Raw genomic sequence first — 72089 nt, forward strand, 5'->3', positions numbered from 1 at the left:
TTTGCCCCTGAAGCACGCTCAGGGTCACCTCAGTGACAGCTACGAAAACCACAAGTGGTTCAAGAATGACCGCTACGCCCACGACGACCTCATCCGCTCCGACGTTTCGGACATTTCCACCCACACCGTGACCTACGGCAACATTGGCAACACCAAGCGGCGCAAGCAGTACAAGGACAGCCTGAAGAAGAGGCCGGCCTCCGCCAAGTCCCGCAAGGAGTTTGATGAGATCGAGCTGGCCTACCGGCGCAGGGCGCACACCGCCGACCGTAAGGGCCGCTTCTTCAACAAGGACAAGCTGCGCGACCTGTACCATGACCAGTTCCGCTGCGCCAAGGACAACCAGGCCCGCTGGCAGCACGTCGACCTGACCGAGTTGTACCAGGGCCACGGTGGTGGGGGTGGGGGCGGGGGCGGCGGCGACGACGACTTCGGGAAGCACGAGGTGCCGCGCCTGGGCAGGCCGCACCACCTGCACCTGGCCGAGTTCGGGCCTGGGCCCGTCCAGCCCCAGGGCAGCCTGTGGGACAAGGCGGAGTGGGCCGGGCAGCAGGCCGAGGCCTACTGCCGCAACTGCCCGGCCAAGCTGCACAACTACAGTGGGCAGGGGGTGGGCAGGGGCGCCTGCCACTGGTGCGAGGCCTGCAAGAAGGCGGCCACGCTGTACGACATCAGTGAGGACAACTCGCTGCAGGAGGCCGAGCACTCGAGCGCCGCCGGCCTAGCCAAGTACCAGAGCCCCAGCGACTCGGCCAAGCTGGCGAGGCGAGGCCGCAACAAGCTGCGGCGGCAGCACTCCTACGACACCTTCGTGGATCTGCAGAAGGAGGAGAGCGTGGCCATGGCGCCGCGCAGCGTCAGCCTCAAGGAGAAGGACCGCTTCCCCGAGGGCAGCCCCTACGCCCACATGTTTGAGGCGTCGGCCGAGGCCCCCTTCGGCAGCAAGGCCCCGGCGGCCGAGCACCGCAGCCTGAGCCGCTACCCGCTCAGCAAGTCCCTTTACCCCGACCGCGTCACCCAGAATCCCTTCATCCCCACCTTCGGCGATGACCAGTGCCTGCTGCACGGCACCAAGTCGCACTTCAAGCACCCGGCCATCTCCAAGGGCCGGGCCCCAGCCTCGGCCGTGCTGGGCACCAGGTTCGCAAAGGACATGTGCCTGGGCGGCCAGACAGCAGTGTGCATGGCCAACAATAAGACTGCCAGACCCTTCAATGGCTCCAGCAACGGACACGTGTATGAGAAACTGTCCAGCATCGAGTCGGACGTCTGAGGTTTGGGCTGCTCGGGACCTCCTGCTCTGGACCACACGCTGGAGTTCCGGATCAGCTGCTCTTTTCTACTTTTTAGGTTTTTGATCTTCAGGCAGAACATCAATGGTCTTTGTTTCTCAGCAGCGTCATTATGGCAGTGAATTGGAATCCATGATGAACGTTAAGTCTGGTCCAATACAATATGGCAAAATTCTAACTGCATGTCAATTGTATCGTTACATCGGGTGATGCATCTTTGTGTAGGGATGATGATTATTAATAGAGTACATATTCATATCAGTGCCAGTACTGTACAGTTTAAAACCTGTTTTAACCCATTCACCACTGAAGACCCTATTTGGCTTCATTCTGAATGCCTCGTGAGGGTTCTGGGGAACCCTCAGCTGCAGTCTTTATTGCAGAAGTGGAAATGGGTTGCAGCGATTAATCTTGGAATGATGGTGTGTATGTGTGCCAATGTGTGCATTCATGCATGTGTGTGTGTGTGTGTGTGTGTGTGTGTGTGTGTGTGTGTGCGCGCGCACATTAGTACCATGACCGCTTACATGTGTGTGTGTGTGTGTGTGTGTGTGTGTGTGTCCACTCACAGATGTATGCTGCTTGAGTGTGTATATATGTGTGTATGTGTGAGTGTGTGTGTATGTGCATTCATGCACACGTGTGTACAACTCCATAATGACAGTGTGTAGCGACATCGTTGGGACTCAATAATAATCATTGGCATCACAGTGATGGTGACATCGAGGTGACTTTGACATCATGATGACATCACGGTGACGGTGAGATTAAGTTTTTAAGCAACTGCTGGTCTTGAAGTCCCAGCAGACTTATGAAGTGGATGATCTAAGTTGGGTGACTATTAAATGCAGGGGTTTGTGCTACAAGACTTAGTTATGATTTCAGTCCTAATCTGACCTATAGATAAGGATAAATCCTTACTCCCAGGTGCAGGCTCTGCCTGGCAACACTAGGGAAAACATTGTGGTAAGTGACACTGTTATTGCCCAGTGAAGTAACTATCATCAGATTACACACAATTAACTTATTACTTGCTTTGTATTTGCTGGTCTTTCTGTGAAGGAGCACTGCTAGCTATCGATCAGCATGAAAATGGCTTCTTTCCATTCCGTGGGTCTAGAAAATCATTTCACCGCACCAGTGCCTCATGATAAGAAATTTCATTGCAATGAAATGAAAACATGATATTGCACTACAGTCTAGTATTTCTGATCAGGAATTAACAGCGTGTTGCAGTGCTGATGGCACTTCAGTGATGCTCATTAACTAGTGGGAGAAACTACCTTGAACTATCTCCCCCTGTGGAACAGGGCACCCAATGAAACACCAAAACTGTGTGAAAGTCACCATCAGCTGATGCATGTCTTTTCCTTGGTTACAGGGTGTTGTGTTACTGCCGACCATAGCACATATCTGAGTGTAATATACGATTTTAGGGCATTGAACAAATTATAGCGATGGAGGTGAAACTTTGGTTTGTAGTTCACACCTTTCTTATGTTGATTGTAAAGTCCTCTGGATCTGTGGGAACAAGTTAGATGGGGGGGGTTCTTTGTCCTTCTGGTAAGGATTAGTGTTTGTGGACTGCTGAGGAGTCTCTGGTCATGCTGAAAGGTTCCTTCCTAGCCATAAGTTGGCACCATCAGGCACTTTATTTATATTTCACATGGGTGATGCAGCTTGGATACAAATTTTAAAAGAACTGACCAGTCTACCAACAACGTTGAAAGATCAGGTCAAATGTTATCCTTGGTTAAATATCTCTAATTTACTTTAAAACTTAACAGGTGTTTGCACTTTGCAAGATGTTGGCGGAATGATCTTTGTGGGTCTGTGGGCAACCTCCTCATCATTTAGAGTTGACAGAGGCCCTTTCTTCCCCTCCCCAAATGATAGCAGAACCAATCAGAGTACAAGTAAGTTGCATTTGGCCAAAACCCTCTGTTAACCTTGCAAATACTGACTCAGTTTTACTGTGGGATTAGGTGGTTCTTGGCTTTGCCCATACGAAACTGAAGAATAGGGGATAGTATGTGATAGCCTGGTAATTATAGACATTAGCTTACAATGACTTTTGGATGAGCATTTTGCTGAGTAAATTGGGAAGGAGAAGATTTACATTGGGCTGATTGCAGTGGTGTTGATAGATTTTGATACATTGATTGCTGTAATGTTATTGGTTGTAGAAACTGCTGGTTGTGGTTGAAAGGGTGACATTAATGTAGCTTTGGTTAGAAAAAGTTTCTGTTCTTTTTAAGAAGGCCACAAGACATACTGAGGACATCAGTGAGGGAAGATGCTCAGTAAGGGAAGCAATGGGGAGATTCAATGCCAGTTAACTGTGAATTCTCAGTAGCCCATAGATTCTGAAAAAAAAACAGTGAGGTAGGAGGTCCCACAGTCCAAACACTGGTAATGGAATCCAACGTCGAGATGTTAGTGTCTTCCCAGTGCCTCGTTAGCCAAGTGAGATCATTGATTTCCCAGCACACTCATTGGTTACATTCGTGGCTTAGAATGCCTGGGCAAAGGCTTGGTCCATGTTGGTCCATGACCACAGACCCCAGAGGAATAGGAAAGCTCCTTCAATTTTCTTTCACAGACATGATGGACCAAATGATTGTTTCCTCTGCTTTACTGTTCCATGGTTCCCAATCACTCTACAAGCTGGGTTGACTGTCATTCAGATTGGATAGTGTTGGAGAACAGACAAGTTGCTTTGAACTCTGAACACCCACAGTCTGAAGCACAGCACTCATTAACATTTGGTGATATTGCTTCAAAGGATTCTAGCTGTATATAGTATGAATGCTCACAGATCGCTGTACAATATTTGAGGAAGAGTGAAGTTGGCTGTTTGGGGTTTTTAATGGGGTGTTCATGCTTATGCCATTTGTGTGATTTTGAAGTATTTTAGTATGAAAAATATTTTGGAAAGCAGAAATAAATTAGTGATGGCAGTTTCTTTTTGTTGAAAGGATATAATCATGTGAAACAAACTTAGATGTGGATGAAGCAAAATAAATGCATTTACTTTGACCAGTAGAAGACTTCCAAAGCTCATAAATTTTTTTAGCTTTTGAAGAGTGTGGCAATATGAGAACAGTAGCAATCTTTTGATTGCCTGACAAACAGGATTAACCCTTTATCCGTGGATGGTGTACTCTTTTGAAGAATTAGAACATTAAAGTGGAAAGAAAGCCAATAGGAAGGAAGCTTGTTCAAAGAGTTCCTGTAAACTTTCATGTAAAAAAAACAATTTAATGGGTAATATTTGTAGATGGCATATTAATATGCTTTTTGATTTAATGAGATAAAATTATTTTAAAATAAACAGCGCTTTCAGCAAAGTAGCTAACAAAAGGTTTTCAGAAGTTTCTGCAATGAATACAACACAACCAGTTGCTACTAAAATAATAATCTTTTTCATATCTTCTTTCCTTTAAGAGACCTACCCCTGTGATTTCACCATGTTGGGTCTCCTTGCAAGCATCTGCAATGTTGCCAATGACCAGAAGAGCTCCCTGTATTATGGAGCGATGTATTTGTTGTTATAAGGGTTAGAGTTTAAACATCAATGCCAAAACCTCTGTACAAAGTAACCATTGAGTACACTGACTTTGGATTGCTTTGAACTTTTTCACATTAGGCTTGTTAGTAGACCGAAACTCTGAAACTTAAAAGTACCCTCACTGGGACACTTCCAACAATGCCGTGCCAAAACGTTGATCCCCATGGTCCAAGGTAATTAATTCTCAAGCTTCATTAAAAATAAATGGGATAAGTTGTGAGCAGCAATTGGTTGGGACTTAGGTTGGGACTTGCACTAAGGAGAGAGTTAGGGGAGATGGAAGGGGAAATGTTAGGGGAATTGAAATATTCAAAAGTGGTGAGGACACGAAAGGCTGTGGAAAACACAGATAATGATGAGATTGATGGTTGACAGACTTAGTGGGCTAAATGGCTTCCTCTTGACCCTAAGGTTTTGATAGGTGATTGAAACATAATCAAAGTATAACAGAGATTAGAAATCAGGAATAAAAGCAGAAAGTGGACAGAGGACGTTAGGGTTGGAATTTCATGACGAATGGTCACTGACCTGAACCTTTAACCTTAACTTCTCTCCTCAGCTGTCTGAGTGTCTGCAGCCAGAGAGAGAAGGCTAGACTAGAATTAACAATATGATTCCTGCCCAGGATAAATGCACTGCCACACCATTACTCTGATTAGAGGCCAGTGACCTAAAATATTCATTCTGTTTCTCTCCACAGATGCTGCCTGACCTGTTGGCTTTTCCCGGCATTTTCAGGTTTTATTTCATTGATTTTGCACTCTTTCACTGACCAGCTCTACACTTGCTATCGGCTGGCACCCATTTCCTGCATTTGGCCCAAATTACTGTGCCATGAATGGTGGGCAGGTTGTACTCTGGATACAGCCAGCATTGAGCTCACCTTCGAATGGAGCCTCCCATTGTCAGGACTCCCTCCAACCACAGGAAAGCAATGATAAGTGTTTCTATCTGAGATCCAAAGTGGCGCTCAACTATACAACTCAGCTAAGGAATATGGTTGCGTAGCAGCATAACAGTTGTAGGTTGAAAGGTTGCCACAACAATTAGACTGTTAAGTCTGAAGAACGAAACTGCTTCATTAATTTTCTCCAGGGAAGGGGGCCTGTCACTCATAGATGGCCCTGGTACCACATGCCCCACACAAGGCACTGACTTTTCCTTGCCTCAGATGGGAAAGCGAGCCATTTGTAGGAAAAGCACCACTAGAGAGTAGGTAATAAGCTCACTGGGGCTGGGTGCACCAGTGCTGTATACATGCCAAGAAGAAATATTAGAATAAATTAACTCCTGGAGCTGGCATTGCTATCCCCCGAGATGGCAGGCAGATATATGCCCTGGGGACACCCCAAGCAAATGTGGGCTCACTCATTTATTTACTGCAGGAAATAGCTGATGATGGCACTCTGAACCACTGGGTGGTAGCCAAAGGAAGACTTCACTGACATTAAGTATGTAAAACCCTGCCTTAAAAACTTGGCCTTAAACGGACATTTGGGGAACTGCAAGGTGGCTGTCAACACACTTTCCTAAAGTTGAGCTTTCCCACTTTAGCTTAGTACTGCCCACATTCAATCCAGGTAGCAGTTCAGTTGGAGAAACTCTTGATTTATTTACCTTTAAAATTCTTTGGCAGATACTTAGGTGTGACTAAATCAATGGAGACTTACCCTTTTAAACCCAATAATCACTCTAAATCAATAAATGTATAGTTTTGTTATTCCTGTTTTAGAAGATGCCCCCTGTGGCATTGATCACTGGAGATCAAAGTGCCAACCATGGCACAGTGCTACTGTGGTAGAATGTTATGCAACTGCTGTGCATCCTTTCAAGACCATCCTATAACTGGGCACACGTTGTGGACACTTTGGGAGCAACCACCATAAGAAGTTTCTCTGCAATTTGGCAGGTCCTTATAAAGTACTTTCCCCAAGGTTATACAAAACTGAAAGCAAAAAAAAATGTATTAACACTGCCAGTTGTAATATATGAAATATGACGAATCTGTCTCAAAAGCTTCAGCAAGAAAGAAAGTTTTCCATTTAAATTATGCTTTTCCCATCCTTTTTAGGACCTTACTGTGCTCGTTGCTGTCAGTAAAGGAATTGTAGTCACCATTGTAAAAAAAAAGAAAACAAGGCACACTTCACAAATTGTTCCAGCTTGTGCTTCTGAACTGTGAGTAACTCTGGGAGATGACTTGATGGTGAAGACTGGCAGATATTGTGGCTTTAAAGGAAAGGCATAACCAGTATCCCTCTCCCTGCCTGGTCAGCAAGTATTGCAGCCTGTCTCTCTGTCCTGAGACATAATTTGCAAGGAGATAAAAATTCACCCTGTAGCACCCCTATTAAACTGATGCAAAAAGACAGAATGTTGGGCAAGTTAGTACAGCACTCAAACTGACCTGAAAAGCATTCTCACCAGAACCCAGCCAGTTCGGGTGTTTCTAGTTACCTGCTAAGCCAACAGTTGGGCTGCTTGGTTCTCCTCACTAATGAGAGTGTCTGGCTTGCTTCTCCAGCAGCAGTTGCTAACCAAGCAAACATTCTTAAATGCAAGTATTCACAAAAAGCCTCGTCGTGACGTCAAGTTGCAGAATTTCTCCGGGTCCTTATCGTCATTATGTTCAGCCCTTATCCCCAGATGCCCACTTCAGACCCTCCCTTCACCCACTCCCAATGCTAGCCATTGGGTTGCTGTGGCAAGGCAAGGAGCATGGTGTTTGCAGCCTTCAAATGTCCTCTCAGCTTGTGGGATGCAACAGGTTAGCTGTAAATAATAAATCAGGCCCTTGGCTTATATCAGCCTGGCTTTGGGATTCTGAATGGAGGCATGCAAGCTACCTGAGTCTAGGCCCAATAGGGAGCATAGGCAACCTGTTGGTATCAGCTACCATGGCAACATCAGTGGTTGCCCAACCTGAACTCAGGGCTCGTTAGAGAATTTCTGGGGTACTTCCCCCATTTGTTCATTGGAATTTCGAAGGAGATACCGTGGAAACTCCAGAGAAAAACCTTTCATGGTGGTTTAACACACACGGGAAGAACCCAGCAAAGAAATTCACCTACCCCATCCCCACCTTGTGTCTGCCTGTTTACCAGCGCTACAACTCAACCCCAGGAGTGGCTCTGCTTATACTTGCAAAGAATGTTGGCCATCTACTGAAGCTAGCACTGGTAGATGTTTTGGCAGTAGCCATCAGACCTCACCTGGACTAGTGTTTTGCTATGTTGATTTGGGTCTGCAAATGAACAGAGAACAATTGACAAATAATTGTGTTAGTATTCTTTTTAAAAATCTCTCACTGCAGGCTACTCATGTATATCTGTGATCCTCTCCTTAACAATTTCAAGCCAGAACAGGCCAAGAGTTATACTAAAGAGTAGAAAAGGTTCACTAGATCAGAAAGTTATGAATGTCACATTCTGTGTGAAGCATACAGTGTAGTTTGTGGGACTACAGATTGGGGAGTGACATGGTATATGAAGGATAGTTGTCTATGTATCACCGTACATATAGGTTATAGGCTGAAAACCAATGTACATTTCCCATTACATGGAATATATCTAATTGGAGGTTTCTTCGGCATGCATGTTTGAAAGTGTGTGTGTGTGTGTGTGTGTGTGTGTGTTGTAAGTAAGTGTGTGAATAAGGATTAGTGTATGTTACAAAGTACATGAAGAAGACTAAACTAAAGATTGGAGTATATCCCCCAGCATATAGAGGACACTTGTTCAGGGAGGCGTGGCTTACATTTATTGGCCATCTCTGGCTATCTTGCAAAGCTTGTAACTGAATTTCCTTTTGGACCACGAGTCCTTGTGGTGATGGTAGGCATATATTGGCATAATGCGGGGATTTTCACTATTTCTTTGGCAATGAAGAAACAATGACAATATATTGCCATGCCGAGGTGGTGCCTGATTTGAAGGTGATAGTGTTCTCTTGCCCTTGATCTTTCTAGCAGTATAGACTGGCACTGAAGTCACTTGGACTGGTAGAGTCAGTTGGTTAAACAATTGAAAAGAAAGCAAAGAGGTTAAAAGTTGGCTTGTATGTCATGTACGAGCTAATAACAATGCTTCATATCAAATCACTAGCCAGCTTAGAGTTAAATGCTGATTAGTGTGAATCCACTCTCCAATTCCTTTAAGTGCAGATAGTTTGGTCTTTCGGGATGCCATACTTTGGAACCGTGTTTTCCCAAACACAATGTATTTTCAAATAAAATAATTCTGTGGACGTGGGCATTGCTGGCAACACTGGTTTTTATTTGCCCATCCTCGGTTGCCCAGGAGGAGGTGGTGTTGAGCGCCTATGTGAACTGCCGCAGTCCATGTGACAAAGATGCTGCCACAGTGCTGATTGGTAGTGAGTTGACAAATGTGGAAGTTTAACTGGCAGAGGATGAGGCCAGTGGTTATCTGTGTAAAGCCAATAATTACAGGAGTAGCACAATGCCAGGAATGATATTATAGTTATCATATTATGTATATAGGATTTGTGGTGGGAGCCTTAATGTAACAACAACCTCTTCATCAATAGTTTTCTTTTTGGATTTTGCTCTTTTTGTAAATTATTAAATTTAGAAATAGATTTCAATTAAGACTTTTAATAAAAACAATATGGGGTGTACTGAAAATATTCTTTAAAAGTTGTGTTATGATTTGTTTACACTTTTTGAACAATGAACAAGGGGGATCTCTCTCTCTCTGGTCATTAACTTTCCAAGTATATGTGAGATTTCAAAACAAATGTACAACAGGCGGGCTTTATTACCTGAGCCACTGAAATACATTTGTAAAATTTACTTGAAATTGATGATGTATATTGTGTGATTTTTAAAATTGAAAAGGGTTGGCTGTAAGACACTTAAGAATGTCATAGTTGACTGAAGGACCCCAATGATCTGCCATATTGGACCGTGCAGTGATTGGCTTCCATTGTTGCCTTTACTGGTCACTTCATTTCTCATTTTGAAATGCATGGTTCCTTTAAAAGAAATCTTTCCTGATATCCATAAATAGCCTCATTCTAAATGTATTTTAATAGTGTTTGGTCACTATCTTGTGAACGTTCTTGTGTTGTGCAGTGTCTATCAGCATCATGTACCTGTGCACTTCAATATGGCAGCTGAGGCGTCCATATTATTGCCTGAAAATAATTGTCCATACGAAGGGGTCGAAACTCAGCAGACCTACAAAGAATTAGTCAAGCTCAGAACCTGAGAAGGACATGAGTGGGCTATTGATGGGCATATATGGTGCAGTATGTGGCTGGATGTCCTTGAAGGAGAAATGTACTCCTATCTAAAAAAAAATTCAACAAGTTAGATCTGTAGATAAGGACCTATTCCCTCCTAGCTATGAATATGTCGATCTTTGTTCTTGAGAACATTTAATAAAGATAATTGAGAGTTCTCACTCTGTAGGTACCAACATCTTCCATGCTTCATTCTTGCCTGCTGGCACCAGGACTCTCTGTCCCAGATTGTATTTGTCCAGAGATTGCAAAAATTCTGATACTGTCAATAGTTCATAAACTTGTACTGAACAATCATGCACTTTATTTGGTGGGTCTCACTGGAGCTGTGTGCATGCAGGCAAGAAGGAAGATGATCATTTGGATTGAAATCTTAGTTTTAAGACTTCTCCAAAGTGCAGAAGCATCAATTTCAGGACCTTGGACAGAGAACCTTTCTAATCTTGCCTGTGTTCCCAGTAATAGGACTAACTTCTTTAAACTGGGCCAGGCAGTTTTAATATCATGCTCGCTTCTCCCTGAACTAGATGACTGCAGTTCCCATGCTACTATTCGACCCACTGGGGGTCGTCTAGCCCTGATTGATGCACTGTGTCTGCTAGGGTCACTGACAGTCTCGACCTCTGACTATGAGGGTGAACCTTGTGTTCTGATAATGCAATTCCTGCACTATGTAATGTAAACATTTTCTACAGGGTCAACAGGGTGTGCTCTCTCCAGCCTTTGAGCAATTTGTGGCAGCATCCCTTCCATTTCAGAGTCTGCTCCCATTCACCCACCACTGCAGCAAACCATGTTGCATCTCTCTCTCTCCCCCTCCCCTTCGCTTCTCCTTTGCTTATCCTTATTCTGGTCAATCGTCACCCAGTGAATCCCAACAAGCAGCAAATGTGTCTTCTCTTCCTCAGCCATGTTTCCTGTTGAACCAAGACTCACTTCAATGTAATAACCCTGTCCCCTTGAGGGTATAGTGTGTGTTTGCATATATGAATGTGATATGTATGACTGCTGATGAGTACCTATCTGTGCATATGTGTGCATCTACATACAAGTATGGGTATACATGTGTAAGGAGTACAAGTGTGTGTCCACAAATGCATATACATGTGTCCTGATTGTAATGTTTCATGCTAGTAGATACCTCTTGGTATATATGTACATGTCTGTGATCAAGCCAGAAGGAGCCTCTTCTTCTGATCCTGGACTTATCTGTAACTATCCATCTGTGTGGAGTATGGTTGGCTGTTGACCTGCCCATAACTACATGAACAGATTGAATGGGATTTGAGGAGGAGCCTGGCTTCTGCCTGTGATGGACAGGACAGCCTCCTGGAAGCCAGCCCTTTATGTTCAGCAGCTACTCTGCAGCCAAGGCACAGTGGGCCCTATTTTTAAATGTTTGCCCTTTGCTTTGTGCATGTTGAGATTGAGCTCTGCAATTTATTTATTTTGTTTTTTAAAAGAATAAATTGCTCTTGGTCAGCCTGTTGAAATGGTAGTTACTTCTGCTCCATTGATCCATTCCCCTCAGAAGAAGTCAACTGGTTGACACAATCAAATGTGACTTCTCTCATCCTAAATCCACCAAATTTTACACCAGGCTGATCAAAGCATGGGATTAATTTTTAACGTACAATGTTTAAAGGGCATTTATTTTATATCCTCCCCAAGTGCCCTGTCTCCACTTCCAACTCAGCCAATCCTGTTATACTGAGAACTTGCTACATAATTCAGGTGAGGGTTACAGAAAACTGCTCTGTGTTTTTCCTTCCTGCCCGTGGTGGGATTGACCGTACCAACTGTTCTGTGTGTGTCTGCTCTGTCCCCCTCTACCGCCACACTACATTGCTCCAAACAAATAGCACAAGGCAGAGAGCTTAAAAACAATACAACAGCCAACCAGGCAAAACCACAGCAGCATTTTGAAAATGGAGCCCAAAGCCATTTTAGTTCAAGAAAGAAACGTTTTATTAGGTTTTCAAACTTTTTAAACAAGAAGTATATAGTTCATGGGGGTATCAATATCAGTGTTAGGTAGCTTTGTAGTACAGTGTTTACTTTGTTGCTTGTATATACATATATCAGGAATTTAGATAGCTGAGAATGGTTTTTTTAAATTACAGCTCCAATTTGCTAATTGACTGGAGGAAGGGTGGATGGAACTATCAAGGATTGTGTGGGCCTTGCCCCAGGCAAAAATGGCCTGTGCCCGAAATTTGGCCTTGGTTTTTGGAATAGTCCACCCCTCCTCTTACAGTTGTTAAGGTTTTAAATCAGGTACTGAGATGAACTATGCTGTGTGTGTTACGTGAGATCATTTTAGAAATAACCTTTCCTTCGCTGAGTTTGTGATGGCTTTTTATTTGCATTTCTGGTGATTTTTCTATGCTGAAATGTTTAGGGACTTGAAGTGGAAGCTTTCCTTTGAATCCATTGCAAAGAATGGTAACACACTATCCCTAACAAAATTGAATTAAATATTGAAAACTCCAGTCAGTGACTGTCCATCTCCCTTGAAGGTCTTTGGGGTTCCCTCTCATTCCCACACTACCCCAACCCACCCCTGCCCTATGTGTTCACAAGTACTTCCTTTTATCTAAGCAGCTATGATTTGTGAAGGCTGGTACCATGCAATGTCAAGCGCGTCGTGCGTTAAGTCTAAAGTATCTAAGGCTTCAGGCTTCATAGCAACAGAGATGTATGGTGTTAAGGTTAAGTCACAAATTCATTCGGAAGAGGAGTCACTGGCCAATCTCTGAAGATTTCTGTTTAAAATTATTCTGAAGATTATCGGGACCACCTCCTGGTTAGATGGTATTTTTAACTGGGTCCTCTATTTATTGCCTTTTGGCCTCACATCCAGTGCCATTTTGTAATCCAGTGAGGAAGAGGTGTACTGTCACTGAAGTCAACACTAAATTTGTCCCTTGTTCTGCCCCTGAATGGGACACCCTCACCAACGACATTGACTGAATGTGTAGGACATGAACTGGGTGTCCTACCCAGGACATTGAGGGCTTTGAGTCAGGAGACACCTTCCACATTGCTGCACTTTGCAGCCACATTGAACCCTATTGTTTTAAATAGGCACGTGACCTGGGAGTGTGTTACACAAATATGTATTAATCTGAGAGTTTACCAGCCATCACTTAGTTGGGTAAGGGACAAGCAGAAAGCACTTTGAGGAACCATTTCTGAAGCTAACCAGTGTGATATAAAAACCCCAACCAAAGATGGCTGAAGGCTGGGCAACCTCATGTTATCAACTCTATTATCACATTGCTCTTGAAATTCCCCTATCTGTTATTTTAAGAGAGATTAGCACTTTTGACTAAATAGATGTTTAATGAGATTGTGTTGCTGGTATCATATTGTCTCCTTAATGGAATGAATATGGATAGAAGAAACATTATACTTTGTCCATTTGGGAAGGGGTCAGAAAAGGGAGCTCGGAGACTGTGGAGAGGATGCTTTTACAGTATTTTACTGGGCTGCAATTGCTTTGAGAATGTCCTTTGGCTCAAAATGGATAACGTTTCAATCCTCTCGCATTTTAATTCGATGTATGTTTAAACTCTAGGTGCCCGGGTCAGGTGAGGGTGAGGGGTTCCACTAGTCAACCTGTTCAGAGCAGGTTGGGGGAACCTTCTGCTTGACTTCCTTCTCCATCCATCTGCTCGGCTCTCCCGAAACTCAAATAGTCCACCTCTGCCACTTTATTTGGAAAAAGTAAACCGGGGGAATTGCCCACCAAAAAATTACAAAGAATGGGAAGCGAGAGACAAATTGTCGGATCTTTTTTCCACGATATTTTCCTCTGTATATAAATATGGTGCGGATGTTTTAAAAAAATACACAGGACATTGCTATGTAAAAATCTGTACATAGAGAAAGATTCTTTTTTCTATTGGAAATCATTTCTTGTCACTTTATATTCAAAAAATAAAGTCTACAACACTTCAAAATGCTAGAATGTCATTCCTTTGGCTCTGTGAGTCTGGCTTTTCAAACTCATCCATCCAAAACAAACATCATACTTCTCCTCTTAGTATCCAAGTATTCCATGGATTCAGGATATTCCTTCTCCCACTCTGTGTGGGAAACATGGTCAGTCTTCTATGTTGTCTGAAATCCTTGCCTGAATCCAGTTTGAATCTGTGCCCATCTCGACTTATTACAGTGAAATTTCAGTCTGGTGTACCGGTTCAGATCTAATCTCTGTGTCAGTCACTATCTCGTGTGTGATACTACAACAGAGTTTAATTAAAAGTGTGTTAAAGTTAATTAGTTAATTAGCATATTAGAGAATCTCTTAGCATGAAATTCATTGTAAACTGAAACCTTTCCCATGTTAGAGATGGAGACAAGTCAGTGAGACCACAGCTGTCCTGTATGGTGGTTAAATTACTAGACTAGTAGTCCAGAAACTACAAGATCAGACTGATCACAAATTTAAAATGCAGTTAACTAATTAAGTTCTTTAATTTAAATAAAATCATTCAACTACCAGGTTGTGGTTAAAAAAAAACAAAATTGTTGAAAAGACACAGTGTAATTGGTCACTGTCATTGACCTGAAAGGTTCTCAGTTTCTCTCTCCACAGGTGCTGCCTGACCTGCTGAGAATTTGTGTTTCTATTTCAGTTTTTCAGCATCTGCAAGATTTTGCTTTTGAACCACGTGCTTCAGGGAAGAGTATCTGTCATTCTCACCCATTTGGAAGTGTCTTTGGTATAGACCCACATCAATCTGTTTGGCTCTTAATGTCCACACAAAGGCCCAACAAGCCACCTTATTCCAAGATAATTAGGGATGGCTGTTAGTGCTTAGCTTTGATTTGACGACTATCTTTTTTGTTTGAGTGCTCCATCAGTCAAAAATTACACCTTTAATTCCTCTCAAATCTCCAAAACTTAAATCAGATCACCCCTTTGTAACAGAGAAGGCCAGCTTTGTGTAATTAATCTCATCATAAAATAGCTTCAGAGCTCCGATAATATTAAGGCTCCTCTCCACCCAGATCCCACTTATTCCAAGGTACAGTGCCCAGAATGTTCACTGTCCTCTAGATATGACCTCTTCCAAAACAGCAGAAAGTCACAGCAGTTTTGGAGAGGAGGTGAGACCATCAAAATCACTTAGGACGAGGGGATCTCTGGAGTGATGACGGTGGCCATCTGATCCACAACTCCTAATTCCCAGGGACGGGGCACGGTTCATCGCTTGGGGCAAGTTCATACAAGGGCAAACCACCTTTGACAGCTGAATGGGAAAGAAAAAAAATCACTTGTAAGGTCTACTTATTCAAAGCAGGTGGCCCAGGAGAAGTCAGTGTACAATTGATCTAAATTTCCCGAGGGCAAAGTCTGTTCTTTGAGAGAAAGAATAAAAACCACTTTTGATGGTTTGTTGACACAAACAGGACGTCAGTGTGAAAACAGGACCCTGGTTACAGTGCGAGTTCCCCTAGGCTGGTAATTGAGAAATACAGGCTGACTTTCCTCATCTCGTCAGTGCCGAAGGAGCAACACGGAACGCACAAGATAAACAAATGAAGAAAGTATTGCAGCTTGGAATTGGGAGCCATTTCCTATGTTTCTCATTGTGGACCCTTTCACACTTTTCCATAAGAAATAGGAGCAGAATTAGGCCATTCGGCCCATCGAGTCTGCTCCGCCATGGCTGATTTTTTTTCAACCCTCATTCTACCATCTTCTCCCCATAACCCCCTCACCAATCAAAAACCTGTCAATCTCTGCCTTAAATACATCCAATGACTTGGCCTCCACAGCCCTCTGTGGCAACACATTCCACAGATTCACCACCCTCTGGCTGAAGAAATTCCTCCTTGTCTCAGTTTTAAAGGGACATCCCTTTATTCTGAGGCTGTGCCCTCGGGTCCTAGACTCTCCTACCGATGGAAACATCCTCTCCATGTCCATTCTATCCAGGCCTTTCAGTATCCAGTAGGTTTCAATGAGATCCCCCCTCATCCTTCTGAACTCCATCGAGTACAGGCCCAGAGACATCAAACGCTCCTCATACATTAAACCTTTCATTCCTGGGATCATTTTTGTGAATCTCCTTTTCCTGCCCAAATTCCACATAAAAAATGATTTTACCAGCTGGATTGAGCCAGTGCCCATCTCCAGGTGAAATCACACCCACTGGGATATTGGCCTGCACACTTATGTACATGATCCACCTCAGCAGGGCTGATGTTTTCCCAGTGTCGCTCTGTAACATTAGAAACGGTGATTGGAGTCACCATTTAGCCTCTCCAGCCGGTTCTGCTAGTCAATTGGATCAAAACTGATCCAATGTTGGTTCCCACACCACTCTCCCATTATTTCCCATACACCTTGACTCACTACCAATTTCCATGTTGGATGACTCGACCTCCATTGCTCTCTGGGGTAAAGAATTCCAAAGATTCCCATAACTCCCACCTTAAAGCTAAGCCCTCTATTATTACTATAGTCAATCTATGCCTCTCAGTTTTATATAGGTCACCCCCTCAGCCTCCGACACTCCAGAGAAAACGGTCCAGGTTTGTCCAACCTTATAGCTAATATTCTCTAATCCAGGCAACATCCATGAAGCTGGTGAAGCTCACCTCTGTCCTATCAGAGAAGAAATTCCTTCCCATCTCCATCTGAAATGGACAACCCATTAGTTTGAAACTATGACCGCTGGTTCTACATACCTCATTAAGGAAAATACCTCACATGTATCAATAAGATCACCTCTTTCTTCTAAGCTCCAATGAGTACAAGCAGCTCAACCTTCATCCCAGAAGTCAATCTTGTGAACCTTCTCTGCACTGCCTCCAATGCAGGTAGATCTGTCCTTAAACACAAAGATCAAAACCGATTGTAGTACTCCACATGTGGTCTCAACTGTACCTTGTAAAGTTGCATCAAAACTTCCCCACTTTTATAATCCATACCTCTTGCAATAAAGAACAATGTTGCATTAGCCTTAAAATCATCTGTTGCATCTTCATGTTAACTTTTTGTGTTTTATGCAAAAGAACCTCCTGATGCCTTTGGTACTGCAGTGCTTTGTAGTGTGACTTCACTGAAATAATAATCTAATTTTTCATCCTTCCTTCCAAAGTGGATAACCTCGCACTTTCCGACATACTCTATCAGTCAACTTCTTGCCCAATCCCTTAATCTATCTACATCCCTGCAGGCTCTTCACGACTTGCTAACCCATCTGTCTTTGTATCAGCAAATTTAACTACATTATACTCAATTCCCTCATCCAAGTGATTAATAGAGATTATAAGTAGCTGAGGCTTCTTCTCTGATCTCCATGGCATCCCACTAATTACTGATTGTCAATCTGAAAATGACCCATTTATCCCAACTCTGCTTTCTGTTAGTTAGCCGCTCCCCCATTGATGCTAATAAGTTAACCACAAACCTATGTGCTCTTACTTCATGCAGTAACCTTTCATGTGGCACTGACTTGAAAACCCTCTGGAAGTCCAAATCCAATACATCTCCTGGTCTTCCTTTATCTTCATCCTCAAGGAACCCCAGAAAATCTATCAAAATCAATTTTCCTTTCATAACATCATTGACATTCGATTTCCTAAATAATCTGTTATTACCTTCAGAATAATGGATTCCAGCACTTTTCCAATGACAGATGTAAGTATAACTGGCCTACAGTTTTCTGCATTCTGTCTCCCTTTTTTGAATCGTATATTTGGGTTTTTCCAATGACCTCTCCAGAATCCAAGGAATTTTGCTGAGTTACAACCAATGCATCCACTGCCTCTGCAGCCACTACCTTTAAAATCCCAGACGCAGGCTGTCAAATCCGGGGATGTCGCCTTTTAGTCACATTAGTCTGCCTTATTTTTTTCTCTAGTGAGATTGCTATAGGTTCTTCCCTCCCTACAGCCTTTGATTAAATATTATAATCACAATAATGTTAGTGTCTTCCAGTGTGAAGATACATCTAAAACAAGTATTTAGAATCTCTGCTATTTCTCCATTTCCCCTTATTAAACTCCTCAGTCTCATCCTCTTCGGGACTAACACTTACTTCAGCTACTCCCTTTTTAAATATCTGTAGAAGCTCTTACCGTACAGAGAACAGCATGGAAACCAGTTCTTCAGCTCAACTGGTCCGGGCCAACCATGATGCCCATCCAAGCTAGTCCCATTTGCCCACATTTGGCTCATATCCTTCTAAATCTTTCCTATCCATGTACTTATCCAAGTGTGTTTTAAATGTTATTTACCTGCCTCAACCACTTACTCTGTGTGGAAAAGTTGCCCCTCAGGTGCCTTTTAAATCTTTCCCTTCTCAACTTAAAGCCATGCCTCTAGTTTTTGATTCCTTTTCCCTGGGAAAAGGACTGTGTGCATTCACCCTGTCTATACCCCTCATAATTTTATGCACCTATATTAGGTCACCCCTCAGTCTCCTTCACTCCAAGGAATAGTCCTAGCCTGCCCAACCTCTCCCTATAACTCAGGCCCTCAAGTTCTGGCAACATTCTCGTGGGATCTTCTCTGCACTCTTTCCAGCTCAGTGACATCTTTCCTATAACAGGGTGACCAAAACTGTACAGAATACTCCTGGTGAGGCCTCACCAATGTCTTGTACAACTGCAACTTAAGATGTTAGAGGCAAGATGTTATTTGCTAATATAATTTGCAATACATCATCTCTCTGTATCTATTATAGACACAGGATCATGATCTCTGTAACATATGTAATCTGTGCTATTATATACTGGGTCTGCTGGTTTCTATTACATATAGGCTGCTAGAATCTATAATATGGAGGTGGTGCTAAGCTGTTTCTCAGCAGATTCAATTCTCACAGTGAATGCTTTTTCCAATAATGTTATTGTCTATAACATATAACAGGGTTTACTATTCTTGTATATGTATATTTGAGATGCTATTCTCTCCAGTTTACCAGGGATTGCTATTCTCCAGAATGTACACAAAGGCTGCTATTCTGTATGACATACACAGGGTTATTATTGACTGGGTTACACAGAACCACGGCTGACTACATACCACAGCCTTGTGTACACCATCAGGATGAAAAACACGATGGTGCTGGAGGAACTCAGCAGGCCAGGCAGCATCCGTGGAGAAAAGCAGGCGGTCAACGTTTTGGGTCAGGACCCTTCTTCAGGACTGAAGGTAGGAAATATCGATATATATAGGAGGGAAAATCAGAGCAGTGATAGGCGGACAAAAGAGGGGAGGTGGGGTGGGAACAGGGTGGTGATAGGTCGATGCAGGTAAGAGATAGTGATGGGCAGGTGTGGGGGAGGAGGGGAGAGCAGATCCGCTGGGGGATGGGTCAAAGGTAAGGAGAGAGAGAGAAAAAAAGTCGAAAAAAAGAGGCTAGGAAAGGGAAGAAGAGAAGAAGCGTGGTGGTGGTGGGAGGGTTTGTGGGGAAGGGGGGGAATGGGGATCACTTAAAGTGGGAGAATTCAATATTCATGTCATTAGGCTGCAAGGTTCCAAGATTATCAGGATCCTGGTACTCCCTATAATGTTGAATTGAAACAGCTCAGCAAGTCTGAAGTAGCCACTTTTATGTTTGAAACACAAAAAAAAATGTTGGAGGAACTCAAGCAGCATCTGTGGAGGCAAAAGGAGCAAGTTGACGCTTCGGTCAAGGCCCTGCATCAGGGCTCGCTGAGTTCTTTCAGCGTTCCGTGTTTTTGTTCCAGATTCCAGCTTCTACAGTCTCCTGTTCCTTCATACTCTGTGGCGTTTCAGCCTTTCTGAGGTGGCTGAAGTTAGAGTCAGAGTCATACAGCACGGAAACAGGCCCTTCGGCCCAACTAGTCCGTGCCGACCAAGTTTCCCATCTAAGCTAGTCCCACTTTCCCACGTTTGGCCCTTATCCCTTTAAACCTTTCCTATCCATGTACCTGTCCAAGTTCCTTTTAAATGTTGCCTCAAGCACTTCCTCTGGCAGCTCATTCCATATATGAAAAAGTTGCCCCCTGGGTTCCGATTAAATCTCTCCCCTCTCACCCTAAACTGAGTTCTTGATTCCCCAATCCTGGAAAAAAGACCGTGTGCATTCACCCTATCTATGTCCCTTATGATTTCATACACCTCTAGAGGATTACCCCTCATTCTCCTACGCTCCTATGAATAAAGTCTCAAATATTTCTCCATAGCTCAGTCCTTTCTGTCCTAGCAACAAGTTGAGGACCTTGTTTCAGTGTGTGGAGCGAGCATTATGACAGGCTGCTGAAAGACAGGCCAGCATTTCACCCTCTCTGCATGTTCACCTCTCGGTAGATAAAAGTCCCATCCGATACCGTGGGATCACAGTGCAAGGAGGGGCAGCACTACACTCCAGAAGCAGTGGCTGTCTGTTTTACTGTTCGCCCAGTGGCATGTTGTCCCTACTTAGAATTTTAAAGCTTCTTACTATTCCCTGTCCGCCAGCTAATGCCGTCAGAGGGAAGAGGGGAAGGCAGGCAAAGGTCTCTGCCCACAGGAGCTGGTTCACATTGAATAATCCTCGACATGGCTACAGCTGAATTATCAAAGACTGGAATAGTTACTGAGCATTTTAACACTTTGGACCACAAATACAGCGCTGGAAAGGGGAATAAAATTCATTTTTTTAAAATCAAAGATGAGATGTGCATCTGATTAAATCATGACCTTTGATGGATCCTTGCACAGTATGTCTCTGTGTTCATTCTGCACATCAACTTCCGGTGAAGCTGCTCTCTGCCCTCTGTACAAGGTCAGATAGTGTCCATGTTCGGAAGGCACAGTGTGCCGTCTTCAGCAAGACGCACCTTCCAGTTAAATGAACAATTATTCAGGAATGGATGCATGGTCCAGGGAAGAGGACGAGGCCCTTCAACACCTTGACCCTGTTGGCCTGCTGTTTAAGTTGCCGTTCCTTCATCGGTAAAATGGCCGAATCCCAGAGACTCCTCCCCAACAGCAACGTACAACCAACTTCACCAGCAGTTCAAGAGTCATAGAGTTACACAGCAGGGAAACAGGCCCTTCAGCCCAACTCATCCATGCTGACCAGGGTGCCTCCCTAAGCTGCATTTGGCCCATATCCCTCCAAATTTTTCCTATCCACGTACCCGTCCAAATGTCTTTTAAACGTTGTAATTGTCCCCGCCTCCGCAGCTTCCTCTGGCAGCTCGTTCCACACGCCCACCACCCTCTGTGTGAAAAACTTGCCCCTCAGATCCCTTTTAAATCTTTCCCCTCTCACCTTAAACCCTGTGCCCTCTAGTTGTAGACTCCCCTACCCTGAGAAAATGACTGTGACCATCCACCTTATCCATGCCCCTCATGATTTTATAAACCTCTCAGCCCCCAGCCTCCTTCACTCCATAGTAAACAGTCCCAGTCTATCAGTCTCTCCTTACATGTATAATCTGAGATGTTATTCTCTTCAATTCACCAGGGATTGCAGTTCTCTGGAATATACACAAAGACTGCTACTGTGAACCATCATTATTCACTGCTTTATACAGGACCAAGGCTCCACCACCTTCCCAAGGGCAATCAGTGACAGCGACTAAATGTTAGACTTGCCAGGGATGCCTACCTTCTGTAAGACATGCAGCCTCCTTAACGTCCTGTACCATGGACCAGCCACTGGGTGGGCCCCCCGGGACGTTCCTGACCAACCCAGTCATAAAGCAGCTCCACCAGACTCCGGCAGACCTGGTTTCCTGGAAACCCAGCCGGTGAAATGAAAGTGAGGAGGCCGTGGTTTGGGATAGTGTTGATGCTCTTGAAATGATGCCTATCTCTGATGTTAAAGATTTCATACTGATCGATAATGCCCTCACCTCCATGCAGAATCAGAGACAACGTTCACTCCTCAACTGATGCCTTTGTAGACATCACCTCAGTCCAATGTTCTCAGCAGCACCTTGAGTGGCCTGGCTAATGAACTGTGCTATTCCGTCCTCAATCTGCTGCCTTTCTACTTCTTGCTCCTCCTTTTGATTGGTCCTTAAATCCTACCTCATTCCTGTCTCAGTATCTCCTCCATATCTCCACTGTTGTGTGAGGACATGTGCAGCACTACAGATTTCACCATGTACAAAGCTGTGGTGACCTTTGGACATTTTCATGATGCCACTGGGAGTTGACGTGTGGCTCCCTGATTAGCAAACATTGTGAGAGATCCTCATCTATAAACCATCATCCAGATTACTAGAGCAGCAAACACTCAGTTCTCCAGCCGTCAGAGTCCACGGTTTCAACCACTCATTGCTCTCCATGCAATCCCAAACACTGAAAAATTAAACTACAACATCTAAAACTTCTGCTGCTTTACCTGAAAGACTAATTGTTCCAGAAGTACAGGCTGCATGACGACAGCAGTGTGGGTAGCAAGCAATGAACTCAAACTTCTTCTGCTAACAGTCTACTGTAGATGTGTTTCAATTTCTGTTTAGACCTTGGCTTAATATAATGAGACACAGCATTCATTACAACCATACACTGCCCAGCCAAATCTAATTAAAATCTACTGCTGATGGTTAATGAAAATTAATTTCTTACAGTTAGAGATAGCTCTGGCAGATGCTGGTGACTGGAATGTGATAAGGTTCATGCTTAACCAGCTACCCTACATTGAATAATTACCAGCTGTTTGCGGGAACTGTGCTCTCTCTCATGAGTTATTTTTGCAGAGGTTTCTGCTGCACGTCCTGTTGTATTGTCAACTTTTGCCCTTTTCAAACAAGGAACTGATGTGGAAGTCTACGAATCACCGTCTGGCCGGCACCCAGGCTGAAGGATGGACAAAAGGGAGATGGTGGGGCGGAGGAAGAAGTGATGACAAAGTGAGATCCGACAGATAGATCCAAATCTACGCAGAGAAATAAACACTGAAGTGGGTTCTGAGTTCTGCAACCTTGGGTCCTTGAGAAAGAAGATTCAGCTTCTCAGCACCTCATTACAAGTTACTCCACGACAAGGTGGGATGGTCAAAATGTACATTACAACGTCAAAGGGTGAGCGGCGGAATTATTACCTGCACTTCTTTAGTCTCACTGATGTAATGTTTTGTAGCTCTTCCCACCTCATTTCCCCACTGGGAAGAGCTACAAAGCATTACATCAGTGAGTAATAATGGGAATTATCATCAGCTTCTTCACGAACTCTGCAAAGCAATGGTTAGATTTTTACTGCGATATTGAACCAGCAAACCCGCCCATTGGATGAATAACGCTGTTGCAATCTTTTCTGATCCTTGCATAAACATGTCAGATTGTTCCAGTAACCAGCTCAGCTCGCCATATTTATATCATTCAGTTAAAGCCACTTTCAACTTTTGCCAAAACCAAAATCTGCTCACCAGCTAGTTCACCACTGTGGCACACTTTCTCACAACTCGTACTGAGTAGCATGCCAAGTTGTCTGTGACCATATGTCAGCTCAATGCCAATTGACACTGCTTTTAGTCTTGAACAGATACAGTACTTTCACGATGGAACAGATGGTTGTGGACAAAAAAGTAGTTGCCAGATGTGTATGTGTGACAGAGAGGTTGGAGGGTAGGCACTATGACAGCAAATGGTCGATGTCGCTCACTTTTTAAACAAGAACAGTGATTTAAACATAGTTAAATTTTCCCAGTTCTATCGCGTAAACTAAAGCAGCTAAGACTGTTGAGAGATTAAAAATAAATAATGACAATCTCATCAAGGTTTTAATCACATTGTTGAATGCAATGGCATACCAGTATTTTTAAATAGCCCAATGGAAAACTTTGCCTCTTAATCTCTAATGATGTAATTTAAAACCTCCATGTTCAGATGTCTCTCTGGCCTTCTCCTCCCCTGCAGAATTCTCATCCCACAACCCTTAGATCTCTTTGTTCCTTCATTTCTGGGCTCATGCATGTCTGTCATTTTTTTTTCAAAGCAACACCAATGACTATGTGAACCCTTTTCAAACAACTTGTATATTAGGCTAAGCTCACACACTAAGGATAGTTCTCTATCAACATCTCTTCTTGGTTTGTCCAGTTACTCAGTGACATTAATACTTTGTGAAATGAAAGACTCATTGCATCAATGAAAGATGGCTGACGCGTACCATTATCACTTTCTCCATAATTGCTGCCTTACCTTCTAAGTATTTCCAGTGACCTGCTTTTACTTATTAAGCCTAACGGTTTGTTTCATTGCGAACACCAAAATATATTTCTAGCAACACACACACACACAAAGTGCTGGAGGAACTCAACAGGTCAGGCAGCATCTATGGAGGGAAATAAACAATGAACGTTTCGGGTCGAGACCCTTCGTATTTCTTTCCCAATTCCTTTGTAGGGTTGATTTTAATAACAATAGTTTCCCTTGTCAAGGACAAGCTCCTGGGCCTAGGCTCAGTGAAGCTGGGCGAGTGAAGGGCTTGGGAAGACAGTAACCTCAGTCGAAACTGAACAAGAGCCGTGAAGCTACCACTTTTCACAGCTCAGAGACCAAACTTCTTGTAGAGGTCCTTCTTCCTTCTTTCCCAACAGCTCACCAGCACAACAAAACTATATGTTTACTATTTATCATCTTTTTAAACATTCAAAAGTGCATTCACAACAATCATTATAGATGTATTCATTTTTTGGGATCTGAGCATGGACAACATTCATTGCCCATTCCTAATTGCCCTTGAGAAGGTAGTGGTGAGTGACCTACTTTAAAACTGCAATGTCACAAGTGAAGCGAAGGATTTCCGGGATTTGAAAGAATTGTGATGCATTTCCCAAGTTGGTTTGATATGCAATTCGAGAGTAACATTCATTAGCCGAGGACCCTAAATTTTAACATAATAGGAGAACACCAGTTTCAGTTTCTTTAGGGCCAGTTAAATAAATAGTGGGTTTTAGGACCACGCAGAAGCCTTAGTTAAAACGATTGCCTTATGCAGTGACTTTAGAAGCCACCAGGGGGAGGCGGTGAGCTTGCAACAGAGCCATTGCTGAAACCAGGAGTGTGTGATATGTAAAATTTGTATTTGGTAACAATATGGAGGGGAGAAGTGACATTGAAGGTGTAATTAACATATTTTAATTTTCCTTCAAATTAATGAAGCCCATGAACTGCAATTATGTAACAAACAATCTGCTGGAGGAACCCAGCGGGTTGAGCAGCATCTGTGGGAGGAAAGGAGTTGTCGACGTTTCGGCTCAAGACCCTGCTTGGGGACTGAGAGTGGAGAGGGGAGATGGCCGGCGTGAAGAGGGCAAGGGGAGTGGTGAGGAAGGAGTCCGAGGTGATTGGTGGACTGAGGAGGGGTGTAAGATGACAGGCAAGTTGTGTCAGGTAGGGGAGGGGACCATTTTGTCCACCTACACTGTTCCCATTTAACCTGTGTTAGGTCCTTATTCTTCTGTGCCTTGTCAGTTCAAGTGTATGTTTGAATGTCTCCAAAATGCAGTCACTGTATCTGATTGCAATCCCTCCTCTGACAACACATTCCAGATATCAACCATTCTTTGTATTAAAAAAAGCTTCCTCCTAAAACCTCCTTTAAAATTCCTTCTTCTCACCTTAACATGCCGTCTTGCTTTTGATACCCCTACCGTGTGGAAAAGATTCAGTACCCCTTGTATGCTTCTGTCAGGTCACCGATCTATCTCCTTCGCTCTAGGGAGAGCAAGCCCAGACTATCCAACTTATACCAAAAGTCCTCCAATCCGGGAACCTTCCTGGTGAATCTCCTCTGTACTCTCTCCAGTACAACCACATCTTCCTACAGTGTTGTGAATAGGACTGCACACAATACTCCAAGTGCAGTCTAACTAATGTTTTGTAAAGTTGCAACATAACATCCCACCTTTTATATTCTATTCCCTGACCTATAATGGCAAGCATGCGATATGCCTTTTTCCCAGCCTATCTACCATCGTTACCACTTTCAAGGAACTATGGACTTGAACCTCCAAGGTCCCTCTGTTCATCAACATTCCTTAGCACCCTACCTCTTACTGGATATGTCCTATTCCTATTTAACTTCCCAAAGTGCATCACCTCTCAGTTGTCAGGATTAAGTTCCATCTGCCAACACTCCATCCAACTTTCCATCTGATCTATATCCTGCTGTAGCCTTAGACAATCTTCCTTGCTATTCACAACACCACCAACTTTCATGTCAGCCGCAAACTTACTAATCATGCCTCCTACATTTACATCCAAGTCGTTAGTACGTAGCACACACAAAGAAGTTCCCAGCATCGATCCCTGCAGTACACTGCTGGCCACACTGACTTCCAATCAGAAAAGCATTCTCCCACCACTACATTCTGCCTCCTATTTCTCAGCCAATTTTGGATCCAATTAGCCAGCTCGTCTTGGATCCCATGTACATAGCCTTCTGGACCAGCCTACCGTGCAGGACTTTTCAAACGCCTTACTAAAGGCTACATAGACAATGTCTACTGCTCTGCCTTCATCAATATCCTTAGTTAACTCCTCAAAAATCTCAGTCGAGTTAGTGAGACAGGATTTCCCCTGCAAAAAGCTATGTTGACTGTCCCTGATCAGCTCCCACCTTTCCAAATATGCATCAATCCTATTCCTTTTGATTTTTGTCCAGTAATTTCTCTACCACTGATGTAAGGCTCACTGCCTTGTAGTTACCTGGCTTATTTCTGTTGCCCATCTTTAATTTAAGGAACAACATTACCTACCCTCCAGTCTTCTAGCACCTCACCTGTGGCTAATGAAGATGTAAAAAGGCCCCAGCAATCTCCTCCCTTGTTTTCCATAGCAACCTGGGATAGATCTTATCCTGCCCTGGAGATTTATCAACCCTTATGTGTCCCTTGATATCTAAGACCTCCTCCTTCCTAATAATGACTTGCTCCTTGCTCATTCACTTAGACTGTGTATGTCCCATTGAAGCCTCTCGTTATCCTCCTCAGAGGCCACACTACATTGTATCATCAGCAAATCTGGATATACTGCACTTGATTCCTTCATCCGAATCATTGACGTGGTTTATGAAGAGCTGAGGCCCAGCACTGATTCCTGTAAACTACAGCCTCCTAATCTGGAAATGATCTGTTTATTCCTCATTTCTACCTTATGTTCATTAACCTATCCTCAATATATGATCCCCCAATACTGCACACCCTAATTTTCTTCAACAACTTGTGTAAGTATAAATACATCACATCAATAGGTTTTCCCTTATTCATTCTACAATTTATTCTAACAAATTTGACAAACGTGATTTGCCTTTTGTCATGGACTCACATTAACTCTGCCTAATCCTATTTTCTAAGTGTTCTACTTCCATTTCCTCAAGAATAGATTCCAACATTTTCCCTGCTCCTGATGTCGGGATAACTGCCTGTAGTTCCTCCTTTATACACATTTGCTACCTTCCAATCTGTGGCATCCATTCGAGAATCTGTGGAACTCTGGAAGGTAACAGCCAGTGCATCCACTATCCCAATACCACATCCTTTGTAAACCTAGGAGGCAGATCACCAGGTTCTTTGGGATATATCATCCTTCAGTCTAAGTAACTACTCCATCGTAACTTTTTACTAACGCTAATTTCTTTGAGCTCCTCATACACTACAGTTCCTGGTGATTCCCAGAAGTTTTTGAATCTTCTTCAGTGAGGAAAGACACAAGATATTTGTTTCATTTCTTTGCTATATCCTTATTTCCCAATATAATTTCCCTCTCTCGTGCTGTAAGGAAACTACATTAATATTTTCCTTTTTACTGACCGATAGAAGCTCTTACGGACCATTTTTTAAAATATTTTTTGCACTATTTCTCTTATAATTTCCCTTTCTTTAATAATTTCTTGGGTCCCCCTGTGCACGATTCTGAAATGCTACCTGTCTTCCAGATTCCCCTCACCAAAACCCTCCCCACCAATATTTAATTAACCAGAATTATCTTCAACTCTTAAATTACAGTTCACATTCTTTGATTTTTGAAGGAAAGAATTGTGCACATTTTTTAAAAGTTTACCTTGCATTTATTTATAGGAGGAAATTCCAAAAATTGCTCGAGCAATGTTTTTGGATTGGGAGGCCCTGTCGCATACTTTAAACCAGGTCATGTGATTGCCTCAGCCACAGCCAATATTCAGCAGGAAACAGACCCTTCAGCCCATCGAGTCCATGCCGCCCATCAACCACCCATTTACATTAACCCCACATTAATCCCATTTTATTCCCCCCACATTCCCATCAACTCCCCCCAGATTCTACCCCTCACCTACACACTAGGGGCGATTTACAGGATTAATCAACCTACCAACCCACACATCTTTGGGATATGGGAGGAAACCGGAGCACCCAGGGGAAACCCGCGAGGTCACAGGGAGAACGTGTAAACTCCTCACAGACAGCACCGCAGGTGAGGATTGAACCTGGGTCTCTGGAGCAGTGAGACAATGGCTCTCCCTGCAGTCCATTGTGCTGCACTTGTTGAACGTCAGAACAGGCGCAATGGCCTTTTCCTGTTCCGGTTTCTTATGTTCTGATCTTAAAGGAGGAAAGAGAGGCAGGTAGTAAGGTATTGAGGGTCTTCTCCCAGTGCCTGAACCCAGTGAGTGACCATAAGACCATAAGCTATAGGAGCAGAATTGGGCCATTCAGCCCATTGAGGCTGCTCTGCCATTCAGTCATGGCTGATTTTTTTTAACCCCATTCTCCCACCTTCTCCCAGTAACCCTTAAACCCCTTACCAATTAAGAACCTATCAATCCCTGCCTTAAATACACCCAGTAACTTGGCCTCCACAGCCCTCTGTGGCAACAAATTCCACAGATTCACCACCCTCTGGCTGAAGAAATTCCTCCTCTGGGAACACTCTGGGATTGTTCTGTGCTCACTCATGGCCATGTCTTGTCCATCAGCTCTGCTAAGCCAAGCCCTCATTTATCTGGTCTCTTTTAAGGACGTTGCATTCATAGAAGATGCAATGGGACAGATTCTTCCCATAAAAGGGACAACTTTCCCTTTCAGGATCATGTAGCTCCTATAGAAGAAACTCCTACAGAAGAAATGGTTGGATTCAGACCTCCATAATGCAGAGTGACCATCCACTGTATCAAATGTTTATTAAGGTGTGGGATGTTCTAGCTCCAGGGGCTTTTGATGGTGACTGAAATCCATATCCACAGATCATATTGGAGCTAAAAAGGCTTAATTATACAGAAAGTTGCAGAGATTTGAACTGTATTTCCTTGAATATGGAGTATTAGTGTGTGATTTAATGGAGGAGTTTTTGGTTGGTTGGTTTTTGTCACATGTACTGAGATACAGTGAAAAGCTCTGTTTGTGTGCCATCCAGACAGATCATTCCTTACTTAAGTACATCGAGGTAGTACTAAAGGAAGATAAAAAATAGAATGTAGAATATAGTGTTACAGTTACAGAGAAAGTGCAGTGCAGGGAGAAAGTGCAAGGGCCATGACGAGATAGATTGAGAGTTCATCTTTAGTGTATGAGAGGTCTGTTCAAGAGTCTTATAACAGCGGGGTAGAAGCTGTACTTGAGCCTGGTGGTACGTGTTCTCAAGCTTTTGTATCTTCTGCCTAATGGGAGGGGGGAGAAGACAGAACGACAGGGGTGGGGGGGGGGGGTCCTTGATTGTGTTGGTTGCTTTCCCGAGGCAACGGGAAGTGTAGACAGAGTCAATGGAGCATGATTTACTGGGTTGTGTTCACAACTCTCTACAATTTCTTGTGGTCATTTTATGGTGATTCTGCAGTATAGAAAGAAACCAATTCATCTGGTGGACCAGTGTGAGCCCAGGACAAGGGCACCGGACTTAACAATTTCCAGTTTAGGGTGTCAGGGAGCAATCCTTCACTTAGAGGTAAGTGGACATTTCGAAGGCCAGCTGTTGAGACTGGGCATCAGTTGAAAATTTCACAACTAACACTGATTTTTTTTGTTAGATAAGAATATTGAGGGACTTGTGTCACTAAGACAGAGGTGAAGTTATCCACATTGTTTGGGAAAGTAGGTAAAGTGTTGACAGAGATGAGGAGGGATTTCTTCTCATGGAGGACGGTGAATCTTTGGAACTCTGTAGTCTAGAGGATTGTAGAAGCAGGATCATTCAATACAGAGGAGATGGGCAGGTTAGCGAAGCTCAGAATAGCTACTGTCTATTCTGAATGAAAATATAAAAATCCTGCAGATGCTGGAAATCTGAAACAAAAAAATAAGAAGTGCTGGAAACACTCAGGAGATCAGGCAGCATTTATGGAAAGAGAAACAGAGTTAATGCCTTTTACTGCCTGGCCTGTTGAATGTTTACAGCATTTTCTGTTTTAGTTTCAGGTCACTTATTGGGGGAGGTTCAATGGGTTGAATGGCCTGTTCTTGCTCCAAATATTGTTACAGGAAAATGGAGTTGAGAGATGGTTGAAGGGTGGCACATGCTGAGGGCTCCTGTTCTGGTTTTTCTACTTGAAAGGTTATTTTACAGGGATTAGCGTAATGGTTCTAGGGCAGTGGAGGTCCCTCAGTGACAGATTCAGAGGTTTCTGTGCCCTAACGGATGTTGTGGCCATAGACTTGCTCTGATAATCAGAGTGGAAAAAAAACATCAGCTGTTGAAAATCTGGAGCAAAAGCACAGAAAACTGGAAACACTGATGATAGGTCATTGACCCAAAATGTTAGCTTTGCTTCTCTCTCCCCAGACGCTGCTTGAACTGCTGAGCGTTTACATCAGCTTGTGTTCTTCCTTCTTCCCCCCCACCCCCTCCGCAACCAGGTAACCAGTGAGATGGTTGCTGTGATGGCTGTGTTCACCTGATTGCCACCCATCCCAGTAAGTGGTGGGCGGGACCATAAATGATCATTTGATCTGCATGTACCTAGAAAATGGATTTCACCCGAAACATTGTTCGGTGCAGTGCCAAATTGGATACCCTCCTACACACACAAAAATATTGTATAATTGGTTGTGAATAAGTGTGCAATTATTTTGGGATTGTTTCCAACAAAAAGATCCATTGTCACGACCTGTGTGGGTACCAGTGGGAGGAGGCCTAACTCATCTCACCTCCAGACAACAGCAAGACACAGAAGAATTGCCATCGAGCAGAGAGGGGCAGGAGTGGCCATGGAGGGAGAATCGAGGTTTCCTGGGAGGGACACTGAAGGTGAATGAACTACATGAAGAGGAGGCAGAACCCCTAGAGAATGGAGAAAGCTGGAAGATAGAAGTTTATTAGGTGCATCGAATGGCCTTGAAAGCAGTGTAATGATTCTGACAGAGACCCACACACACCTCCTGCCCCCTCCTACAGCCTGGTCCAAACTTCTCAATAGACAGCTGCCCTCCCCCACTGATCAAGCATATAATGTAGAATTAAAAGGTTATTTGCTCCACATCTGGGTGAGGGAAACTACCCAGGGTGAGGGAGCCCACCCTAGGTGAGGGAGACCACCCAAGGTGAGGGAGACCACCCCAGCTGAGGGTGGGGGTGGGGGGAGCCCTTTTCAGGTACTGCCCTCACCAGGTGACAGGAGAGGGTCCCCATCTTTATGTGGAGGAACCACTCAGGAAGGCGCCAGACGAATTCCGCGGGATTTAGTTCTCCAGGATGCACTGTGCCGGGTTGAGCACAGTCCGAGCTCTTCGGGGGCTGTGTGCGTGATTCGGGTCAGGTTTGGAGCGGGACTTAGAGACAGATTAACATGCTGGACTCAGCAGTTTGTGCACCTTTGAGTTCCAATGCCAGTCAATGGCCAACTATGGACCTGGATTTGCACAGATGTGTTTTCACTTTGAGTGTTTTTTATTATTATTTCTCCAGTTAACTACTTGTCTCGGGGGGGGGGGGGGGGGGGGGGAGATAATTGCACAACGTCTCTTGAAGCGTTGAAGCGTTTCCTAGGGAACTGTGTCTGAACTGGCTTCCCGTTGTAATCAGCACGTTCTTTCTCCTCGGCCTGCCCTCCCTGAGTTCTGACAAGGCTTTCATGTCAACTTTTCAGTTCTCCCGTTGCTTCGTCTCCGGGTTCAACAGGGTCCAGGGGTCGGGATCTTGTCGCTGCTACTGCATTGAGTTTTTTTGGGAAGAAACAGCGGATCGAGCAGCAGCCATGGAGGCAAAAGGATGATTGACGTTTCTGGTCGAGACCCTGGTTCAGGGTAGAGTCAGAGTCAGAGTCATACGGGAGAAACAGAGGACCGCAGATGCTGGAATCTAGATGAAAAACACCAGGATGCTGGAGGAACTCAGCAGGCCAGGTAGCATCCGTGGAGGAAAGCAGGCGGCCAACGTTTCGGGTCAGGACCCTTCTTCAGGACTGAAGATAGGAAAATATATAGGGGGGAAAAGCAGAGCAGTGATAGGTGGACAAAAGAGGGGAGGTGGGGTGTGCACAGGGTGGTGATAGGTAGATGCAGGTAAGAGATAGTGACAGGCAGGTGCAGGGGAGGAGGGGATAGCAGATCCACCGGGGGATGGGTCAAAGAAGAAGAGAGAGGGGGAAAAAAGGCTAGGAAAGGGAAGAGAAGCATTGCGGTGGGGGGGTGGTGTTGTGGGGAAGTGGGGTTGGGGATTACCTAAAATTGGAGGATTCAATATTCATGCTGTTAGGCTGCAAGGTTCCAAGATGGAAAATGAGGTGCTGTTCCTCCAGTTTGCACTTGGAATTCTCCTGGCAGTGGAGGAGGCCGAGGACTGACGTATCAGTGATGGTGTGGGAGGGGGAGCTGAAGTGACTGGCAACGGGGAGATGCAGATCACGGTTACGGATGGAGCGCAGGTGTTCTGCGAAACAGTCACCTAGTCTGCGTTTGGTCTCACCAATGTAGGGGAGGCCACACTTGGAGCACTCAGCAAGGAAACAGGTCTTTCAGCCCAACTCTTCCATGCTGACCAAGGTGCCCATCTGAGCTCGTCCCATTTGCCTGCATTTGGCCCATTTCCCTCTAAACCTTTCTTGACCACGTACTTATCCACATCTAATAGTTCTTTCTATTCAACTCTTCACCACAAATTTCGCAGCCAGAAATGCTCTCCATTTTCAGGCACTCAGTGTAATTCAATTCCTTTCGCACTTGAACATCAGCCCACCCAAGGGTCTGTCGCCTTCCTAATCCCCTTCCCACAGGTGCTGAAACCCCCCTCCCCCATTTCCAATTCGAATCGCATCTTCTTGGGAAGAGACACTCTTTAACCTGAAGCAATGGAGGCCAACAGGGGCAAAGAGGATTCGGAGTGTCGCAGAAAGTCCTGAGACCCGCTGGGTTCTTCCAGCAGTTTAACTTTTTACTTCAAACGTGTGTTGCATGATGACTGTGCCTGGTCCTGGATAAGTCTGGATGCAGTGGTGTGGATCCCAGGAAGAAGAGTTAGGTCCAATTTCGCGACAGGCGTGATCTCAGCCAGAAATGATCACGACCACGGTTTGCTTCAGGCTGCAGCAATTTCTCAATTGCATAATTTTTTAAAAAGCCTTGTTTTTTTTTAGTGTTTTTCTGTAGATTAACTGAAATGCACTGAATCCCTAATCCTCCAACGAGTTCCCAACACCCAGACCCCTTGGAATCTGCAGACGGAGCAACTGAAGAGCTGAAAAGTTGGCATGAAAGTGTTAACAACGTGTCAGAACTCAAGGAGGGCAGACCGGGGAGAAATAACGTGCAGATTTCAACGGGAAACCACTTCAACCACAGAAACGGTTCAAGAGGCTCTGTACAATTATCCTCCTGGATAGAAATAGTTAAACGGGGAAATAAAACAATACTCTCAAAGTGAAAGCACGACTGTGCAAAGCCACAAGACCTTGGGATGTCTTGATGAAGGACGCAATGAATAAAGCAAAGTGTGGCTCCAGAAACCTTGGTCCGGACATTTATTGAAGACAGAACTGTTCAGGTCAGAGTGAATGGCCCAGGCATACGTCACGAGAAGTGCAGGCTGGCTGACCAATCAGGACACCGATCAGGCTCCCACCCACCGCGCAATGAGCAGAAAGAGCAGGGGGGGTGTGAGCATTGCATTCAATGGGAAGAGGTGCAGAAGAGACGGCCGGGCCCAGACTGACAGGTATGTCTGTGCACGCCAACTATTGGCTCCTTTGGGGAATTGCAAGTGGAATGGGTTAACCGATTTGAACGTGAAATAATGACCTGTAAGAGTGCTAAGAACATTTATGCCTTCTGGAAATACAGCAATTTGGTTAAAGGATTCCAGTTGTCTATCATGTTGCAAATCAACATTTATTTTGCTTTGAGGTCGCTAAGTTTCGCGGTGAAATGCGAGTGAGACCTGCCTTGAGCAGAACATGATTGACAGATGATTTAAGACTCATTGTGTGTTTCCCTGATTTGTCAGATGGCCGCGAGTTCGGTTATAGATATTTCGGATCTGCCGAGGGACGTGAGGGGGTGTATTGTGTGTGTGTGTGTATTCGCAGCCAAGAGCAGGCGCTGCTGTGCAGGACAGGTTGAACTCGCAAGATCACAGGATCAGTAGAGAGTGAAGTGATTTAACTTGTCCCATTCCACTGGCCCAGAAAGAAAATACAAGGATGTTGTCCCTTACAGTCTGAAGCCATTCCTTGTATGATTCCTTACCTGGTCCCTGTTGTCCCTTACAGTCTGAAACCATTCCTTGTATAATTCCTTACCTGGTTCCTAAAATCTTTTTTCACCCTGGGCCGGGGAATGCTGTGAAAATCATCGGTTTTAATTCTCCAGTTTTAGATGGCCTCGGGATACCATGGTCCAAATTTATGGTCCCTACTCTACATCCCAAGGGATGTAACTGACTATACGTATAATGCTCCCTCACTCGGATCTGTATGGAGGGATGGAACCTCACTCGAGTGATGTTAGTGCCCAACACTCCTGCATTGCTTTGGCAGCAGCCTCATTCTTCAGATGGTCAACACAACCCCCGTCTTCTCTCTTAAATGGACATGAAGGATAAGCAAAGAAATCATCCTGGCAAATATTTATCCCTCTCCAGAATTAAAAAAAAATTCTGGTCATGACAAAATTTGAACAAAATGTACAGTTTTTTGACTATGTGTTTTGATATGTTGCGGTGGGAGCTGTGTTGAGTTGGTTTGTTCATTCTTGTGACGCCTCCATTTATCACCCATCCCTCGTTGTTCCAAAAATTGGTGGGGGAAACGCTGGTCTGTGAAGTTATTCTCAATGTGTTGTTGGAGCAGGAATTCCGGGGATGACAGGCAGCGAAATCACTCCCAGTGGGAATGGTGTGTAATCTGGTGATGGACGTTCCAATATGCATATTGCCCTTGACCTTGCAATGATGCTGGAGAGAAGAGCAAAAATACATACCCAGGCCTATGACCGGTTTTAATTTTAATTGATGAGGGTATCTGTGGCAAGCCAGTATTTCTTGCCCTTCCCAAATTACCCTCGAGGTGACGGTGGAGAGCCACCTTCATGAACCACTGCAGTCACTGTGATGCAGGTGGTCCCCAGACCGTGTTGGGAGGAGATCCGGGGCTTATACCCAGCAAGCATAAAGCAGTAGTGAGAGATTTAAAAATAAGGATGGAAGAGAACCTCCTGGGGGTCTTGTGTTCCCATGTTGCTCCTGCCCATGGGTCACAGATTTGGCAGGTGCTGTGCCTGGGTGACTGACTGCAGTGCATTTTGTGTAGGTACCTACTGCAGCCACTGTGCCCCAGTGCTGGAGAGCACTGAATGGGCAGGATGATGGATTGGGTGCCAGTGCAGAAGGCAGCTTCGCACTGGATGCTGTTGACTATCCAGGAGAAGTTACAATGAGGGTGCTGGGCCACTGTTGTTCAGTTTTCTTTTTGACTTTTAAAATATTTTAAAAAGTAGATTTTGGTAAAATAGTCCCAGCCTGGGCAGACCCTGACTGCTGCTTTTTAAACCTCACTATACAATGGCGAGAGGCAGATGGGATATTAAATGCTTTTGCAAAATCCCACCTTCAATCTGCACCAACTTCAATCTGCCAGTCAGCGGAATACTTGAGGGTAAATTAATGGGTGCTTTGTACCTGTAGCTCCCCCGACGGGCTGATACCAAAGCTAGAAACACAGGGGCAGCTGGAGGGATTGTGGGGGCCAAAGCCCGGGTTTCACATCTCGCCCCTTCCCCCCACTACCACCACCACAGCAGGTCACCTCTGTCAGATCATCCACTTAATAGTCTCATCTTTGGGCTGGCACAGTAGTGTAGCGGTTAGCGTAACGCTTTACAGTGCCAGCAACCGAGGTTCAATTCCGGCCGCTGTCTGTAAGGAGTTTGTACATTCTCCCTGTGTTTGTGTGTGTTTCCTCTGAGTGCTCCGGTTTCCTCCCACATTCGAAAGACGTACAGGTTAGGAGCTGTGGGTATGCTATATTGGTGCCAGAAGCATGGCAACACTTGCAGGCCACCCCCAGAACACTCTACGCAAAAGATGCATTTCACTGTGTGTTTCGATGTACATGTGACTGATAAAGAAATCTTATCTTGTGCCTAATTCTTCTCCATTACTCCCCAGAGAGTCTTCCCAGGTAGATTCACTGGCACTTCTTGCCATCTAGTGCATTGTATCATGTGGTCTCCCCTACAATAAAGAACCAACTGCAGAATATCTCAGTTCAGTCTGCAGAAGTGACGCCACTGCCTGTTACTTTAATTCTCAATCTCATGCTGTTGTAAACTGGCTGGGCACGTTGTAGCCTTTAGGACATGGCATCAAAATCCACATTTTCAAGGAACTCACTGCGAGGTCATCCATCTGTATTCTTTTTTCTCTCCCCACAGACACCGCCTGACCTGCTGGCTATTTTCAGCATCTTTCTTTTAGTTTTGGGTCTCAGCAGGAGCCTGATGATTTCAGTTTTAACCTGTCTCTATGTCTGAGATTTTCCTCTCTTGCACTAACTGCCCTCGATCTGTTGCCCAGAGCTGCTCTGTAATCCAAGTAACCCTCTCCTCATACTATCAGAGAGATTCCCTTTATCCTATCCACCCCACCTTCTCTGCAACTTATATCTGCTTTCTTCCTTTCCCAGTTCTGAAGAGGGATCTTTGACCTGGAAAGGTTAAGTTTCTCTTTCCACAGATGCTGCCTGACCTGAGTGTACAAGATGATAAGAGGCATAGATCGAGTGGACAGTCAGAGACTTTTTCCCAGGGCGACAATGGCTCACACCAAAGGGACATAATTTTAAGGTGACTGGAGGAAGGTATAAGAGGTATGTCAGGGGTAAGTTTATTTTTACACAGAGTGGTGGGGGTGTGGAACACACTGCCAGCAGAGGTTGTGGGGGCAGAGACTCTTAGATAGACATGAATGATAGAGAAATGGAGGGGCTATTAGATAGATCTTAGAGCAGGATAAAATGTCAGCACAATATTGTGGGCCGAAGGGCCTGTACTGTGCTGTAGTGTTCTATGTTTCCAGCATTTTGTTTTTAATTTATTTCGATCATCTGAAGGCCTTTTTCTCTCCACCCCCATCTGGATTCGTTCCCTGACCTCCATTTCTTGCCATGGCTGTACATCAGCCTTGTGCTCTCGCATTCTCTCCCTACTCTTCTTTCCTATAACAGGAGGCCATTCAACCCCTCTAGCCCATTCTGCTCTAGTCAGAGTATTGCTAACATCTGCCCACCTTGGTTTCATACACTCTGCCAATTCTCCTTAACCTCCCTCCCACTCCATTGTTTTGGCACCCACTATGTTCCAACCTCAGGGCAGAGATATTCTTCTCTGATGCTTTGGCCGTGGCTCAGTACAACTTCAAGCGTCAGTTGCTACCTACTCACTTCCAGAGCTTTAGGTACTAGTGAGAGTTTGGGAGAAGGAGCATCTTCGACAGATCCACAAGAGCACTAAATGCAAGGACGTGCTTAAAACGCATTGAAAGCGACGTTTGCAATACAACAGACAGCAATGGTCAACCACTCCACAGACAATTAATGAAGTACTTATTAGGAAATGGGTATATTATTTCCAGAATAGTTTATACAGCATTGGTAATACAAAACAAAATGGTCCCCCTCCCCCACAACAGTGCATTGATCAGGGCATCTCTTTATAAATCTACACTGAACACTGATTGGAAGTATGTGTGGGAGAGAAAGTCAGAAAAGATTAATCCATATCTAACAAGGTTTTACTGAGGAATATCAGAATGAGACAACTTCTACAAGACTTGGAGAGGAATCAGCTGTGTTCCCTTGTCACTCTGCGAGCTACCAGGTGAAAAATACATTTTTTTCCCCTCTTATAAACTGGAAGTATTTTGGTCAGCCTGAGAAAGATTTTTAAACATTGGATCTAATGGGGAACTTTTTTTCCCCCCCAAAAGGTGGATAGACAAGATGGCATGAGAACCCATTAAAAAGGTATCTGGATTTCTGGAGCCAGATTATACCACTCTTATTTTAAAGAAGAGCTGGTTGAAGCAGTTGTGCAACTAAATTCAAGATGAATTAAGAGGCCTCAACACTGTTCTGTAATTTGATAAGGTTATGTTTGATTGGGTTTTCTCTGGGAAGTGGGTGGAGGATAGTTCTCACCCCAGCCCCACCATCCCCCTGAACAGTCTTCGAATGGACAGAGCCCATTCCCCTCTGTAGAGGGAGATGGGCAGAAGCCTCGAGAAGCTTCGAAGGCAAAAATAGAACAGGCTCCAGGAATAAATCTACTTTGGGTACATGGATGTTGCAAAAAGAGAAAGAAAGTCAGACATCAGATGGCAGGCAACACCTATTGATCTGAGCAGTTTACCTTCTGACCAGAGTTTAATCAGAACACCATGGGATTTTTCCCGACTGGAGTGCAAGTTCTTCACCAGTAGATGGTGGTATTTGAGGCATTTGCATCTATTCCACTTTCTCTCCACAACCACCCTGAGACAAGACCCAGACTTGAGGGGGAAGGATAAAGAGTCCCTATTATGTAGTAATTTAAAATACACATTATCCCAAATTTGTTAGAGCAGTGGGCAGGCAAGGTCCTCTCAGACGAGCATTGTCTCCATGCTACCCATTGAGCAGGTCCTTGGCTAGGCTGCACACCTTTCAGTTAACTAATTGAGAGGCGCAGGTTTGTGTGTGAGGACAAAACAGACGAGCAGAAGGGAGTACAAGGACATAAAAAAAGAATTTACAAAAATAACATCCTCTTTTTAAAAATGGAAATCCAGTTTAACATTGGTCCAAAAAAAAAACATTAGGCCCCAAGATCCATTTCAAAGACCACCCCCCCCCCCCCCCACCCAAACCTTGTACACGGGCCGCCATGGCCTACTCTCTCTTGCGAAGGATCGTGTACATTATTCCACTGGTCAGTGTCAAGGGGAAACAGATCCAGGCAAGGATATAGGAGGAACCGTACCAGCCATTCTGTTCGTTACGGTGGAAGTAAATGGTGTAGATGCTAGCCGCGATCACCACACAGAGACCTGGAAGAGGGACACAAGCATCTTTAATTTCACCACTAGATAAGATGGTCTCCATAATAAAGTGAAAAATAAGCTTTAATATTAAAAATTCATCAAACAAAACATCTCAGCAAGAACCCCGGAGTAGAATCTTCCTTTCTTCACTCAATGTCAACTGGGTGCTCATCCAAGGCTGGGCTGATTCTGACCCAAGACTTCAAATGTGCATAAACAAAAAAAAATGTAGATGCTGTAAATATGAAATTAATAAAAATTGCAGAGGATTCTCCGGATTAATGCAGCTTGTTCCCTGCAACAAGTGGATGAGAAGTGTCAATGGTTGACTAGACCACAAGATGGATTCAAGAACCTCATTCCTGGATTTTATACATCCTTTTATCAAAATAAGACAGTCAGAAATCCATGAGGACACCCAAGCTATTTTCTACCAGTGTCTTGAATGTCCCAGGACTTTTAGAATGGTGATGACTTAACTTTTTTTTGGAAAAAGATTACTTCTGACCATCGAACCCCAGGTGATTATAAAGGGCAAATTGTATCCAAACTTACAAGAGAGCAGCTGGAAGATGCCCGTGAAGATGAATCGATTTCCTTTCTTCAGCGTGAAGAGCTGGCAGATGAAGATGAGGAGCCCACAGCAGCTGAAGATCACAGCCAGCACCATGCTCGCCTGAATAGCCTGCAAGCAATCTGGAGGAGGAACACAGTTAAAAGATCACTGGGGAAGACTGCATCCAAGGTCATTAAGTTAGGTGGTGCTTCTGGTTGAAAGGCATCTTTCTTTCCTACAGTCAAAGCTTGCATCTTAGAAAGAGAATACAGAAGACTGAAAACTGTTCTCCTTCCCACCGCTTTTCCTAACTTTCTCCATTCTCTAAACCTTTTCCTAGATCCACAAATACAGCCCAGTTGGACAGCTGAAGTTACTCACTAAGGGCAACTGGGTTTACAGAAAGATATGATATCTTTTAGTCGCATGTACATCAAAACACACAGTGAAATGCATCTCTTGTATAGAATGTTCTGGGGGCAGCTCACAAGGTCGCCACACTTCCAGTGCCAACATAGCATGCCCACAACTTCCTAACCAGCATGTCTTCGGAATGTCGAAGGAAACCGGAGGAAACCCACGCAGTCATGGGGAGTACATACAAACTCCTTACAGACGGTGGCTGCAATTGGACCCAGGTTGCTGGTGCTGTAATAGCGTTACGCTAACCATTACACTACTGTGCCAGGATTCACTCCCCAAAGGATGCAAGGATGTAGCTCAACTTGCTCTGAAGGGAGAGTTAGAGACTGGGATCCAGTCTGCACCATGTACTGAAAGGCTAACTCAGAAGGGTTCCTGATCCAGGATTGAATAGCTAGTGAGCCCAGGCAAAGTGTTGCTGTCTGGGTCACCCACTGAGCCAGAGGATAGTTTCTGGAGCAAATCCCAAAACAAACCAGTGTGCAGAGATGAGAAGCCAGCTTCACATGTCAATTAAGTGCACTTCCACAGAAAGTGGCAGCTTTTCAGAAGCTGTGTGCACCCCTTATGGGTAAAACAGTCAAAACATTCTGTGGACATTGAGGAGTCTCATCCCCTCAATCCAGCCCATGATCACACCCAGTTACTCCAGTGGAGACTAGATGATATGCAATGCCTTCAGTAATTATCAGCTCATCTGTGCTTTAAAATCTAAAGCTGCTTCCTAGTTCCTTCTGTTTAACCTTCAACCACTCAAACCCATTCAATTATCCTCTTTCTGCATAGTGTCACTGGCCAGGTGGAGGATGTCAACAGTGCTGGTCATTTCAAACAGCAGATGGTGCCAGTGGTCAGCTTGTAAGAGACCACAAAAAAAAATTGGTCCCAGGCCACATCCCAGAGAGAAATAAACGAGTGCTGGGGGGGGGGGGGGGGGGGGGGGGGGGGGGGGGGGGGGGGGGGGGGGGGGGGGGGGGGGGGGGGGGGGGGGGGGCGGAGCAGAGGGGTGATGTGGGTTAGAACATGACGTTTTAAAGTATGAGGAGAGGGAGACAGACAGGCAGTCAGCTGTAAATGAAGAGAGTGCGAGCTTGATTGAGTGATAGAATACATATAAACAGAAGCTACAAGATATCTTTATTAGTCACATGTACATCAAAACACATAGTGAAATGCATCTTGTGTAGAGTGTTCTGGGGCAGCCCGCAAGTGTCGCCACGCTTCTGGCGCCAACATAGCATGCCCACAACTTCCTAACCCATATGTCTTTGGAATGTGGGAGCAAACCAGAGCACCCGAGGAAACCCGCACAGTCATGGGGAGAAACATACAAACTCCTTACAGACAGTGGCCGGAATTGAACCTGGCTCACTGGCGCTGTAATAGTGTTATGCTAACTGCTACACCCTCTTGTTAGGGTTTTTAATGCCAGCATGTTGTCCCTTCCTCAACCTGCACTTAATCCAACTCATCTTCCATCAACTAGGCAGCTTCATCAGCAAATAGTGGAACGATGGGCATTCGTATAACCAAGCCCAGCTGGTTTTCAGCCTACTCCCACACACCCTTCCCAAGGTGATTCACCACCAGTCAGACTGTCTGGGGTAGTCAGCCAGCAAGTTAGTAGCAGAGAAGTTGCCTCATTCAATAAACCTGATTAAAGCAGAGAATTAGACGGTACAGGGACTCCAGAGAGCACCAAATGATGTGAAGATTGGATGGAGTCAGTAGCAAGTAGTCTTACCATCTATGTCTTTATAGACTACAGTAATACAGCTGCCATTTTTATGGAAACACTGCTTCCAAATGTCCTTGCCATAATCATCTGTGGTCCACCAAGCCTGTTGACAGAACAAATAGTCACCTTAGAGGATGAAAGTGAGAGGCAGGAATACAAGTCAATGACTAAATGGTTGGAATGGACACTATGTATGAAGTAGACAGGAACTCTAGTGCTGAGAGATGACCATTGACCCAGTTGGTGGCTGTGTAGCAACACCTGGTATTTGGGCTTCTTCCAACAGGCAAGCTTCTGGCCGACCATCTCCCTCCATGAAACATTGCTCAGACTCCGGTTATCATTCCCAGTTATTTCCCAGCTGGTTTAGACTGCCTCCTGTCTGACCAATTCAGCCAACCCAAGAACAGAACAGTGCCCTTCCAAGCAACCCTGTGCAGAATGATCACTCCACCTCTTAAGACCTTTTCTTCCCCAAATCATTTGGAAAGTTAATCTTGAGAATCCTTTGATAAATAAAATACTGCAGATGCTCAAAACCTGAAATAAAAGCACAAAATGCTAGTAATACTCAGCAGACCAGGCAGGACCTGTGGAGAGAGCTGCAGAGTTATGTTGAGTCAACAACCAGAACTGGGAGAGAGTAAAAACAAGTTAGTTTTAAGCTGCAGAGAATGTGGAGAGGGATGAATAGGACGAAGGGAATAGCAGTGATAGGGTGAGCCAGGTGGACAAGTCCCTTGTGTTAATGGAGGGAGAAAAAAGAGCCAAAATTACCAGCATATGGGTGGACAAAATGGTCAGTTGTGAAAGAGAAAACAAGTTGCATGAAGTTGAAGTTGGGAATGCTACAATGTGCTCAGTTGAGGGGGAAAAACAAAAATGGAGGTACTGTTCATCGAGCTTGCTCTGAGCCTGGTTATAACAGTGCAGGAGGTCACAATGAAATGGATCATAATGGGAGTGGGATGGAGAATTGGGATGCTATTCCTCTTGTCTGGACACACTGCAGCCATCCAAACTCAATATCGAATTCTCCAACTTCAGGAAACTCCACATTCTGTTCCAGAACTGGCCTTTTTTTAAAAAAAAAATCACCAGTCATCCATCTGTGAAATTAAGTCAATTATTCTTTCTCCATTAGCACAATCTGATCTGCTGGAATTCCCACAGCCCTATCATTACACTTCTTGAGACTGTTGCCCTCAATAACTCATTTGACCAGAGGTCAAACTCTGCAAGTTATCCCCACAAGCAAACCTGGCCTCACCCCACTACAGATATTCCTTTTGTCCTATGCATTCCTTCCCTACCTTTTTTGTAACTTGAAACTAACTTTTTTCTCTTTCCCAGTTCTGATGAAGGGTTATCAGAAACATTAACCCAAAACATTAATTCTGGGTCCCTTTCCACAGATGCTGCCTGACCTATGGAGAGTTTTCAGCATTTACCGTTGATTACACTTTGACTGGAGCATATAACAGACTACAATGCACTCTTCTCCCAACCACCACCCCCCCCCCCCCCAAATCTTTTAAATCAAGAGACAGTGTCACCCAGGAGCTGGTCTGAAGACAAGTTATGATATAGCTCACAACCCAATTCATTAACAAAGACTGTCCAAGCAGCTTGGGCATGATGGACCACGTCCATGCCATGGGACGAGGTTGGGGTTGTGAATGTTAGGGGATCCGAGCCATTGTGGCTGGACCCTGCCTTTCAAAGTTTAGGAATTGCAGCAAGTTTATATGGATATTGTAAGTTCAGGAGAACAGTCTAAGCTGGTTACCAAACAAGTTAATTTCAAGTTGCAAGAAAAAAGGTAGGGAAGAAATGGAACATCTGTGGTAGGGGGAGGCCAGGGTTGCTGTGGGAATAAGTTGTAGAGTTTGTCCTCTGATCAAATGAATTAATGCGAGCAATTGGAGGGCATTAATCCCAAGAAGTATCTTGGGGCTGGTGGGACATGCCCAGCAGATCAGGCAGTGCTAATGGAGAAAGGAAAACTGACCCAATTTCATAGATGGATGGCAGGCAGTAGAGGTAGAGACAGATGCGATGGCCCCAGCCATGCCAAAGCACTCCCTCACATTGGGTGTCAGAATACATAGGCAGTGAGAAAAACCAGCAATGAGTCCCGTCCCATACTTACGTTGTTAGCTGTAGAGATAAAGAGAAAGATGATGGTGGACAGGTGCAGGAGGAAGATCGACACTAGTAACAGCAGCATATCGGATCCAAGGAGGTGTCTTTAGGCAACTGCTACACAATGATAATCCTGCAGAGAGTAGGAAAAACAGTTGGTACTTTTTATACAAACAGGGAACATTATAAACAACTGTCTGAGATGTATTTAACATCAGAAATCAGCCACCCCTCCAAGACTTTATTGAGAACTTCCCAAACTCAAGGATTGAACAGAAAATCCTCAATATTTAGGCTGGCTCCTCATTAGTTGCTGGAATCAGCTCGACGTCAGCTTAGTCTTGAATTTTCAAATACTTAATAAACAATAATTGGATACATCAACAGTAGCATTACAACATTAGTTAGTTCACTAATTCCAGTAGAGACATGGGACACTGCAGATACTGGAATCTGGACCAACACACAAAGCACTGGAGGAACTCCACGGATCAGGCAGCATCTATGGAGGCAAGTGGACAGCTGATGTTTTGGGTCGAGGTCCTTCATCTGGTCTCCACCCGAAACGTCGACTGTCCACTTCCCTTCATAGATGCTGCCCAACCTGCTGAGTCCCTCCAGTGACTTGTGTGTTGCTTTGTGATCTAACTAACCCATCCTGAGGGGTGGAACTTCGGCTCTGGACCTTCACCTTACCTTCCATCCAAGGCGACTGCTTGCTGTTGATCCCTTCAGCCTATCCACAACCAGCTTCGGCCAGTCTTTCTGTTGAGCTGTCTGTCTAAGATAGATTTAAGACCATACCCAGGAGATACTAAATTTGATTCTGTATCATAAGCTAAAAGGAAACCAAACAAATAAAATACAGTCCCTGGCTTACAAATGCTCCTACATACAAAACAAACCCCCATAATATTAAAATACAAAAGTCTATCATACATTTGTTCCTATAATAGGCAGAACTAGATTCCTTTCCTTCTGTTTCAGTATTTGTTATTTCCCCATTAGTTTTTGTTCGATGCCATTCAGTACTGTGGAAGTATGGTTACCAGATAAAGTGATTTTTGTGTATTTTCCAACAAAAATCAGTATCTGTGAAAACAGAACCCATTACCTGGTACAGCTTGCATAAAGGACAATTCTTTTGTGCTTAGATACAGGAGGCCATTTAGCCTTTCGGGTCCATGTCAGCTCCAAGCAGAGCGAATCCCATCAGTCCCATTCCCCTCTCCCTCTACAGCCCATCCTCCTTCATACGCCCATCAAATGACTTTTATCCACCATTTATATACACCAAGGTGTTGGTGTAGGGACAGTTTACAGCAGCCAATTAACCTACTAACACACCTTTGGGAGGTAACCAGAGTACCTGACAGAACCCACACAGTTACAGGGAGAATGGACAAACTCCAGAGTCAGAACTGAACCCAGGTGCTGAAACTGCAAATTAGCAGCATTAACCACTGTACCACTCACTCTGAAGGAATAAAATGGCTCCGTCTCCCTTAGATACCTGAAGTCATTACTGCACATCAAATCAAGCTGGATCATTTTTGAAGATCTCATTTTTAAACACCGTATTGCCCAGTGATAAAAGATGAGCCAATAGTCTCGGTAGACAAAAACCACCCTCTTATGGTCTCTTCATATTATTCAATATTAACTCTCAAGTCAATAAGAGTTTATTGGCATATGCAGAAGTACGGTGAGGTACAGGTACAATGAAAAACTTGCTCGCAGCAGCATCACAGGCAATGTAGATTCAGGCACCAAAAAACAAATTATACAAGATAGGTGACAAAAAGAAACTGTGCAAACAAGATATTAGTGCAAGCAAACAAAACACAAATCAGAGACAAGTCCACAGTAGTGCAAGAGGTGGTCTGTGGTGTTCCATTGCTGAGGGAGGGTTAGGGTTGTGCAGGTCAGTTCAAGAATCTGATGATCGTCAGAAAGAAGCCTGCTGGTGTGGGACTTCAGGCCTGATGGTAACAGCAAGAAGATGGCACGGTCCAGATGGTGGGGCTCCTTGATGATAGATGCTGCCTTCTTGAGGCAGCATCTCATGCAGATGCTTTCGATAGTGGGGACTTTTCGATAGTGCACATGATGGACATGGCTGTGTCCACTGGAAGCAGATACCGATGATGACAGAGGGATAATCGGCAATATATTGGGTAGATCACTAACCTGTGCCCACCCAAAGACCTGGCTTTATTCATGAGGAAGACGAGGCCACGTGTGGCAAGGTGACTTCCACCTGGGATTGTGCAGCTGGGAAAATTCCAAGCCCGTGCTCCTTACTGCTGTGGTGGGAGTTAACCATTCCGAAAGGAACAGCTGGATTCTAGGCACAGAACAGGATGAAAAACACTGATGCTGGAGGGACTCCGCAGGCCAGGCAGCATCCGTGGAGAAAAACAGGCAGTCAACATTTCAGGTCAGGACCCTGCACTCTGTTTTTCATCTAGATTCTAGCATCTGCAGTCCTTTATTTCTCCAGAACAGGATGTGCAACGAGACAGGGCATGTCCCACTGAGAAAGCACCATCAAGGCCAGCTCACTGGAACAAGGAGGTCAGAGTTCAGGCCAGTTTTGTGACAAGTACAGCCTGTTCCTCCCCCCACCAGCCTGTGAACACCCAGCCTTTATCATACAGCTGCCACTTCTTCCATCACACAATTGACACGTGCCTGCACGCACACACACAATCAAACTGGAAAATCACATGCAAGGCCCTTTCATGTGCATCATACCTCGCTGCACACAGTGACGAGGTAAACAAATTCCTGATACAGATAAGGACGGCCAGATGCAAATCTCCTGGTTCCAAATCACATTAAAAACAACCCTTTGCATTGCCACCATGCAATGATGTTTGGGTGAACCGAGCAGACTTGTCTAGAATTTATTGCTTCATACAGTTTTATTCATTGTGATGATGGTAACCCAAGAGCTCAAATCCCCAGAGAGTAAAATGATGAATCTGGTCACTTGCAAATAGTGTCTCAACAAACTACAACTGCAAGAAATTACTTGCTCTTTCATAAGACCTTTCAAATCTTGGGCTGTTCCTGAGGAGACACACCCAATGACATACTTTTAAATCATTTCCCTATTCCAGTACAATTTGCATTCATATAAAGCAACGAGGTACAGATGAAGGCAATTTGCATTTGGATATCAGCTGAAAGGCAAGACTTTAGTCTCAAGAACACCATAGAATCATTTATGGCTACATTAGGCTCAAGATAACCCTTCATTAAGATTAAATGAATAGTTACCTTCATTTAATCTTACATCTGACACTTCAAATAGGGTGTCAAGGTAAAAATAAAATCATGCAGATGTTGGAAATCTGAAATAAATAGGAATACCCAGGTGGTCAGGCAGTTAAGGTCATTGACTTGAAACACTGACACTGTTTCTCTCTCCACAGATACTCAGTACTAAACCAATTGACCAACATCTGGTTAACATCCTCTGGGCGCAAACACAGGCATCGACAAGTGGCGCTCACGTAGTCAGTGGCTGCAGGAAATGCAAGGAGCTGGGTTTGGGCAGGATGGGAATCCTCATTCCATAGTGTCCAACAGGCAGCTCAACCGGTGGGAGGGTGTTGCAGCACTACCTTCCTCTGGCAAATATGCCATTTAAAAAGGTGCCTTCGGCCCAAGAGAGACCATTACACTTGCACCAAATGCTGTGGTTAAATAGTGGATAACTTACCCCACAAGGTTAATCACTTCACATACACACGCCAAGGGAATGTAAGCCTGCAGGCATTTTGGGGAGATCAGCAAAATGCCCCCTTGGCTCTCAGGTCGACATAGCCAGAGGGGCGGCTGGTGCGTGTCCATGTATAAGGCAAAGCCACATTCGACACCCAATATTGCTCTGCGGGCTTAAAGCAGGCCAATAACTTGCTGGGTTTGCCCCAGAGACATTGGTATGCAAATGGGTTTGCACCAGCAGAAACCCCCAAAAACCCTCTTCCTACACACCCCAAGTACCCTGGTCAAGCCACAGGATAATGGATGAACAGGCAGCGAGTGAACAGAAGGGGTACCTAATAGACGTGCACTATCCCACAATGAGTTCACATACAACAGTAGTTCACAGGTATACTGGCTGAAGGCCACCTTGGGGTAAGAGCACCAAGCCAAGGACCAGATTACATTTGGATTATTTAACACTGCACAGCAGGAAGTGAACAGTTTGCACAAGCTATACAGATTCAATTAATTCCATCTCTCAGGTGAGCTCTGCAGAATTTTCTTTGCAAACCTTCACTGTCAGAGGGTGGTGTTGTACACTAGGTGCAGGTTGGCAGAGGAACTTAGTCCTGCCAATCCGGAGTGCAAGGCTAGAGCTCGGTGACGAAAGCTGTTCATGACTGAATTGTAGACCCTCACCAGGGATACTATTTGTTCACAAGGCCTTTTTTTTTTTTAAAAACAATGGCTTTGACTTCTTGCCCATCAGGAGTAGCAGTAAGGTTGGACCAAATAGGCTATTGTAGGATTGAGTCAAAGGTGCTCACATTACGGACAATGTCAGAGACGAGGAAGTCTTCAAAGTGTTTGTTGCACCAAGCACTGACAACTTCTGCCTCCCGAATATTCACCTGGGCTCCTAGTGGGGCTGGACTCTGATGTTTGGGTCACAGATGACCTTGACGGCACAGAATAACTTGTGCATGTCAGCAAGTTGCTGTTCTCCTCTGCTCTTTTCACCCGCTATCTTTTCTATTATCTACGGGATATCCATCTTCAGGTGCCCATAGAGCTGCATTGCTCCCCTTGGTGGTTCCAATCCACAAACACCTTGTGTTTGTAGTCAATTTGTTTCTGGATCCCCTGGTCACCCTCATCAAACCATCCTGGTTCTTCTTGCCGCAGAAGCCAAAAGTCTCCTTGCAAGTGTGTACAATGTCCTAAGTCAGCCAGATCATTGTGCGTTTACACCAGAAAGTCACTTCACATGCACAAAACCCAGTTCCCACTAAGACCCATCACACACTGGTCCTCCTGCACTCCCTTCCACAGGGCCACCTTAGCAGAAAGTAGGCATGGTTTGGCAAACTGTCTGCTCCCCGATCCTATCACTCACAACCTGTGTCACTTCTCACTTCCCGGAAAAAGAAACACATCAAGGAATATGCAGATAGTTGTAGTTATTTTTGATAAAACCCTACTGTTTCCCTGTGCTGATTGGGTTGGTTTGAATGAGAGCCAAGTTCACAGGAATGTCTATTAACATAATTCATTGATAACCTCAGTGAAGGCACCCATGATCACAATACAATTGGAATTTTACATTTATTTTGAGGGACAGAAGAATGGATCCAAGACTGGGGTTTTAAACTTAAATAAGGAAAATTAAAGGGGGAGAAGGCAGAGCTGGCTGTAGTGAACTGGGGAATTAGGTCAAGGGATTGGTCGGTCAAGACGCAGTGCCGGAATCATACAGCACAAAAAGGCCTTCAGTCCACTGAGTCTGAACTGATCATCAATCTGATCCACTGATCCCATTTTATTCTCCCCACACTTCCATCATCACCCCCAGATTCTACCACTCACCCTACACACCAAGGGCAATTTACAACAGCCAATTCACCTGCCAATTTGCATATCTTCAGGAGAATGGGAAGAATGTACAAAGCATACAAAAGACATACAAACTCCACAGAGACAGCACCAGAAGTCAGGACTGAGCCTAGGTCGCTGGAGCAGAGAAGCAGCTCTACCAGTTGCACCACTGTGTCAGCATTTACAGAGACAGATATAATTCAACAGGAGGACATATCCTGTGACTCAGGTTCAATCCCGACCTCCAGTACTGTCTCTGTGGAGTTTGCATGTTCTCCCTCTGACTGTAGTGGTGGGGGGGGGGGGGGTTGATGTCCTCCCAAATGCCAAAAATGCATTGGTTGATAGGCCAATTGGCCACAGTAAATAGCCTCTAGTGGGTGGGTGGGTGGGTGGGTGTAAAATTGATGAGAATGTGGGGAGAATGGGTTACAGAGAAAATGAGTGGAGAATGGGATTGCTCTGGGAGGTAGCATTGACCCAGTGGGCCAAATGGTTGCCTCCTGTTTTATAAGGAAGTATGGACCCACCATCTGTGGTTATCTAAAAAGTTAACAATAGTATTAGACTTAAAGAAAAAGCATGCAATTGTACAACAGCAGATTGTAGGTCAGAAAATGGACACTATTTAACAATTAACCAAAAGATTAATGAGGAAGTACAAGAAAGAGCTAGCCAGGATTATAAAAGCAGAAGGCAAGAGTTAATGCAAGCCTTGATCCTATAAAAAGTGAGTTTGTGGTATTGATAATGCAAAACAAGGAGATGACAGAAGAACTAAACAGGTATTTTTGCATCAGTCTTCACTGTAGAAGATACAATTAACATCCCAGAAATAGATCTAAATCGGAAACTGGGAGGAAGTCAGGAAAATTAGTCACCAGGGCAGTGGGCCTGAGCAAATTGTTGGAAATGCAGGCTGACAATTCCCAGATTCTGACAGACCTCATCCTGGGTTCTTAAAAGAAGTGCCTGATGAGGGGTTGATGCATTGATTTCCATTTTCCAAATTCTCTAGATTTAGAGGTTTAATGTGATTGAAAACAAAATGGCAAGTGCATCTTTGAAAGAGGGGAGGGACACAGAGAGCAGAGAGGAAAAAAAACAAGCCAGTTAGCTTAACATCTGTTATAGGGAAAAGATTAGAAGCTATTATTATAATGTTATAGTATGGCACTCAGAAACATTCAAGGTAAGCAAGCAAAGTCAAAATGGCTTTATGTAGGGGTGTCAGTTTAATAAAGATATATTGGAATTCTTTGAAGAAAGAACATGTGCTGTGGATAAAAAAGAAAACAGAAAGATAAGAGGAGGCTATTTAGCCTGTTCTGCTATTCAGAATGATTGTGGTTGATCACCTACTTCAATGCCATATTCCTAACCTCTCACCAAAGCCCTGGATGCTTTGTGCCTAGAAATCTACCCATGTCCTAAATATATTCAGTGGCTTGGCCTCTTCAGCTGTCTGTGGTAGCAAATTCAACACCCTCTGAAATTCTTCCTCATCTCAGTTCCAAATACAAGATCTCTTTATTAGTCACATGTACATCGAAACACACTGTGAAATGCGTCTTTTGCATAGAATGTTCAGGCAGCAGCCCGCAAGTGTCGCCACGCTTCTGGTGCCAACATAGCATGCCCACAACTTCCTAACCTGTACATTTTTTGGAACGTGGGAGGAAACCGTAGCACCCAGAGGAAACCCATACAGACACGGGGAGAACACAAACTCCTTACAGACAGCGGCGGGAATTGAACCCAGGTCGCTGGCGCTGTAGCAGCATTACGCTAACCACTTGCTCTCCGAGAGTGCGACTTCTCCTTCAAGAAACTCCAACCAGGGGAAAACACCCTCTTTTGTCTAGCCCTTTCAGAATTCTGTAAGCTTCCAGTGGATGTACTAAGGTTAAGGCAAATCTTCAGATGCTGTGTCAAAACTCATTGTGTATGAGTTAACATATTAGTGTGGGGAAGATCAGATGGTTAACTGGAAACAGCATAGGCATAAAGAGGCCGAATTCCTGGTTCACAAGATGGATCAAATGGTGTACCACGTGGACTGGTGCTGGGACCGCCACTTATTTTTAATATATATAATTTACATAATTAGTAAATTCAGCAACCATGCCTTTGGTGGCTTCATCCGAGGGCAAGTTATGAAGAGGATGCAGGGACACTACAAAACGATATAGATAGGTTAATGAGTAGTAAAGGATCTGGCAAATGGAGCATGTGGGAAGATGTGAAACCATCCCCTTTGCCAAGAAAATTATGGGAAACACAGCAGATCTAAAATGGTATGAGGCTGCAGAGCTCTGGTGCAGAGGGATTTTGGAGCTCTGCTCCATGATCCACAAAAGGCTGGTGTGCAGGTACTGGAAGCAATTAGGAAAGCCAACAGAAATGCCATCATTTATTGTTCAGGGAATGGAACACAAAAGTTATGCCAAAATTGTGTACGCCACTGATGAGACCGCATCAGCCTCCTTATTTAAACAAGGATGTAATTGTGTTGGGAAGTAGTTCAGAGACCATCTATTCGATCAATACCTGGATCGGGCAGGTGGTCTAATGAAGAAAGATGGGACTTGCTAGTATTGTATCTGCTGGAGCTTAGGAGGGCAAGAGAGGGCTTGATTAAAACACAAGATCCTGAAGCAGCGTGACCTGATGGAGGTGGTGAGGTTTCCTTTTTTGTGGAGGGGGGAAGAATCTATTACTGGGGGTCACTGCTTAACAATAAGAGGTACCCAAGGCAGGCGAGGCAAGATACCCAAGGCAGGCGAGGCAAGATGTTTTTCCCCTCTCAGATGGTTGTGTGTCTTTGGAACTCTCATAGCAGAGTGGTAGGTAGATTTTTGGTAAACAAAGGAGTGAAAGGGCGAGGGGGCAAATGCAGTTACAATCAGATCAGCTATGATGTCACCATGTGGCAGAACAGACTCGAGGGGCTGAGTGACTTACGGCTGCTCCCAATTCCTACATTCCCCAAAAACAGATTCACTAGAATGATTCTTGGGATGATGGTCTTGAGTTATGGGAGTGACAGGAGAAGCTGGAGTTGTTCTCCTTGGAACAGAGCAGATTGTGAAGGGATGTAATCAGAGCTCTTTAAAAATCATGGAGGGAAAGACACGAAAGTAAATGGAGAGAAACTGCTCCCATTGATAAGAGGCATAGATCGAGTGGACAGTCACAGAGACTTTTTCCCAGGGTGAAAATGGCTCACATGAGGGGGCATAATTTTGAAGTGACTGGAGGAAAGTATTTGTTTGTTGGGGGGGGGGCAGGGGAGAGAAATGTCAGAGGCAAGATACACACACACACACACAGAGCAAGTGGTGAGTGCGTGGAACACACTGCTGGCAGAGATTATGGGGGCAGATACATTAGGACATTTAAGAGACTCTTAGATAGCCACATGAATGATAGAAAAATGGAGGGCTATGTGGGAGGGAAGGTTTAGATAGATATTAGAGCAGGATAAAATGTCAGCACAACATCGTGGGCCGAAGATGTTCAAGAACTAGAGAACAATGAAAGGAGATTGGCAAAAGATCAAAATGAAATGTTTTTTTTCCTCCAAGTGAACATAGCAAATGATTCAGGTCTGGAATGCACTGCTAGGGGTGGGAGAGAGGGAGATTCAATTGCAGTGTTGATAAGAGAGCTGGATAAGTATCTGAATGTAAAGAATCTGCAGGGCTATGGGGAGAGGGCAGGAAGTAGGGCTACAGGACTGCCTTCAAAGAGTTGATATGGATTTACCAGGATGAATGGCCTCTTTTCATGGCATAAGAATATTAGGAAGCGATCTTGCTCTCACCTCTGGGCTGTGACTACCGCTCATCAACGCTTGCCTGAAATCTCTCCATCTTAAGGCACCCCAACTTCAAATAATGATTATCAAACAGCAGCATACATCCCATATATTACCCAAACCACGGTCCTCTCAACCCTCTGGATTGTAGAGTCACACAAGTCCTCACTTCTGCCAGCTGTGTCCTTTCACCAACCCATTGGAGACTTCCATTGGGAACGTTCCTCTTCTTGATGGATTTTGCCCAGGTCACCCAAACAAAGTGGGTGATTATCATGGTGGTAGCACATCATGTGCATGGGGTCATTCAAGGGCTGCCCAAACCAATGTTCTTTGTTAAGTCAGATGTTTAGCTCTACCGAAGTGGGAGAGTGCACCAGAAGAGAGAGAGAGAGCGCGTGCAAGTACCACACACAGAAATAGTGCAAGAACAAGCAAATGGGAATGAGTTGACAAAAGCAAAAACCAAACCAGGAGCGAGGCAGGAGCTGGGCTTCAGGCAGTGAATCCCGTGGCACGCAGCTGTGTAACCAGAGAATCAGGCACCAACTCCAGGAACCGAAAGCTCGAAGCACAAGTGACATCAGAAGGAATCTGGGGCGGAGACCCTCTGGCTTTCTCTCAACTCAGCAGATGCCAAAATATTTGTGCTCCATCGGGAGAACAGCTGGATACAAGGCCGTTCTGGGCGAAACCGCTGCCCACGGTTCCAGGGCAGACATCCGCCCCGGGGGGAAGGAATGGAAAACGGGTCAAGGTTGGCCACACCCCGGGAGCGATGGCAGACCAGCGCTGCTCTCTCCAAGCCATCAGCGGGTCCCGGGGAACAACGCCAAAGAGGCGACAGAAATGCAAGCCCCATCCTCACTGTAAACTGGCAGAGCCACACTAGTCGCCTGCCCCGTTCCTTGTGACTGCATCCTGCGTACTGTACAGCCGCGGCATCAATGGGCTCAGCGAGAGGGACGGGGGCTCAGAGCTTCACCAACTTGTAGGGATTGGGAAGCGTCCGGAGAACTCCATGCATTTACCCCCCGAAGACAGCGGGAGGAGCCTGCAATGTGAAGTGACATGCCCCCCCCCCCCCCCCCCGCAGTAACTAAACTCCCTCTCACACACCGAGCCCAAATTCCTACCACCCGCGGGCGCTGTGGAGCTCTTCTAAAAAAAACACACGAACTGATTCAAAACATCTGGTTGAAAGTCGAGAGAAACCCCCTGCGTCCATCTCTACAGAGGGAAAAAAGGCGAGGCGGGTCTGCAAATAGAGAACGCTTCCCTTAAAACGTTAAGGAGACAGAACCATGTCCCGTCCGTTTCTATTATGCTATAAAATCATTTTTTTAAAAAATGAGTAAATCAGGTTGCATCCCCTCTCCGCTAAATTCTGGATTCCAAGTCTTGTATAAACGGGAAGGTTACAGCGCCTTTTGGAAGCGATTTGAACAGGAATTACTACGCGTTGGGTAACTGGGTCGCTTCCAGTTCAGTTGAAGTTTACAGCTGCTTTTGGGGATGAGATACAAAACTGAGACGTTACTTCACTTAAAAGAAATACTTTCTTTCACCCCGCGCGGGTGCCGATGTCAACCTGTGTCCCCGACTGGGAGCTGACGGACTTATTCGAAAATTAAGTCAGTCACAAGGTGAAATAACAGTCCGAGTATCACCCCAGCCTCTAACAGCTCTTCTCAAAAGTAAAAGTTTCAGACGGCTTGTTTCCCCCCGCGAAGGAATACTTTCTTGGGATAGGGTCGGAGACAGATATCAGAGCGGGGATCGATCCTTACCTGGAATCCCTGAAAATGAATCCAGCTGCTATGTTGGAGCCCGGGAGAAACGCGATGATCACAACTTGTTCTCACTGAAGCCAACGCCCTCCTCGTCCACCAGCAACTGCAAAACTTCACAACGCCTCGAACTTCCACTCCCACCCAGACGTTTTCCTCCTTAAAGGGACTTAGTTCAATTTCTCCCGTTACTTGATTATTGGGTGGGATCTAATTAATTAATTTTGCTGGAAGGACTCTGGACCGTAAAGTGGAAAAAATGGTTTTAGTCGGCTGGTGTTCAGAGGGTCCTTTTGCAAGAATTAGTATAAATTATGGTGCAGATTAACTAAGAAGGCAAAACAGTAATTTGGCCTTTAGTTCTGAGTAGCTGCAAGAATTTAGCATTATTAACACATAGTATCGGTGGGTCTGCTAGGTGATAACTCCCCAAAACACGATGCCCTGCACCCCAGGGTTTGGAGGGAGTGACTGTTGGGATAGTGGGTTCACTAGATGTCATTTTGCAAAATTCCATCGGTTCTAAAATGGTTGCCACAGATCGGGAGGCAGCAAACGCGATCCCACTATTTGAGAGAGGAGGGAAGGAGAAAACGGGGCACTTTAAATCACTCAGTCTGACGTCAGTTAGAGGGAAAATTCTGAAATGGACGCTCAAAGCAGCTGCACAGGTTGACTCTGTGGTTAAGAAGGCATACGGTGTATTGTCCTTCATCAATCGTGGAATTGAATTTAGAAGCCGAGAGGTAATATGGCAGCTATATAGGACCCTGGTCAGACCCCACTTGGAGTACTGTGCTCAGTTCTGGTCGCCTCACTACAGGAAGAATGTGGAAGCCATAGAAAGGGTGCAGAGGAGATTTACAAGGATGCTGCCTGGATTAGGGAGCATGCCTTATGAAAACAGGTTGAGGGAACTCGGCCTTTTCTCCTTGGAGCAACGGAGGATGAGGGGGGACCTGACAGAGGTGTATGAGATGATGAGAGGCATTGATCTTGTGGATAGTCGGAGGCTATTTCCCAGGGCTGAAATGGTTGCCACAAGAGGACACAGGTTTAAGGTGCTGGGGAGTAGGTGTAGAGGAGATGTCAGGGTAAGTCTTTTACTCAGTGGTGAGTGTGTGGAATGGGCTGCTGGCAACGGTGGTGGAGGCGGATTCGATAGGGTCTTTTAAGAGCCTTTTGGATAGGTACATGGAGCTTAGAAAAATAGAGGGTAGGAGCATGTTCGGCACAGCTTTGTGGACCGAAGGGCCTGAATTGTGCTGTAGGTTTTTTATGTTTCTATGTTTTTAAGAAGTGGTATTGGGGCACTTAGTTTTGAGGTTGTAACTAACAGAATGGATAAGGGCAACCAATGGATGTATATGGACTTTCACCTTTGAGAAGGTGCCACACAAAACAGTTATTAAATAAAATTGGAGTGCATGGTCTTGGGCTGATACACTGGCCTGGACTGAGGATTGGTGAATGGACAGAATAAAGGAATAAATGGGTCAGGTCGGGAGGCTGTCACCCTGCAGGGACTGGTGTTGGGAGTCCCAGCTGTATCAATGGTTTGAATGAGAGGGATCTAGTGTAATATGTCCAAGTTGGATGGCTGTATAGTTTTTGAGGACAATAAAGAGAGGTTTTACGGGGTTATGGAAAGGCTAAGTAAATGTGTGAGGACATAGCAGATGGAATATAATGTGGAAAAATGTGATAGCATCACTTTACTAGAAAAGATAGAAAAGTGGGTGTATTTTAAATGCAAAAAGATGAAAGATGTTGGAGCTTTGAGGGATATGGGTATACTGTGCATTAATCACTGAAAGTTAACGTGAAGGTAGAGCAAGCAATTAGACTATAAGACAAAGGAGCAGAAGTTGGCCATTCGGTCCATCGAGTCTACTCTGCCATTCTATCCTGAGCTGATCCATTCTCCCATTTAGCCCCACTCCCCCGCCTTCTCACCATAACCTTTGATGCCCTGGCTAGTCAGATACCTATCAATCTCTGCCTTAAGTACACCCAATGACTTTGCCTCCACAGCCGCCCGTGACAACAAATTCCACAGATTCACCATTCTCTGGCTAAAGAAATTTCTCCGCATCTCTGTTCTGAATGGGCGCTCTTCAGTCCTGGAGTCGTGCCCTCTTGTACTAGACTCCCCTACCATGGGAAACAACTTTTCCACATCTACTCTGTCCGGGCCTTTTAACGTTCGAAATGTTTCTGTGAGGTCCCCCCATCATTCTTCTGAACTCCAAGGAGTACAGCCCAAGAGCCATCAAACATTTCCTCATACGTTAACCCTCTCATTCCTGGAATCATTCTAGTGAATCTTCTCTGAACCCTCTCTAACGTCAGCACACCCCTTCTTAATTAAGGAGCCCAAAACTGCGCACAGTACTCCAAATGAGTTCTCACCAATGCCTTATAGAGCTTCAACATCACATCCCTACTCTTATATTCTATTCCTCTAGAAATGAATGCCAACATTGCATTCGCCTTCTTTACCACCGACTCAACCTGGAGGTTAACTTTTAGGGTATCCTGCATGAGGACTTCCAAGCCCCTTTGCATCTCTGAGTTTTGAATTTTCTCCCCATCTAAATAATAGTCTGCCCATTAGGCAAATGGTATGCAAGAGAGTTTATTGCAAGAGAGTTTGAGTACAAGAGGAGAGATGCATTTCTGTATTTTAAAGGCATCTGTAAACTTCTGGACCGTAACAATTTCCTAAAAGTCTAAGACAGTGGTTCTCTGTGTGTCACAGAGCTGAACTTCTCATGAATATATATTGTGCAGCTATGGACTAAAATGATTGGGTGAACTCTGTATTGATGAAGGGACACCATCAGTGTGTAAAACTCAGAAACATTTCATTCCTCTTAATCCAAAGTGTCTTCAATTCATTTGAACATTCATCTTTGGCGTGGAATTTCTATTGTGTTGTTAAATTGTTTAAATTGTTTAGACTGTGAATCAAATTAGATTTATCAAGAGTAGACTGATTACAAAGAACAATGTATGAGCCTTATAGTACTGAATCTGATCAAGTTAATGTCAGCTGCAGCTCAGGATTTGATTCATGCAGTTAGGCGTTCAGGGATCCAAGCACCAAATTCTACCCGGCATTGTTGGAGGTGTAATATTTTAGGTGACATATGAAACCAAATCCCCATCTGCTCTCTCATGAAGTAAAACAAAACATGAAAACTATTTGTATTTGCACAATTTTTTGTCTGCATTTATTGTATGTCCTCTGTTCTATGTATGTCCTCTGTTGTGTGAGTCTGGGGGAAACAATATTTCGTTTCTCCCATGTGTTTTTATGGCATATGGGTGAATGACAGTAAAGTATAACTTGAACTTGAACTTTGAAATGAGGATCGAGTCTTCTCCATCTTCCAAGCCCTGAATTACCATCACCAAGAGCAGTTTGTCTGGTCAATATCTCACTGTTTATTGTTTGTGACAGTTTGTTGTATGCAAGTTGGTCATCACATTTCTTACATTTCAACGGAGATTGCGCTTACAAAATATCTTGTTGGCTGTAAGTCATTTCAGGAGGGTCAGAGTTCATGAAAGCTGCTGCAGAACCGTTTGAGTTCCCTCCTTGTACCTGGTGTGTGTAGGAGTCAATCACCAAGTGCATTCTTCCAATACAGTTCCAAGCAGAAGTGCATTATTCCCTTTACTGGGACTGCATTTTACAGGTGTTTTAGTTTACTTTTGACACTTGTGAATTATCCCTTGCTACATTGTATGTCTTGTACAGATAGAGGAACTGACACTGAGACCCTTCTGAATTGTACAGTAACAGATAATAATTGCCAGCTCATATCCTTGTACTTCCCATGGAAAATCCCAGTGCAAGATTACAGCATTGAATAGGGTGAATGCATTTCTGTTTCCTTGTTGATAAGGAGTGTGGTGTAAAGGATCCATTGAGATAGTTCACAGTGTTCCTTCAGTTACACTCTGATAAACAGAAAAGGTTACGTGTGAGTAGGGCATCAACTCAGTAATCCAAGATGTCAGCATCTGTGGGAGACCAGAGTCGTTGCTCACCATTTATTCCATCTCTCCCCAGGGCTCCCTCATGATTCATCACTCCCTTACCTCCCACAAACATGTAGAAAAGAAAGACAAACTTACATTTACAAATAAAAACAGAAAATCCTAGGAAAACTCAACAGGTCAAACAATCCAATCTTCCACTTAGTGAAAATGTTTTAATTCTGGCAACATTCTTGTACATCTCCTCGCGATCCTCTCCAGATCAATGACATTTTTCCTATAATGTGGTATACAGAGCTGTATATTGTATACAGAGCTGTATAATATTGTGTACAGGGCTGTATAATATGGTATACAGAGCTGTATAATGTGGTATACAAAGCTGTATATTGTATACAGAGCTGTAAATAGAGTTCAAATAATGTTGTTCACAGGTTCAGCATAACCTCCTTTTCCTTGTATTCTCAGTTTTGTATAATGAATGAAAACATCCCAAATGCCTTTGTAACCACATTATCAAACCTTTAACATGGACATTCACTCCAAGGTCTCTCTGTACCTCCACACCTCTCAGTACCAAATTGTTTCTTGTATATTTCCTTGGCTTGTTACACCTCCTCAAATGCATTACCTAACACTTCTCTGAATTAAATCCCATTTGAAACATTCTACCAATCATACCAAACAACCTAATTCTTCCTGCAGTCAAAAGGTTTTCTCCTCACCTTCAACTGTGTGGCTAATTCTTGGATCATCTGCAAGCTTCTTTATCAAGCCCCGAGTTTAAGTCTAAGCATTAATATATTTTGAAAAAGGCAAGAGACTGAGTACTGAGTCCTATGGAACCTGCTGCTAACAGCCTTCCAGTCACAGAGACCCATCAAACATTACCATTTGCTTCCTTCACTTTAGTAAATTTTGGTTCCAATTTGCCATTCTCCCTTGAATCCTACGAGACTGTACTTTTGTTGACCAGCTTGCTCTGTGCGACTCTGTCAAAAGCCCTGATAAAATCCATGTAGTCTACATCGAACGCATTGCCCTCATCGATCCTCATTGTTACCGCCTTAAAAATATCATCAAGTTAGTCTGGCTTTTCCGCAACAAATCCATGTTTACTGCTGCAGATTAATCTGTGGGTTTCTGAATCAAGGTTTAAAATGTCCCGCAGAATGGGTTCCAATAAGGGGACAGACAGGTTAGAGTTAATGTTTTCAGTCTCTTCCCAGGGCTCCCTCATGAACAAAGAAAATCATAAAATATCATAATTATCATAAATGTCATAAGTATCGCCACCTCATAATAAGGGGTTGCTGTTCAGGGCAGAGATGAGAAGAAATATCTTTGACCAGGGGTATTGATTCTTCAGAATCCTCTACCTGAGGTTTGTGGAGACACAGTTTAATCAAGAAAGTGATTGATAGGTCTTTGGATGTTAAGGGAATCAAAAGATATGAGGTTAGAGCAGGAAGGTGGTACTGAGGTAAAAGATCAACCATGATCTAATTGAATGACAGAGCAGGTATGAGGGGCTGAATTTCCTACTGCTGCTTCTATTTCTTATATTTGTCCAGTACTGAAATTAAATTAACTGACCCCTACTTATTCATCCTCCCTTTCTGAACAACAGCTACAAATCCAATATTTTGGCACCGCTCCTATTACGAGGGTGGATGGAAAAATAATGGTCAGAGCCTTTGCAATTTCCTCCTTAGGGAACTGGAGGGGAGGGAGGAACTCAGGAAAATCACAGAGAAGTGACACTGAGCGAATTGCAGGCCTTGTCTTTGGTTCCTGACGGATTTCATTCCGGGGCCTTAAACGAAGTGGGTAGAGAGATGGTTTTTGCATTGGTTTTAATTTTATAAAATCCCCCAGATTTGGGAAAGGTTTGATTCAGTTGAAAAATAGCAAAAGCAACTTCTTTATTCAAGAGAGGGGGATAAAGCAGGAAACTACAGGTCAATTTATTAATGTCTGTTGTTGGGAAAATGTTAGAAGCTATTATTAAAGACATAATAGCAAGGTATAATTGAAAAATTCAAGGTACTCAGGCAAAGTCGTGGTCATGTTCTGTGGATGAAGAAGAACTGGTGAAAATGCTAATAGTTGGATTTCCAGAAGGCACTTGGTAAGTTACTGCCTCAAAGGTTAATGCAAAAATTAAAAGCTCATATAAATGTACCAAGTAGGAGTTGGAGCAAGTTACTTTGTCCCTCATTAAAAAAGATTATGTCTGATCTGACTGTAACCTTTCACATCCTTGATTATCAAGAATCTATCTACCTTCACCTTAAATGTATTCAAAGACTCTGCTTACACCACCCTTTGAGGAAGAGAGTTACAAAGACCCACCACCATCTCAGTGAAAATTCTTTGCCTCATTTCTGTTCTAAGTAAGTGACTGTGCATTTTAAACAGTGACCCCCAGTTCTAGATTCGCCCACAAGAGTTAATGTCCTCTTCATATCTGCACTGTTGAGACCTTCAAGATCTGATATGTTTCAGTCAAGTCCTCTTGATAAGCAAGGGGCTGAAAGGTGACCATGAGTGGACGGGAGCACTGAGTTGAGGTTACATTCAGATCAGACACTATTATAAGATGACAGAGCATGGTCTCATATGTATATTTTAATATCCCAGGATATATTTAATTCAGGCTTGCGATTTATCCAAAGATGCTAAACCCTTTAATTCTTCACTTTTATTATGCTTATCACAACCAACATTTCATACTCTTCCTCCTTAACCATAACCTTGGCAATGTTCCCTTTATGTGAAGACACCTCCAAAGTGTGCATTAATAGCCTTGTCCACATCCTCTGCCTCCAAACACTTACCTTGTTGGTCCCTATTACTTCCTTAGATATCTTCTTGTTCTATCTATTCTTATAAAACATTTTATGATTTTCTTTGTTCTCCCTGCATGTATTTTTCATAACCTTTCTTTGCTTCCCTTTAATTTTATTACTCTGCTTTCTATACTTTCCTAGGCCTTCTTCAACAGGAAAGTCTAACCACATATCTTTGACCATCAATGGCATTACCATCACCAAGTCCCCCATCATCAACAATATAGGGGCTACCATTCACCAGAAACTCAACTGCATCAGCCATACACATTCTGTGACTACATGAGCCGGTCAGAGTTTGGGGATCTGTGGCGAGCAACTCAACTCCCGACAGCCCAGAGCCCTTCCATTAACTATACGGCACAAGCCAAGAATGGAATGGAATACTCTCCACTTGCCTGGATAAGTACAGTGCTAACAACTCTCAAGAAGCTCAGCACCATCCAGGTCAAAGCAGCCCACCTGATTACCACTCCATTCACTGCCTGAAACATTCATTCCCTCCACCATCAGCATTCTGTGGCTGCAGTATGGACCATCTGCAAACTGCAGGTACTTGCCCTGACGAATTGGAAAGCACATCCTAACCTCACGACCTCTCCCACCAGGAAGGTGCTTGGGAACACCACCACTTGCGGGTTCCCCTCCAAGTCGCACACCATCCTGACTTGGAAATACATTGTCGATCCTTCACTGTGGCTGGGTCTAAATCCTGGAACTCCATGCCCCCATTGCACTGTGGGAACACCTTCACCAGAAGGACTGCAGTGGCTTAAAAAGTTGGCTCAAGAGCAACTGGGAATGGACAATAAATGCTGGCCTTGCCTATATCCCAAAAAATGAATTAAAAATAAAGTTCTCAGTATCTGACTTAAGCTTCCCTTTTGTCTTATCCTTCCCTCCATGGTCCTTGTTATCTAGGGAACTCCTGATGCAGCAGTCGTACACATTTGCTTCGAACTCTTTGAATCTCCTTATTGAATGCCCCCCCCCCCCATATCCCTGACATTTAGTGAGCTTTAACAGCTACTTGCAGTCTAGTTTTGCTAAATCACTTCTTCAACTATGGCCTTGGCATAATTTAGAACTTCTACACTTGCAGAAGTTTACCAAGATGCTGCCTGGACTAGAGGCTATTAGCTATAAGGAGAAGCTGGACAAACTTGGATTGTTTTCTCTGGAGCGTCAGAGGCTGAGGGGAGGCCTGATGGAAATTTATAAAATTATGAGAGGCATAGATAGGGTAGACAGTCAGAATCTTTCTTCCAGGCTAGAAATGCCAAATACTAGAGGACATGCATTTAAGGTGAGAGGGGGTAAGTTTAAAGGGGATGTACGGGGCAAGCTTTTTACACAGAAGGTGGTAGGTGCTTGGGACAGGCTACCAGGGGTGGTGGTGGAAGCAGAAATGATAGTGGCATTTACAAGGCTTTTAGGTTGGCACATGAATGTGCAGGGAATGGGGCATCTTGGTCAGCATGGGCCAGTTGGGCCGAAGGGCCTGTTTCCATGCTGTATAACTCTATTAACACTCACCAAGGCACTAGGGGCAATTCACAGTCTCTACTTAACCTACCAAACTGGAGCACTCGGGGAAAGTGACATGATCTCCGGGAGAACGTGCAAACTCCACACAGACAGCATCAGACATCAGGATCGAACCCGGGTCACTGGCACTGTGAGGCAGTGGCTCAGCTGGCTGCACCACCGTGCCGCCCCCAAATATCTTTCGGGGAAGAACGTCTATTGTCTTTACCTATTCCAAACCAATATGGTTGACAGTAAAATTGCCAAGCAAGCCATTCCAAGAGTAGCACAGCTGGTTAAGCTCCAGCGACAGAGGTCCAATCCTGACCTCAGGTGCTGTCTATGCAGAGTTTACACGTTCTCCCTGTGACCATGTGGGTTTCGCCCGGGTGTTCGGGTTTCCTCCCACATCCCAAAAACATGCTGCTTGGTGGGTTAATTGACTACTATATATTAACCTGAGTACAAGTGTTAGGAGAATTGGTGGGGCATTGATGAGGATGTGAGAGAACATAAGGGTTGCAGGGAACTGGATGGGAAAGTGGGACTGATAGGAGCGCTCTGAGGGCTGGCATGGACTTGATGGACTGAATGGCCTCCAACTATGTCATAAGAACTATTAGAAAACCTCAGGAGAAATCAAAAATGATTTGGAAATTGAGGGATATGGTGTTAGTGCAGGAAAGCAATGTTGAAGTAATAGATCATCCAAGAATAGCAGAACAGGTATGAGGGGCCAAATGGCCTCCGGTTACGTCTATTTCTTGTGTTCTCATTGGTTCATGAAGAAGTCCTTCTCAGAGATGGGCAATGATTGACGATCTTGCCACCATTAGTGCTTCTGCATGTAGGAGTTGACGGTATCGCTCTTATCGATGATGCCTTCTCTGGACAAATAGCTGGAATAATGTCCAGCTGAGGGAATGGAGATCTGGTGGCCTTCATGGAAATGGCCATCCAGACTCACACTGCCCTTAGTGTGGACGGAAACTCAAAGAGAAGAAACTGGCAGATTGTGGGACAGGACTGAACAAAACAGACAATGGGAGGTCAATGATACATTCTGCCCCAAGTGGCACACCCATCCCAACACCAGAACTGAAGTCCACCACGATCTTCTCCTTCAGCAGTCTGAAGAGGACTGCAGTTGGGAAACAGTTAATGTACAGCTGAAGGAAGTATTTAAAGCTAGCATCCATGTAATTAGGACATGTGACTTCAATTAGGTTGCCTAGCGATTGAATAGATGTATTATTTTTCAAACTGTTGAGACCACCCAGAGCCTCTACAAGTGATTGAGAAGAAACGGGAACGGGACTGAGCTGAGTGATTGTGTCCACACTTCCTAACATGTTCGGCACACTCTCTGGTTATCCAGTGGGGGTCCTTTCCTAGCTGCTCCTCCACCTCCTCCGACATTCCACACTCATGGGAGTCTGTTGCTCCTCGGATTTAGTGATCTGGAGAGCTCTTCTGCTGGGGAACAGTTGGAGACACAATGTCCTTAGGTATACCCAAGGCTTGCATGCATCCTTGTGAACGAACCCTGGTAATTACCCTTTAGAGGGATGGATTACAGTTCTGACAGGCCATTTGTCCCATCTTACATAGGTTCCAACATGTTATCCTATCCCCTACCCATTGCAGGATTCAATTATTTCTCAGATGTGGCTCAGTCGATCACATTTCTGTCTCTGAGACAGAATGCTGTGGGTTCAAGGCTCCTGATGGCCAAGTAAAAAGGTCCTTACGCTGGACTGGGAGAATGTGAAGCTGTTGGAGGCACTTCTTCACATGGGATGGTGAACTGAGAGCCAGTCAGCTCTCAGGTAGATGTATAACTTCCTTCCGTCCGGTGTTGAAGAGCATTGGAGATGTCTCCAGTGTCCCTCATTCAACAACAGATCATAAGATATAGGAGCAGAATTAGGCCATTCGGCCCATCGCATCTGTCTCACCATTCAATCATGGCTGATGTTTTTTTTTCAACCCTATTCTCCCATCTTCTCTAACTCCCTTACCAATCAAGAACCTATCAATCTCTGCCTTAAATACACCCAATGACTTGGCCTCCACAGCCCTCTGTGGCAACAAATTCCACAGATTCACCACCCTCTGGCTGAAGAAATTCCTCCTCATCTCAGTCCTAAAGGGACGTCCTTTTATTCTGAGTCTGTGCCCTCGGATCCTAGACTCTCCTACTAATGGAAACGTCACTGGAACTGATTACCTGATCATTGCTGTGTAGCTCTTTGTGGGGGCTTGCTGTGCACAGATTGGATGCCACATTATTCACCAGAAAATACCTAATTGGCTGTAAAATGCTTTGGTTCCTAACTTTCTTATTATGAACCAAAGCATTTTCAGCCAATTAGGTATTTTCTCTACCTCCAGCAGCTGCATGGCCTCATGTTTCTGGCTGACCAGACCTGGATGCAATGCTCAGTGAAGACACAAGAGACTGCATAGGTGGAGGCCAATCAGCCCATCAGGTCCTTGCGAGGTCCCAACAGAACAATCCCATCAGCACCATTCCCCTTATCCTTATTTCCCTTCAGTCCCACTGCTTTTTCTCCCATACATGCCCATCAACTCCCCTAGAGTCATAATCATAGAGGGATACTGCATGGAAACAGGCCCTTCAGCCCATCAAGTCCATGCCAACCAACAACCATCCATTTACTCTAATTCTAGATTAATCCTATTATTTTTATTCTTCCCTATGATTCTTTTGCCAGTTACCTACACTAAGGGGTAATTTACAGTAGCCAGTTAACCTATCTTTGGGATGTGGGAGGGAACCAGAGTACCCAGTTGTGAGTTTGTGAAAGACACTGCATAAATTCAAGTCATCCAGCTTTCTATCATCAGCTCCGTGGCTCTACCTCCAGCAGCTGTATGACATGCTTCTGGCTGACCAGACCGGGATGCAATGCTCAAGAGAACTCAGTAGACACACAAGAGACTGCAGATGCTGGAATGTGGAGCAACAAACTGCTGGAGGAACTCAGCGGGTCAGAATCAGGATCAGAATCAGGTTTATTATCACTGACGTATAGAAACATAGAAAACCTACAGCACAATTCAGGCCCTTCAGCCCACAAAGCTGTGCTGAACATGTCCCTACCTTAGAAATTACTAGGCTTACCCATAGCCCTCCATTTTTCTAAGTTCCATGTACCTATCTAAAAGTCTCTTAAAAGACCCTATCGAATCCGCCTCCACCACCATTGCCGGCAGCCCATTCCACGCACTCACCACTCTCTGAGTAAAAAACTTACCCCTCTGTACCTACTCCCCAGCACCTTAAACCTGTGTCCTCTTGTGGCAACCATTTCAGCCCTGGGAAAAAGCCTCTGACTATCCACACGATCAATGCCTCTCATCAACTTATACACCTCTATCAGGTCCCCCCTCATCCTCCGTCGCTCCAAGGAGAAAAGGCTGAGTTCACTCAACCTGTTTTCATAAGGCATGCTCCCCAATCCAGGCAGCATCCTTGTAAATCTTCTCTGCACCCTTTCTATGGCTTGAAATTTGTTGTTTTGTGGCAGCAGTACAGTGCAAGACATAAAGACACAAAAATTACGATAAGTTACCAAAAAAAAGTGCAAAAGAAGCTGTTCATGTAACGTTGAGTGCAGGTCTTCAGAAATCCGTACCATCTCCCACGGAGCAGTATCTGTGGGAGAGAAAGAAACTGTCAATGTTTTGAGTCGAAACCCTGGATCAGGGCTGATTGTTTGTTGCTGCAGGACTCAGTGAAAGCTGATCATTGTGTTACGTTCTGCTGTTTGTGAGAGATCAGGAAACAATATTTTTAAGTAAAATGAATTACACTCTGAAGTGCAATGATAGAAGTGGTGGCAAGGCCATCCCATTCTTAATTGTCCTTGAAAAGGTGATGGTGAGCTGCCTTCTTATCACTGCGGTCCTTCAGATGAAAGTGCTCCCACAGCACTACTGGGGAAAGATTTGGATGATGGGATTTATCAGATTATTCTATGAAGAGCTGTCTCAGCTTAATGGGTGGAAGAGCCTATCCCTGCACAGTAAAGATGTAGTGGCTGTGTGTCTTTCATCCGGTCGGCATTGCTGATCACTGCTCTGAGCTGGTTGGTCAGGTTTAACTGTGTGCCTAGTGCGGCCTTCTTTAGAATAGCGGACCCCCAGCATATCTTTTTATTGGAGAAACAAAGGACTGCAGATGCTGGAAGGGGAAGGGGGGGGGGGGGTCCTCTTTTCCTATCTTCAGTCCTGAAGAAGGATCCTGACCCGAAACGTTGCCTGCCTGCTTTTCTCCATGGATGCTGCCTGGCCTGCTGAGCTCCTCCAGCATCATAGTGTTTTTTTAATCTCTTTTTTCATTCCTTTATCAGATGTTAGCACCTTGCATCTGAGTCAGTAAGGTACTGGTTCAGACTCTCCTGGCATGCTGCACTGATGCAGTTGTTCCGAAACCCTTCGGCTCCCTCAAGTGGACTTAAAATAATCCCTGCACTAACTGCAGGGCAACAGGGCTGTTACTCCAGCATCCTGCCCTGCACTTATCCCAGTCCAACACCACTAGAAGTGCCGAGCTAATTATGACTTGCGGGAGCTTGCTGTGCAAAAATAGCTGCTTCATTTCCCACAGTAAAGTAGTGATTACACTTCATTCTAGGGTGTGAGTGCTTGGGATATCCTGAACTTGTGAAAGGTGCTACAGAACGCCCCATCCTTGTATTCTGTATCCTGTGGGACTTGTTTGGTGGGAGAGAGGTGTCATGTGATCACATCCCCACTTGTGAGTGGCCAGCCTGCACTGTGGTTTTACAATGCAATTCTAACACACACACACACACACAGATTCCAGATTGCCATCAGAGCTTGCTATTTCCTGGAACCTTTTCCTGGATTTTCCCTTGAGTGTGTGGAATAAACACAGGCCAAGTAAAGCAAGGAAGCAACTCAGTTATTCTCTCATTCCCCTGAATAGAAATTGAGTAGTCCATTTGGCCAGGTTTGGGGAGGTCATGGGAACCTGATATCTCTTGATTCCCTTAATACCCAGAGGTCTGTCGGTCTCTGTCTTGAATGAGCCTCCACAGCTCTTCAGAGTTGAGGATTCCAAAGGTTCACCACTCCCTAGGTCAAGTAACTCTTCCTCTTCTCGGAGCTCATTGACATCCAGCTTACTCTGCTCCCTGGTCCTAGATTCCTCAGCAAAGGGAAACAGCCTTCCTCCATCCAGCCTCTTGGAGACCTTCAAGAATTTAGGAAGCTTCAGTAGAATTTCATCTTCTAAACTCTAGAGAATACAGTCCTAGTCCACTCCATCTCCCTCATAAGGCAAACCCACCATCCCTGGAACTAGGACAGTGAACCTTCACGGTATTCCCTCTGTGGCAAGTATGTCATTTTTTTAGGTAAGAAGGCGAACACTGTACACAGTACTCACACAGTCACGGGGTTATACAAGACAGAAGCAGGCCCTTCAGCTCAACTCATCCATGCCAACCAAATTGCCAACCTGAGCTGGTCCCACATGCCCACATTTGGCCCATATCCCTCTAAACCTTTCCTATCCACGTACCTGTCCAAATGCCTTTTAAACACTTAATTGTACCTGCCACTTCCTCTGGCAGCTTGTTCCATATACCTTCTGTGTGAAAAACGTACCCCTCAGGTCCCCTTTAAATCTCTCCCCTCTCACCTTAAAGCTGTGCCCTCTAGTTTTAGACTCCCTTGCCCTGGGGAAAAGACTCTAACCATTCACCTTGTCTATGCCCTTCTTGATTTTATAAACTTCCATCAGCCTCCTACACTCCAGGGAAAAAGCCCCAGTCCATCCAGCCTCTCCTTATAGCTGAAGCCCTTAGTAATATCCTTGTTACTCCAAGTGGATGGCCTCAGCAAGACTTCATACAGTTACAATAAGACTGTTTTACTCCTGTAGTAAAGGCTAACATAGCGTTTGCCTTCTTTATTGCCCTGCTGCACCTGCATGTTGGCCTTCAGTGACATGAACAAACATTTGTAAATCCTTTTGAGCATCAGCACTACCCAATCTCACCATCTAACAAATGTTCTGCTTTTCTGTTATGTGAACCAAAGTGGACTTGTAGGCTGTATCATAGAACATAGAACACTCCAGCACAGTACAGGCCCTTCGGCCCACAATGTTGTGCCGACATTTTATCCTGCTCTAAGATCTATCTAACCCTTCCCTCCCACATAGCCCCCTATTTTTCTATCATTCATGTGCCTATCTAAGAGTCTCTTAAATGTCCCTAATGTATCTGCCCCCATAATCTCTGCCGGCAGTGCGTTCCACGCACCCACCACTCTCTGTGTAAAAAAACTTACCCCTGACATCCCCCTTATACCTTCCTCCAATCACCTGAAAATTATGTCCCCTCGTGTTAGCCATTGTCGCCCTGGGAAAAAGTCTCACTTCAAACCATCGATGGCTCACCATATGATATTCTATCTGCTGTGTTCTTGCTCAAAAAGAAGTGTTGGCACTTGTGTGCATTGGAGTACTGCAGGCAGGCCCGTGTGCAAAACCCTTCCCGCACACAGCATCTGGCCCACACGCCTTTTGACGTGCAGTCGAACTTCTAGGCCTGTGGAATCTAGAATCAGGCATGCAACCGTGTGGTCCATGTTGATGTTAATGTGGGATGCCTGGAGTCTGGATTGAGGTTTGGGAGATTGGAAAGAGGGCACACAGTCAAGATGTGGAGGGGTCAGTAGGATAATCCGGTGGGGGATGGGGGGAGAAGAAACTGCGGAGCACGGGCAAGATCAGAGTGAGATGGGGAGGGTCACGGCAGGGGGAGGGGAAGGTTAAATGTTAAAGATCAACATGCCTGACTCAGTGACCACAGCCCGGTTAAGTCCTCTTTCAGGAATCCAGAAGCAGCCTCAGCTCTTTGCTTAAGACCTGCCTTTGTGTTATTGATGGCGTTCTTCGCAGGATGTGAATAAACAAATACATGAGTGACACTAGAACAAGCGCTCACCACCATTTGACAACACTACACATTCAGCAGCCTTGGTGTGTGTGTACGCCAAATGCACACATATATACTTGTGCTTTCTCTCTCTCTCTCTCTCTCTCTCTCTCACACAAACACATACACAAAACAACATGCATAAATGCACATGTGTGTGCATGGTTACATACAAATACACACATGCGTGCATACTTATGTGCCCATGCATGTAGTGTAGTGGTTAGCGTAACGCTTTTACAGCACCAGCACCCCAGGTTCAATTCCGGCTGCTGTCTGTAAGGAGTTTGTACGTTCTCCCCGTGTCTGCGTGGATTTCCTCCGGGTGCTCTGGTTTCCTCCCACATTCCAAAGACATACGGGTTAGGAAGTTGTGGGCATGCTATGTTGGCGCTGGAAGCACGGCAACACTTGCAGGCTGCCCCCAGAACACTCTACGCAAAAGATGTATTTCACTGTGTGTTTCAATGTACATGTGACTAATAAAGGTATCTTATCTTACATGTGCACACACACATAGACACATGCACACATGTCCTTTGTGTATTTATAGGTCACAGACACAGAAGACAGGAGCAAATACTTACTTCACAATTTGCTTATTTAGGACCCGACCACATTTAGCAGTTTCATTTTAGATTAAATTTAATAAAAGATCATCAACTAGAAACATTAAATGTGTTTCTCTCCCCGCAGATGCTGCCTGACCTGCTGAGTACTTTCAGTATTGTCTCTCTTTATTTCAGATTTCCAGGACCTGCTGTTTTATCCTTTAGATCAAGTTCCTTTGAGTAGTGTGTAAGCACATTGTGCTCTCCAAAAGGATTTCCAGGCCGCATGTGTCAAGTGTAAGGAGGCGGAAGGGAATATTTCACTGCCTGGTTTTGCCTGGTTTGTATGTGTCAGTGTCAGCTCCTGGATAACAGTGGGTTGTGGGCAGAACACAACAATGTCCTCTTGCCTCATAGGCGGTGTCCGGAAGGTGACTTTGGCACATCCAATTGGATAAACATCAGATATTTTCTGAGGAAAAGCACTCACAAAAACAAAATAACTACAGCTTTTTTTGCTGCCAATTGAGCAAGGTAGGTAGCCATGTAATG

At 44.6% G+C, this 72089-nt stretch overlaps 2 protein-coding genes across 2 annotated transcripts in view; one reads left to right on the forward strand and one right to left on the reverse strand.

Moving 5' to 3' along the window:
- The window catches only part of LOC127585409 (glutamate receptor ionotropic, NMDA 2B-like), a 230217-nt gene extending 228944 nt beyond the window's left edge, over positions 1-1273 (forward strand). Inside the window, exon 13 of the mRNA XM_052042834.1 lies at positions 1-1273. This exon is cut by the window's left edge and continues 482 nt beyond it. Within this exon, the coding sequence (XP_051898794.1) occupies positions 1-1273 (1273 nt within the window).
- Positions 1274-38054: 36781 nt separating this feature from the next.
- On the reverse strand, positions 38055-56031 carry emp1 (epithelial membrane protein 1). Its single transcript, XM_052043137.1, has 5 exons — positions 55602-56031; positions 44407-44532; positions 42261-42357; positions 40093-40233; positions 38055-39543 (listed from the first exon to the last, which is right to left on the reverse strand). Exons 2-5 carry the CDS (start codon positions 44482-44484, stop codon positions 39386-39388), a joined length of 474 nt encoding a protein of 157 aa, XP_051899097.1. The 5' UTR covers positions 44485-44532; positions 55602-56031; the 3' UTR covers positions 38055-39385.
- Between the last annotated feature and the right edge of the window lie 16058 nt (positions 56032-72089).

This window comes from Pristis pectinata, chromosome 33 (assembly GCF_009764475.1).
Source record: "Pristis pectinata isolate sPriPec2 chromosome 33, sPriPec2.1.pri, whole genome shotgun sequence".
Taxonomy (NCBI): domain Eukaryota; kingdom Metazoa; phylum Chordata; class Chondrichthyes; order Rhinopristiformes; family Pristidae; genus Pristis; species Pristis pectinata.

Bases quoted from the DNA above. Each gene is read 5' to 3' on its own strand.
- emp1 (XM_052043137.1), bottom strand. From the start codon at position 44,484: ATGCTGCTGTTACTAGTGTCGATCTTCCTCCTGCACCTGTCCACCATC. The intron at 42,358-44,406 runs GTAAGTATGGGA...TTCTGTCAACAG, and splicing joins TTATCTCTACAGCTAACAAC to GCTTGGTGGACCACAGATGA. The intron at 39,544-40,092 runs GTAAGTTTGGAT...TCCCTCTTCCAG, and splicing joins CATCTTCCAGCTGCTCTCTT to GTCTCTGTGTGGTGATCGCG.